The 69,951-nt window shown below is 52.4% G+C and overlaps 2 protein-coding genes and 2 long non-coding RNA genes across 8 annotated transcripts in view; 2 read left to right on the top strand and 2 right to left on the bottom strand.

Moving 5' to 3' along the window:
* LOC139040137 (uncharacterized) overlaps positions 1-822 on the top strand; it is a 1,337-nt gene extending 515 nt beyond the window's left edge. The window contains exons 2-3 of the long non-coding RNA XR_011494061.1: positions 1-121; positions 373-822. The exon at positions 1-121 is cut by the window's left edge and continues 18 nt beyond it. This is a non-coding gene — a long non-coding RNA (uncharacterized lncRNA). The remainder of the gene's footprint in view (positions 122-372) is intronic.
* The window catches only part of KDELR2 (KDEL endoplasmic reticulum protein retention receptor 2), a 16,404-nt gene extending 10,600 nt beyond the window's left edge, over positions 1-5,804 (bottom strand). The window contains exon 1 of one of the 2 annotated variants that reach the window (XM_044747320.2): positions 5,550-5,804. In XM_044747320.2, the coding sequence (XP_044603255.1) occupies positions 5,550-5,640 (91 nt within the window). In that variant the 5' untranslated portion in view covers positions 5,641-5,804. The remainder of the gene's footprint in view (positions 1-5,549) is intronic. The other variant, XM_044747321.2, reaches the window with a different exon arrangement.
* Positions 5,805-17,786: 11,982 nt separating this feature from the next.
* On the bottom strand, positions 17,787-50,719 carry GRID2IP (Grid2 interacting protein). 4 transcript variants are annotated; one of them, XM_070484167.1, is made up of 21 exons: positions 50,632-50,719; positions 43,132-43,380; positions 42,825-42,910; positions 40,121-40,190; positions 39,537-39,631; positions 39,045-39,228; positions 36,392-36,546; positions 35,252-35,395; positions 34,917-35,014; positions 34,620-34,737; positions 33,540-33,895; positions 32,702-33,118; positions 30,723-30,810; positions 29,898-29,975; positions 29,180-29,376; positions 28,712-28,867; positions 28,479-28,565; positions 27,550-27,679; positions 27,342-27,460; positions 26,443-26,607; positions 17,787-26,202 (listed from the first exon to the last, which is right to left on the bottom strand). In XM_070484167.1, the coding sequence occupies exons 1-21, from the start codon at positions 50,643-50,645 to the stop codon at positions 26,131-26,133; spliced, it is 3,078 nt and encodes a 1,025-aa protein (XP_070340268.1). In that variant the 5' UTR covers positions 50,646-50,719; the 3' UTR covers positions 17,787-26,130. The 4 variants fall into 4 exon arrangements, with proteins under 4 accessions (XP_070340268.1, XP_070340269.1, XP_044603359.2 ...); XM_070484168.1 differs by having other exon boundaries at positions 35,252-35,392; XM_044747424.2 differs by lacking the exon at positions 50,632-50,719 and adding an exon at positions 46,034-46,184.
* LOC139040136 (uncharacterized) lies at positions 49,473-56,872 on the top strand. Its single transcript, XR_011494060.1, has 3 exons — positions 49,473-49,953; positions 53,011-53,103; positions 56,737-56,872. It is a non-coding gene; the product is annotated as an uncharacterized lncRNA (long non-coding RNA).
* The last annotated feature ends 13,079 nt before the right edge of the window (positions 56,873-69,951 follow it).

Here is a 69,951-nt window from a genome sequence, read left to right as displayed (position 1 = left end):
TGAAGACAGAGCGGGCAGGGGCAGGAATCTCCTTCCTGGGGAAATACGTGCTCCAAAGCCAGGGGGGCTCCCATGGTTGGTTTCTCCCTGCGGTGAGACCACAGCACGCCAAGGCTATCAGGTAACAAGCTCCCAAGAATGCTCACTCTCAGTGTTTCTGGAACAGTCATCCCGATACCAAACGCACCAAACATCCCTAACACGGAGTATAAGTTGTTAAATGGAAACCAACCATTAAACTTAATGCCATTCCTGTCTTTTCCCACTGGGCAAAGTTTAGTAAAAGCCCACAACTATATACTCCAATGCATGTCACTTTCAATTATGCTGCAAGTTAAAAGTCGCATTTCTTATACTCCCACTGGTTTACAGAACAGAGGCCTCAATCAAACCGAAAAGCTTTCCGTGAACTATTTTTGTCCTGTTAATAGTTGGGATGCAACCAAGCACTACAGGTCAGACCACCAGGACAGTCTCCGCATCATGCTCCAAACCGTTGTCTCTCAAACGATCTGGACGCTCTCCTAAAGGCCGTTAACCTTCCGTGGAGCCAGCAGCTCAACAGTCAGGAACCGACTCCTAACACAGCTCTTGTGACTTAGGGAGAGAGGCTTTGGAGCCAGAGGGTCTGGGTTCAGGCTCAGCCTCTGAACGCACAGGGTAAGCCTGGGACCATCACATACGTGACTCCCCCTAAACCTCACTTTCCCCATCTGTCAAATGGGGGCAAATTATACCAACTTTCTGGGACTGCTGTGAAGAGAAAAAGTTCAACAAGTACCTTCCACACTGTGAATGCTTGATAAATGATAGCTTACTATGTATTGTTTGCCATTTTTTCTTGTTTTCAAAGAAATTCATGCTATTTTATTAAAAATTTCAACTGGGCTAAAATATATGGGATAAAATCCAAAAGGACCTTTTTAACACCGTTCCCACCTCCATTTCAAGTGCAACTTTCCAGGTGTGTGTGTGTTTTTTTTTTTTTTTTTTTTGTGAAGAAGACTGGCCCTGAGCTATCATCTGTGCCAATCTTCCTCTATTTTCTATGTGGGATGCTGCCACACCATGGCTTGATGAGCAGTGTGCAGGTCTGCCCCCAGGATCCGAACCTGTGAACCCCAGGCAGCTGAAGCAGAGCATGCAAACTTAACCACTATGCCACTGGGCTGGCCCCTCCAGGCTTTTTAAAAGCCCTTTTCTATATGTGTGTACCCACACACGTTTGCTCCTTAAAGTGGGGTTATACAATCTTTTGCTGTACAGTTTGCCTTTTAACTTACTATCTCAGATTTATCTTTCCCTGTTAATCCTTCCAGCTCATTTCCAGTTAATGGCTGTTAAGAGTGTCCCATAGTGTGAATGTGTAAACATTTGTGCGCTCACTCCCTTAACGGATGTTTGGGTTGTTTACAATTTTTGTTCTTATAAATACTGCACGAACATCTTTGTATCTATAAACAGTATTTTGTGCTTATTTAGGTACAGTGAACATCTTTATACCTATACATACTTTGTTCACATATATGACAATTTCTGTAGTTCAGATTCCCTAGAATTGCTGGGATAAAATATAGGAACACTTCAACTTCTGATATAGTGTCAGATTTCCCCCGGAAAGGCTGTGCCGATTTTCACATTCACTAATACCAGATGAGAATGCCCTTTACTTCATACCCTTGCCTACACCACATGTTGTAAACCTCTTACTTCTTCCTGCCCAGGGCAACTGACGGCATGCACTGCTGTTTTAATACCCAGGCTCCTAACGACCAGTGAGGGTGGGCATTCTTTCATGCTTTAACTGGCCTTCTGTGACTCTTCTGTCAACTGCTGCTTTGCCCATTTTTCTATCAGGTTGTTTTTTTAATTTGTAGGAGTATTTTATTATGGATATTAACTTTTTGTCACTTAGATATACTGCAGATTATTTTTCTCAGTTTATCATCCTTTCACTTTGATGATATTCTGAACTAATAAGTTAATTTGGGGAGACATAACCTCTTGCTTCCTTACCAGCCCGTCTGGTCCTTTCCAGGACCCTGGCATGAACATACATTCAGGTCATCTTCTTTGTCCAGCAGCAATGTGTTAGGCTTTTCTTCATAGAGGTCTTACACACTCCTCGTTGGGAAGTCAGGGAGTCTTCTCTGGGATCCTTCTTGACACTTGGCATCCACAGGATTTATGGCCTATATGGTTTGGTACCCTGTATTTTTATCTTTTTATGTATGTCTTATTATTTCAACTAAATTGCAGCTTTCTTGAGAGCAGAAACTTTGTCAGCTACACGTTGCTGCTCTGAATTGTGTCCTCAATGCCTTACACATAGTGGGTGGTCATTAAATGTTTGAGAGCAATGATTACTCAAGAGACTGGCATTCAAATGAACAGAGGTGGCAGACGCTACAAAGAGGGAGCTGGGAATGTGATGTAAAAGCTTCCTGAAGTTCTCAATGACAACAGAAGATGAAGTTTTCCATTTGCTTCAAAACATAAGCTGTCCATTTATGCGAAAAGTAGGGAGACTATCCGTTCCTGTCATGTTTGTCACGTTTGGTAGGATGAAAAAGTCTACAACCTACCTGACGAGAGCTAACAACAATCTACGCAAGAGGTGGAGGAGGGAAGGGGAGAGACATGGGGAGGACGGCTGGAGTCACGGATCTCACAAGGACTGCGCTATTACTTTAAGTACAACACACACGGCTGTTAATAACGATCGGTCTACAGGAAAATGGAGGTAGGCAGTTCTTCATCTACAGACCAAGCTTATCCTCTCAAGGCTATCCAGGTCACTGTTTAAGACAAGAAACTCACACTTCATGGGGCACCCCACTGCAACGACAATGGCAGACAGACACAAGAGAATGCCAATGCAAACAGAGCTATGCAAGATCAGCTGCCCTGCCCCCACTTTAAAATAGGTCCCGCAGGGCAGCCGTTCTGGAATTACGTGGTCAGGAAAACAGAATCTCCAGCTTCCTCGCTAACCTGCCTCATCCCTCACCCTAAGGCAAAAAAGCCCCGTGGCTCTGTAGCTGCAGGCATGTTCAAAATAGGTGCCAAAATCCTAAAATGAACTCCCAAACCAGTATTTTCAAAGTGAGAAACACAACCTGAATGTACACGTCTATTCCAGTTATTTGAGAAACTCATATCAAATTCTCTTTCAAAAATCTCTAAACAAACTTTTATAATTTAGGATAGAAAAACAAAGCAGCTAGTCAAATTTAGCATTTAATTCTGAATAAATGATCTTGGTGATTTTGATTTTTAAAAGGCCAGGAAATCGCATGGATAAGAACTGAAAAGATCCTAAGTCTGACACCGAGAACAGTTTAATAACGCCCTATAACCACAGGCTAATTGTAGGAATACTTGGCAAACACACATGACCTAACTCACCTATTTCTCTTCTTCGTTATCTTGGCTGAAGTATTTTACATTTTCCTAAATGCTCTTAAATCTCCCAAACGAGGACAGTGATTATTAAAAAACAAACAAAACAGCAAACTCTCTCACTTTCTCTTTATCACTCAGAATTCCCTTAAGAATTCTGTATCTGGAGTTGCAGTAACTTCTCCCCAACATCTTAGTTTAGATGCACGGTTAGGAGACAGCAGGCTTCAACATTTAATCGCTTGACAGAGGAGGGGATTCTGAGAAACATATGAAAAGACGACGGAGAGACTTACACAAAGATTTTGGAGGAAAAATAAAGATCGAAAGTAACATTTTCTGGATGGGCTGTGGGCGAAATGGGTGACCGTGGTCAAAAGGTACAAGCTTGCAGTTATAAGAGAAGTCAGTCCTGGGGATGTAATGTACAGCACAGTGACTAGAGTTAACAAGACGGTATTGTATATTTGAAAGTCGCTAAGAGAGTAGATCTTAAAAGTTCTCATCAACACACACACAAAACTCTAAGTACATGTGGTGATGGATGTTAACTAAATTTATTGTGGGAATCATTTCGTAATATACACATATATCATTGTTGTGCACCTGAAACTAATACGATGTCATACATCAGTTCTATCTAACAAAGCAGGGAAAAAAATAACATTTTCTGAGTGCAATAAAAAATGATCTAAACTACTGATCTGGCATCAAATATTTAAACCAAAATGACTTAAGTGAAAATAGACAGTTCTCCAAAATCCTTACTGGTGAGTTACTGATTGCCTGTGTTTCAATCCTGGCTCTACACTATTTCCTCGCCTCTCTTAGACTCAGTTCTCTCCTCGCAGAATAGGGACGACAGCATCCAATCTGTAAGGTTATTTTAAGGACAACATGGGACGAGCCATATGAGGCCTTTAGCTCACTCTCAGAACTAGGAATAAATTGAGAGATCACCTCCAAGCCGGACACCCTGGTTTCAGCACATGGACTTTGTAACATCCATTTTGATTGCTCAAAGGTCTTTTCTGTTTTTGCTTACTTCCTGGATCTCAGCTATGCTCTAGGGAGACAGGTGAGGCCTGAAGACAGCAGTCAAAAATGTGGTGTCCTTCAGATGTGGACGTTTTTAGAAATCAATCAGGCAAATGGCACCTCTGCCACCCAGGTCCTTTAGGACTCCATCTTTCACTGCCTCTGCAAAAATTAAGTTCTTGAATTCACCAAAAGTTATTCGACTGGGGTCAGGGCATCAAAAGCAAGTTTAAAGAGGACACTGCGTTTTAAGAAATCATTGAAACACCTGCCGTTCTTAAGCGGCTGGGGTGAACGGCACGCAAACCTCCGCAGCTATTACGGGGGGGAAGATGTGTCCCAGTGCCTCCCAGCAACGCGTGCCCGAAACGTGTACTCGCGAGGAGGGAGCCGCCAACTCCCTGGTGACGTGGAGCGAGGAGCTACAGGAGGCCACATCAGGCCTCGGCGGTACCCAGCGCCGCAGGTTTAAGAGAACCCGTTATTAGATGGAGGCGGGCGTCGGACAAACTGGCTCGTTCCCCACGGCAACACCGATCACCCCCAGGCAACTCACTTAAGAGACCTGCCCCACCCCCTCTCCTGGCGGGGCGATCCCGGACCCGAGAGCCGGGGTGAAGCCCGCAGGACTCCAGGGACAGGCCTGAGCCGACACCCTAACCTAAAGGCCAGTCCTCGGAGGGGCAGGGTGGGGAGCGGAGTGACCTCTCCCCGCGCCCGCCCCACCTCCCGGGTGGCCTGGCTGCCACGTCAGGCCGAGCCGGCCGCGGTCCTGCCCATCCTCCTCGCGCCTGTTCCATTGATTCGCGGGCTCCCCGCGCCTGCCGGGCCCCTCCCCCCCAAACTTTTCCGACACCCCGGGGCCCCGCGCCGTCCTCCGCCCGAAAGGGTCAAGTTCGGAGCGACCCCAGCGCCGCGACACCCCGCCCCGGCCTGAGCGCCCACCCCGCGAGGCCGCGGCTCCCCCCAGCCCCGGGCCGCCCGCCCGGCCGCCCGCCTGCCAGGCCGGCCGAGGGGGTGTGACGGGCCAGCGCGGACCCGCGGGCCGGCCCAGGTCGGCGGCTCCTCCGGGCCGCCCGAGCCTCTCCGGGGCCTCGCCCGCCGCTCACCCGCGCAGGAGCGCGTCTTCCAGATCTTCAGCAGCAGGATGACGATGGCCGCCAGGTGGGACAGGTCCCCGGTGAGCCGGAAGATGTTCATGGCGGCGGCGGTCGGCGCGGCGGCCCCGGGGCTCGGCGGCTCAGGCGGCGGCGGCGGCGCCTGAGAGGAAACGGCGAAGATGGCGAGAGCGGGCGCGACGTGGCCAGGGACGTGGCCCAACTGCCGGCGCGCGCGCGCGGGGCAGCCTGGGAGAGCGGGCCGCCGCCTGGCCCCGCTCCCGGGCCCGCCCCTTAAAGGGGCCGCGCTCGAGCGCAGACTGGGCCCAGAGCGCAGGCTGCGGGGCTGCCTTCGGAGGACCCGGACTTCTCGCCAACATCCCTTTGCCGGGTTTCCGGCTTCCCCTCGGGTGCCAGCGATTTCCTTTAGTTTTTGAAATGACACTCCTCTGTGAGGGAGTTTTTTCCTCCTCGCTAATCTTAAGAGCTTTACAGGCTTTCTATCTTCAGGATTTCAGACAACGTGTAAGAGGAAAATAAAAAATTAATCCGTGATGTCATCACTTAAGATAAAGTCGATATTGGGGGTGTCTCGGAGGACGCGGCTTCTGTGAAGATTTTACTATTCTGGGGAAAGGGTGCAAAATTAGGTAGAAAAGTGAACATTTCTGTAGGAGGAGAAAATAAATCACAAGAAATTACTAATGGAATGAAGCTGACAAGCAGCATCTGCTGCATTATTTGCGCGGGCCCGGTGCAAAATGAAAACGCGAGGTCCCCGGTTCAAAAGCAGGAAAAAAGTGCTGTGAAAGGTACTAAAGAATAAAGCTTTTCCCTTTGTTTTGCAGCCTCTCTCGACTTGGAGCGTTCCCTGTTTGCTATTTAATGTCATTCTAAGTAAAGAAAAAATAAAATTTTAAGTTATGATCGTAAATATTACCGTTTGTCTTTATCTCGGGAAATGTCGGTTTTGAATGCAACTATTAGAGCATTTAACATGGATGTGGAGTCGCTGAAAGTACATAATTCGTATTTTGTGACTTGCTTGTGAAGGTTGCCCGGAGCTGGCCAGAGGAGATGAACGCAGGCCGTACCCAGGAAGGTTGGAAGCAGGAAGAGGGAGTCCCTCAGGCACGGGACAGGCCAAGAGAGCACACACACCTTTGGGCATGGGGATACTGGTTGGGCCAGTGCTGTTGCTCCGGTGGGCTAGGGCCTGCCTTGGACTCAGATGAAGTATGCACATGGCCCTGATGGCTACTGGTTTCCTCTCCCGCCAGCTGACCTTACTGGGACAGAAAGGTCCAGCCAGGCATCTCCCCTTTCCATGTACCACCACCTCAACCCGTGGCAGAGGGCAGCTCTCAAGGTGCCAGGACACGATAGGTACCTGGATCAGGGATGGACAAAAGACTTGCCACTGCCAAGTTGACCACCAAATGGTGGGATGGGCACTGCCGTGCTTTGCCCAGAGAGACCACTGGGCACACAAGTTGAACCCCACCCACTTTGACACTGATGGACCACTCTGCACCTATACCCAGGCCCCCACCTAAGTGGGGGGTGCCAGAGGTCACTGGACAGGGGCTGAGAGGATGAAGCACTGGTCGCTCACCCCTGAAGCCAGCCCTGCTGACAGATACCACAAACAGCACAAAATCCTGAAAATAACCCAATATTTTTATTAATTATCTCCCACACTTGCGTAATACTCTTTTTCCTACATTTTTTTTCACTGCACACTCTTTGGTCTCCTCTTCGTATAACAATGATTTTTTTGTGTGTTGGGACCGACAACTTGAATAGTGCAGAACATTGTACTTTTTTCTATTTTTTTATTGAGATATAACTGACATAAACCATTGTATTAGTTTCAGGTGTATGACATAATGATTCAGTATTTGTATATATTGTGAAATGATCACCACAATAAGTCTCATTAACACCCGTAACCACACATAGTTACAAATTTTTTTTTGTTGTGATGAGAACTTTTAAGACCTACTTCCTTACCAACTTTCAAATATACTATAAATATACTGTAAGGTATTATTAACTATAGTCACCATGCTGTACATTACATTCCAGGACTTATTTATATTTTGTAAATGGAAGTTTATATCTTTTGACTACCTTCACCCAGTTCACCCCTCCCCCACCCCAACAATGATTTTGAAATTTTTTTTTTTTTAAGATTTTATTTTTTTCCTTTTTCTCCCCAAAGCCCCCCGGTACATAGTTGTATATTCTTCGTTGTGGGTCCTTCTAGTTGTGGCATGTGGGACGCTGCCTCAGCGTGGTTTGATGAGCAGTGCCATGTCCGCGCCCAGGATTCGAACCAACGAAACACTGGGCCGCCTGCAGCGGAGCGCGGGAACTTAACCACTCGGCCATGGGGCCAGCCCCTGAAATATTTTCTATAGAAAGAATAGAAAAGTGATCTTTTCTCCAGCATGGTTGATTGAAATTTTTTTTTGATAGTTTGGAAACATTTCTTTCATCTTCTCGACTTGTATTGGTAATATCAGGGAAATTTTGAAAACTGTTGTCACATCTGGGAAAACCTCCATCAAGTTATTTCATATAAAAGCGGCAAGATTTCAGAGAATTTTTAGTTTTCTGTGTAGGGACTAACATGTGATACTTTTCGAACTGGGGATGCTAATTAACCAGCTTGTTGGCACTTCTTGTTGTAGTTCTGGTTTTGGTGGTTTTGCAATATGTCCACAAATTACTTGAACTTCCCTTAAGAGGAGAGCTTAATTCATCACCCTTTGAATGTTGTCTGGACTTAGTCACTCACTTCTAACAAATAGACTATGGTAGAGATGAGGTCATGTCACTTCTCAGACTAGATCATAAAAGATATTCTTGCTTCCTTCTTGCTCTCTCTCTCTCAGATCACTCACTCCAGGGGAAGCCAGCTGTCAGGCCGTGAGGACACTCAAACAGCTGTCTAGGATAGGTTCACGTGGTAAGAAACTGAGCTTTCTTGTGAATAGCCAGCAAGGAACTGGAGTCTTCTGCCAACAGCCGTGTGAGTGAACCATCTTGGAAGCGGTACTCCAGCCCCAGTCAAGCCTTCAGATGAATGCAACCTCGGCTGATGTCTTAACTGTAACTGCTAATGACAGCTAAGGGGAGAAAGATAGTTAAAGGGAATAATTAAGGGAAATAGAATTAAAAATAAAATCTCCTGCCAACCTAGTAAAACCTCTGCTCAAAACGTAGAAAAGAATTAAACAGTTTTCTTATGGAATAAACACCAAACCAAGCTGTGATGTGCGTCACAGGCAATCTGCTAAAGAGATGTCAAAGACAGAAACGAATTTTATCCTTTTATATAGCCAGCCAGATATGACCCATCACATACGCGCGAATTGTCTTTGTCCAAAAGGAGAAAGAAAACTTCTCGTATATTTTCAACAAGCAGGAAGTTATAACTTGGAACCAGGCACATAGGCTGAACTTCCATAGAGATGGAGACAAGGCGCCATCCTTTCTAGTGCTCACGTTGCAAAGAGATGGCTCCAAGGCCTTCAAGAAAGACCGTCCTAGGATGCAAAACTGGCAAGAACCTTAGTTGGCTTTTAAAACGATTTACATACATCTGAAAGAGACAGAGAAAGGACTTAAGATGACAAGTTTTTACAGGAAATGCTGAAAGAAAAGGCATGTGTGGTGGGGAGGGGCGTCTTTCCCTTTTGGCACCATGGAAATTTTAATTTTTTTAGATTTTTAATTACCCAACCTCATGATCTTTCCTGAGCCAGAGTCACCTCGCAAAGCTGCTCCCAAATTCCTGGCCTTCCCAAAACTGTGAGATAATAAATATCTGCTACTTCAACATGCTAAGTTTTGGGACATTTTGTTACCCAGCCACAGACAACCAATACAGGAGTGATGCATAAAACATGCAACTTCATCCAAAAACACAAACACCTTTGTTTGAGTTCTACCAGAATTTGTGTCTCACCCAGGAGTACAGGGGAACTGTGATCATTCTATTTCACTGGGTTTGCATAAAAACAAGTGAATTATGTGTCCATAACTGTATATACTGGATTATTGAGTCAATTCATACAGAAGAGAATTTCTATTCTGACAGTGTATTCCTGAGAACCCAATTCTCCACTCACCACTTTATACTTTTACTGGTTGGAAGGATTTTTTGCAGACTAGCTTCTGGCCCTGTACACTGCACACCTTGTTTCTCCCCACTGGACACAGAGATGTGCCCTTCAGACCCTGTTTTAGGAAAGGGCTTGCTGTCCAGCTACAGTAAGTGCAGTCAGGCTCCAGTTGTCAGCAACTTCGGGGTTGGCCTCAGCTACAGAGAGCCACCTCACCCAAGGTCACGCCTGTCATAGGGTAGCCCATATCTGCTTCCAGTGACTGAAGTGAAAGGAGATGTAAAGGCCTGGCCATTTCCCCTTGAAGAGGAACTCTAATGGACCATATTTAGTCTAGAACTCCGCAACATGTGGCCAAGACTTTGCTGGGCCTGCACCACCATTTGACTTCTCCATCTCCCTAATCCTGCTTCCTTTTCTTCCTTCCACAGGTGTGGATTCCTAACAAACATCTCACACCCCAAACTGTCTCGGCGGCATCTGCTTCTGGAGAACCCGTCCCTTGACAGCTGGAACAGGGTGGGGTCTAAGAAAGCAGATGATTAGATGAAGTTTTGGGGCTGGATCCCTCACTGCCTAGCTGGCAATAGAGACTCCAATGGTGGGTGGAGCACAGACAACCCCTGGCAGAAAGTAGAGGTCCAATTATGAAAGCTTTTACGGGTGGTGGACTGGGAGGTGTACCAGTGGAAGAGAATGCTCTAACAGATACAACTTATCAGTCAGTTGAACCTTATGGAGGAAATAATAGATACAAGGTCAAAAGGATGGATCAGCTACTGCTAAGTGTCATTGATACTCAACATCTATACAAAGACAACAAAGCTGAGGGCAGGTAACAGGCCCTTGAAAGGCAAGCTGGAAAGCCAATGGGCCTCTCTGGCTATCTGCAAAGAAGTCCCCCAGCCCCTACAGTGGGAGGGCGGAGTCAGGGCTCAAGCTGGACCCTTCATAGTCCCGGGGCTGAACTTGAAAGAAATTTAGATGCCCAGCCAAAACAAGTCTGTTATGTCAAGATCAGGGCCTTGGCTAGGAAAACCTGGGACCTTGACACACGGGATGGAGATGTTTGGGAGGAGGCCTCAACGATTTCTGGCTCTCTAGACTACCCTGAAACTTTTGAGCCTGCAGAAGTGCCCCACTCTGCACCCTGCCCCAAGAGCTGGCACTCCCTGGAGCTGGAAGCCCATGCAAAGGCCTCTCCCAACCAGGCAATGTGTGCTCCCCCTAGGACCTGTCCTTACCTCCCCTTCAGGCCACTAGGCCTGTAACTAGAGTTAAGTCCAACAGAACCCCACTGGGGATGTGCTGCTGGGCCTGATAAGAGAGAAAACGGACTCTGCTCCAAGCTGCAAGACCATGCACAGAGTGGGGAGCCAGGAAAGGAAGAAGGACTGGATTCTGAGGGCGCTCGATCAAGGCTGGGAATATAAAAGTAAATAGGGAGGGCTTTTTAGACTTGGGACTCCAGGAGATGGTATGAAGTCGCTCTTAGGATGTCTTCCAGAAGCCTGGAAAAATGATGGCTCTTGATGAGTGAAGTCAAAATGCTCGAGTGGCAGACGGTGGAGACGAGATTACGTTCTAGGGGAGAGCCCAGAGGACACACCCTTCACCGAGGCACGAACTCAGTTGTTCTCAAACGTGAATGTGCCTTGGAAGCACTCGGAGGGCTTGTTAAAACACAGTTTGCTGGGCCCCATCCCCAGTGTCTGATTCAGTAGGTCTGGAGTGGAGCCCAACAATTTACTGCTGGCCTGGGGCCTGCACTTTGAGAGTTCTCCCAGAGGAATGAGTGGCGAGAGGGGCACCAGTGCCACTAACGAGCTTTGTGGTGACTCTCCTCCCTTGGCCGGGCTAATGACAGGAGGAGCCGTTACAGAGCTTGGCTCTTGGAAAGCATTGGAGATGAAAGGAACCTGCAAGAGAGGCCAAAAGCCAGAGGGTTGCAATGATCATAATGACTGGCAAGGATGATGTGGCAGCCAAGGGGCCTGATCCACAGGGAGCTATGGAGATGATCTGAGAACATGGTGTTCCCAGGGGCCAAAGGGATGGGTCTCTGACAAGGGTACCAGTCAGCTACTACCAGCCTTTGCTGCCTGCAGAAATTTATTGACACCACGAGCTCAGAGCTAATTGATGTTTGATCAACAAGCATGGGATCCCACATAATACTGCGACCCCCTGGAGGACCCACTTTTCAGCAAAGGAAGTGGGGAGAGGGCTGGGGACCCCTTGAACCATGGTGGCATCACATGCCACACCACCCAGAAGCTGCCACCTAGGTAGAATGTGATGGCACAGCCCGTGGAAGGCACAGCCGAAATGCCAGCTCAAAGGCAATGCTCTGCATAGTGGGGTGCCATCCCCTGGGACATAGTGTGTGCACTAAATCAGAGACTTCTGCATGACACTGTATCTTCAGAAGGAAGAATGCATGGACCTGGGAAGCAGGGAGTGGAAGCAGGAGTGGCCCTGTATATTAGTTATCTGTTGCTGCATAACAAATTACCCCAAAACTTAGCAGCCTAAAATAATAAACATTTATTATCTCGTGGTGTCAGTGGGTCAGGAATCTGGTTGCAGTTACCTGGGGGCCTCTGGTTCAGGAGCTTTCACAGGACTGCAGTCAAGGTGTTGACCCTGGCTGTGGTCATCTCAAGGCTTGACTGGGGGATGACTGGGGACGTTCTGTTTCAAAGCTCACTAACATGGTTGTCGGCAGGCCATGAGCCCTTGCTGGCGTTGGCTGGAGACATCAGTCCTTTGTCATGTGGGCCTCACCATACAGCAGCTCATGACATGGCAGCTGGCTTCCCTTAGAGCAAGTAAGCAAGTAAGTACACTCAAGGCAGAAGCCATAGTCTTTTTGTAACCTAACCTTGGAAGTGACATCCCATCACTTCGGCTGCTGCAACTCTGGGCTCTGCAGGGCTAGCGTCCTGGTCCCCAAAGGGAAACACTTCCACTAAGGGACACAAAAGAGTCCACATGGGAGTCTGATGGGACAGTAAGCCATGGCTGTTGCTGGAGCGCTTGGTGTTTCTTGTGTGTAGGGACCCCTATCTTCACAGGGGAAATTGACCCTAACATCAGGTGGAGGCAGGGCTGCAGGCAGGGCTGCACATCCCAGGTGATCCACTTGGAGCCTCCTGATATTCTCTTTCACGCCTGATATTTGCCTTCCTTTCCCAGGCATTGATCCCCAGTAAACCTCTTGCACCCAGCCTCTATTTCAACGTCTGCCTCCAGGGAGCCCAACTTTTGACACCTCCAGTGCATGGTGTTCTAGGACCTGTTTGTGTCTTGATATGACCTCTGCCCTGGCGTCTGCACCAAGTGAGTTGGCACAAGTATTCCCGGAAGCCATGCATACATGGGGACAGCTAGCAGTCACACAACTGTACACGGACAGGATTGTGGACCCCATAAATGTATCCCACTAAACCTAAACCAAATGTGTACCCAAGGCAACTTCCTTGTAGCCAGACCACGGAAACGCCTGTGGCCTCTCCATTAACACTTAGAAGGCAAGGGAGGGAAAGGCAGAGGAGAGACAGTGATCCTAACCAAATGTGGTTCAATTATCTCACTTGTGCAAAATTTGCAAGAACATATGACTCTCTGAATGCATTGTTGGAGCCCCTCCCAGGGCCTCGGAAGTGGCCCCTGCAAGTGAGGGATGCTGGAGCTTAAGCTCGTTCACTTCACAGTAGATAGACTGTGAAGGATATTTTGTAACATCATTTTTCTTTTACATGCGCTGCATATACATAAAATGTAAAATTGCATCTTGTTTTAAAACAATTAAAAAAATTATAAGCATTCTTCCTCATCATTAATTCTTTCTGAACATCATTTTCCCATGGTACTTCTTTTTTTTTTTTTTTAAAGATTTTATTTTTTTTCCCCAAAGCCCCCTGGTACACAGTTGTATATTCTTCGTTGTGGGTCCTTCTAGTTGTGGCATGTGGGACGCTGCCTCAGCGTGGTTTGATGAGCAGTGCCATGTCCGCGCCCAGGATTCGAACCAACGAAACACTGGGCCGCCTGCAGCAGAGTGCACAAAGTTAACCACTCGGCCACGGGACCAGCCCCTCCATGGTACTTCTTAAACTTTTATGATATCTTTTTTGTAATACAAAGGAACACATGCTCATGATAGAAAATTAAAAAATATAAAAAGGTATGAATAACTGGGGAAAAAAATCACCTGTAATCCAAAACTTGGAGAGAATCATAGTTAATGGAGAACTGTGTGCTCTGGAGCTGAAGCTCAGAGAAAATGTGGCGTTAGGCGGGGAGCCCCCTCCAATGACTCCCCAGTTCCCAGGGGAGGTCTGGAGTTGCAGAGTCTTGCCGATTGTGGGGCGGGATGGGGGATTTGGACGGTGTCTTGAAATGAGGTGTCAGCAAATATAGACTTGTTTGGTGAGACTGGGGGAAGCAGTGGAAGCCCAGCTCCAGACAATCCCGTGAGCCCTTGAGGGGCCTCCCTGTACATGAAGAGGGAGGAGAGAGTGGCTGGTACTATGACAGCCTGCCCGTTAGTTATCCCGGCAGGAAGGTCTGGGCGGAGGGCCTGGGACAGCCTTTCCACTGGAGTCTGTACTTGAGGTCCTAGACATTTTGCTCTGAGGCTTCTTGGACACAGCAAAACCTGGGGGACGGGCATGGAGAGGTGAGTTCATCACCTCTTCCCTTCACGATAGAGTGCCGAGTGGTTATGAGTCTCGCAAGGTATTTAGAGACCTCTTAAAGGTCTGAAGGCTCCACCCCCAGCTCAGCCAGTGGGATGGGAGGGGGACTATCTGGCAGCTGTGGTAGAGGGACTTCAGCAGATGGAGTCCAGGGCTGGCCAGGGCCTCCGCGTTGGCAGGGCACTGGGGAGGATGATCATGTGTGGTAGCCCTTAGTAACCACCTGGTATGCGTGTGCTTGTGTAGTCCTCTCCTGCTCTGAGTCTGGGCTGGGCCTGTGGTTCACTTTAACCCATGGAATGAAACAGAAGCGATGCTGTGCTGGCTTGGGGCCTGGCCTTTAAGGAGACTGGCAGTTTCTGCTTCCTCTCTCTTTGGAAATGTTCTTATTCAAGCTCTAAGATGCCCCATGAGGAATGTGGCTATGCCGCTGGGCAGGCCAGCATAAGGCTAGAGACCTATCTTACATGGCTGAGCTGGAAGAAAGGTAAGATATTCTCAAAAACCAGAATGACAAAAGGACAGGAATCTGGAGATGGAAAGAAGCCCTGGATATAGAATTGGCCCTGGGGCTTCTGTTGATGGCTCCTGGTTTAGGAAGACACAGGAGAAAAAGCTCGTGCAAGATGAGAGAGGGATAGTGTTGGACATTCCCACATAAAATAAAACCCTCAAGAGGTGACACCCTCAGTAAATAAACTAGGGGAGAAATCACACAGAGGGATAAGGGCTTGTCTTAGTCTTGGATCTGGGTGAAGGGAACAAAAAGAAAAAAATCTCCCCTGAGAATTCTTAATACAACCCCACCCTCACGTGAGTTTCAGGCTGGAATTCACAGCACCTGGGTGGCCAAAAAACCTCCCAAGAGAAATGCATTTTAAACCCAGACTTTAAAGAATTTCCACACTAGTAAGGTTCTAAGAATAAGAGTTTCTAATAAAATATTACAAAAACACAAGGAAAAAAGCCACTGTGAGATAGAAACAGCAGAAATGAGAAACTGCAATATCAGACCTGCAAAAAACTTCAGTTACTGCAATTAGCAGACACACAGAATATAAAATAAATGTGTTTAACATGTTTAAATAGATAAAAGAGGGGAAAATGTGCTTGGGGAGCAAGAGACTATTAAAAATAGTCAGGCATATTTGAAAAAAGAACCAAATAGAACTTTTATAAAAGAAAACCATAATAACTCATATTAGAAACTCAATAGGTGAGTCAAATACAGATTAAACACAGCTAAAGAAAGAATTAGTGAACTAGAAGATAGATATGAAGATATTAAACAGAATGTAGCACCATGAGGCAAAAAGACAGAAAACATGAAAGAGAAGGTTTGAAAGAGAGGGTTAAGAGACATAGAGAAGAGAGAAAGAAAGAAACAAGCATGTCTAATTGAAGTTTCAGAAGGAAGAAAAAAATTAAGAGAATGAGAGAGAAGCAATATTCAGAAAGATAGTTACTGAGAATTTTCCCAAACTGATTAAATACCCCAGTTTTCAGATTCAGGAGTCCTGCAAATCCCAAATGAGGTAAAGCAAATGAAATCTCTTTCTAGACACTGAAGAATGTCAAGAGCAAAGAGAAAACTTTGAAATGAACCACACAGAAAAATACATATAACCTGCTGTACTGGCTTGGGTGGTGTTCCCTCATCCCTCGCAAATTCATGTCCACCTGGATCCTCAGAATGGGATCTTATATGAAAATAGGATTTTGCAGATGTAATTAGTTAAGATGAGGTCGTATTGGAGTAGGGTAGGTCCTAATTCAATGACTGGCATCCTTATAAAAGAAAACAGAGATGGAGACACAGACACACACAGAGAACACCATGTGAGGACACAGACACACAGGGAAAACACTATGTGTTGGTGGAGGGCAGAATGGTGCATTCATGAGCCAAGCCGTGCCAAGGATTGCTCTTAACCACCAGCAGGTAGGAGACAGGCATGGAACAGATTCTCCCTCAGAGTCTGCAGAAGGCATCAACCCTGCCAACACCTTGATTTTAGTCTCTGGTCTTCCAGACTGTGAGAGAATACATTTCTGTTATTTTAAGCTATCCAGTGTGTGGTAAGTTGTTACAGCAGCCCAAGTAAACTAGTACAGTTACTTTTTACAACAGAAGGGTTATTGGACTGACAGCTGACTTCTCAAGACCAAAAATGGAACTCAGACACCTGTGGAATAAGATCTTCAAATTGAAGAGAAAATATGACTGTCAGCCTAGAACTGTCTACCCACTAAAACTATCTCTCAAGAACATGGGTGATAAAAAGACATTTTCAGGCGCGAATACTGAAAGAATTTACTACCAACAGACTCTCACTACAAAAAATTCTCAAATAAAAACGATACTTGTGGAAGAATGAAAATGATCCCAGAAGGCGTGATAATTCAGAAGGGTGTGAAGATAAGAATTCTGCAGTGGTGGAAATTTTGGGAGCCCTCCAAAAACACAAGAACTCAGCAGCCAGCCTTTCATTAGGCAGAAGCTCTTAGTCCAGGGACAACGGGCCTGACTGTTTCCCAGGACGGAGTTTTCCACTTAGCGTGAGAAGAAACTGACAAAATTAAAAATGCCTGCTATACCAGTAATCCCTTATGACTCAGCAATTCAGTTGCTGAATCAGCATTTTATTAGTTACTGTCCATTTACACGGCATCTGTCAGAAGTATCAGTTGGTTCTTAGTATAAGGAAAAGCTAATCAAGATTTTGGGATGAATTTCTTGAGCAAATGAGAAATGGCTCTATACCCATGATACAGGTATAAATGTTATTTATTTGGGGGATATTTAGATAGGTTTTGGCAACTAAGTAATGTGTTTTCTGAAATTACTACGTATTACAAACACTTCTACCAATTGGTAAGTGTAAAAATCTGAGACATTCTTAATATTTTGGGCCACTCACTGGCAAGCATAATTTCTTTCACTGATCCCCTGTTTTTGGACATCCTGGTTGCTTCTAATTTGGCCCACCCATTGGCAAGCACTGCAAAACAAATTGATTTGTATACTGTAGTAAGATGTTGCCAAATTGTATAAATATTTACATAGAGCATATACCTGTGTATTTCAGCAATATGACTGGGGTCCTATCACTTATTCTTTTTTTTTCTGTACGTGACAGAGATTCAGAGGAAGCACATGACAACTTTTCCTTCTTAAACATAGGTGCATAAAACAACCTTGTATCAGGGCAACACAAAGTTAAACTCCAAAAGTATCCAAAATACTTTGAACAATTTGTCCTCTTGTCATCTCTCCCTCCATTTTGGAAATAGTATATCTTTTGTATATCTTTTTTGGTATAGAGTAGGCTTTCTGAACTTTTTTTTTTTTTTGAGGAAGATTAGCCCTGAGATAAATACTGCCAGTCCTCTTCTTTTTGCTGAGGAAGACTGGCCCTGAGCTAACATCCCTGCCCATCTTCCTCTGCTTTATACATGGGACACCTACTACAGCATGGCTTTTTGCCAAGCGGTGCCACGTCTACCTGGGATCCGAACCGGTGAACCCCAGGCCGCCGAGAAGCGCAATGTATGAACTTAACTGCCGCGCCACCGGGCTGGCCCCTCTGAGTTATTTTTTGATAAAAAAAATATAGCACATTGGCTCATATTGACATAGTCATCCCTAAGAGGTTTGTAATTTATTTTCACTCTTTTCTACAGCTTATGAGATAAAGTTTCATTCTTAACTAAGCATCACCAAACGCTTCCACATACATTTCAGTTTGCTATGTAACGTAGTGCTATAAAATTGTACTTCGTTTTCTCTTCTCATTTCTTTTTGCATGTAAGTTTGCTGTGAAATGTGAATCTCTGAATGAGGTTATGGCTGAGATTTACTTCTGCATTTACGTATCTGAGTCCGTAATGTCTTCGGAAGGACCATGAATTATTTCCTACGTGTGTGTGTATGCGTATATAGGTAAATGCCGCAATACACACGCTACGCACACTTTTGAATAATATGAAATTATTTGAAGAGAACAACTTTCTGCAGACTCCTTCACCAGTTAGCATTAAATTAGTGATTGCTTAAAGACCCTTGACAATCTGAGGATAATTTTCCCCGGAAGTAGATTTAATGGTTGATAACAGACACTTAGAAATGGCAAAACAGATACAGGGCATGTCCCTCCCTCTTCTCTTTCCCCATAGACTGGTTTTCTCTGCTTCTCTGGCCCACCTAGCAAGATTCCGTCTCTTGTGTTCCAGAGGGCAGCCATAGTGAGGCTGGAACCTCTAGTTTATTTTAAATTCTCTGGGGAAGGATTCTGATTGGCCCAGCTTGAGCCAGGGGTCCAAAGTCCAACAAACTAGCCAAGTGGGGAATGGCGTACATTATGGAAAATGACTGCCAAGGGTCCATTGGGTGTACTGGAGGAGGGGCAAGGGCGTGGCCAGCCCAGCCAACCCGAGAGCGCTCCACGGCCCTCCACGTGGCCAGGGCAAGCTTATTGGCTCCACTGAAAACATTCCAGGAATCTTCTGGCTTCAGAACCGGGGCCACAAAGAACAGTCACCTTCAGTCTAGTCCAAAACCTGTTCTCTGATTCCACATTTCAGCCCCCAAGACTCACCTTTTTCCAGGATGACTGATAGTACGGTTTGTATTTTCATGAGGAGAAAACCCACGTCCCAGACAGATGATCACATAGAAGTTAGCATCAGTCACCTCCCCAGCATCAACATTATTCTGCTGTGAGTGGCAGACAACACCTGGGGACGTCAACAGTCCACGCCAACTTGGGTTGCCCCAGTTAGCCCTGTTTCTGCATTCTTTCCTTATCGACGGTTCAAAAGTCTTGTTTCATCCGAGTTCATCTTGTTACGTCCAATTTTGTATTTTTATTCTTTCCTTATTAAACCATAAGCATTCTTCCATGACCTTAACGATTCTTCAACATTTTAATTGCTGTGTTACATTCCAACACGTGACTGTTGCATAGCTTATTTCACTGGTCCTCTCGTTCTGGGTATCCTGGGTGCCTCTGACTCCGCAAAGAACAACCACGTGTCTCAATGTCTATTTGCATTGCTGATTATTTCTGGGCAGTGAATCTCCTAGTAATTGATATGACCCATTTCACCGGATTGGGGTGTACAATGACGTCGCAGATTTTTTTAGTGCTTAAAGCACAGTGATTCTAAGACTGCTGTGGCTCCAACTGGCAGGAAGTATGGTCTTCCTCCTGGGGAGTCCCTCCTCAAGGAGCTTCTGGGGGATCCCTGAGGGATGTGACCATGTGCTGCAAATCTGTGCTGGTGGCAGCCTGACACCCTGGCCTGGCTTCTATGCTCAGAGCCCCACTTCCGCCCGAGGGGTTTGCATTCCCGGAAACAATTCCTTCCTGATACATACAAGTTCTACCAACACAACTAAGGTCAGGTGATGGGGCAGGGAGCTTCCTGGCTGACGCTCTCATTCCACATCAGGGCCTCTCTCCCCTTAGCTCTCAGGGTCCAGCAGGGTCCAGCTCCCCGTTCCTGTCCGTGGATGCTTAACAATGGGGACATCCATTTCTTCTGTGAAACTCGCACACTCACCCCACATGGTCCGAGGACACACAATCACTGTGTTTCTTCAACTCTGGGGACATCAGGAATCCAGTCAAATTCTTTTTAGAGAAAATATTTTCCTTAGCTTTCGGGGCACCATTGAGATGAAGATGTAGTTCATTGGCACGACAAAACATTTATTTGGTCTGTGGATGAGCATTTGGTTTCACAATGACCTCGCAGTTTCCCCCCAGAACACTGCATGGGTCCTGCCTTCCCGTGACTAAAGTGCCCATCGGGTGAATTTCCTAAAAACAAAGGGCATCTTCAGAATAAGGTAATCAGCGTCTTTCCATCCAGAAACCAGAACTGCCAACAAACCCTAAGCACAGCTCCCTCGCTAAAATTTAAAAGCGAATCACGTCCCTTTCCCCCGCCAACCCCCAAGGTGGTGTGAATGTGTCAAGCAGCACAGATGTTTTATTTCAGGGGTTGCAAACTCACAGCTGTGCTCCATCTGGCTCACAGGAGTGATTTCTTTGGCTCACAACTGATAATCTTCCTTAAAGTTGTAAATTGGTTGCCGACATTTCATCAGGACATTTTAAATAAAAATCTGGATTTCTAGGGGCTGGCCCCGTAGCCGAGTGGTTAAGTTCACGTGCTCCGCTGCAGGCGGCCCAGCGTTTCGTTGGTTCGAATCCTGGGTGTGGACATGGCACTGCTCATCAAACCACACTGAGGCAGCGTCCCATGTGCCACAACTAGAAGGACCCACAACGAAGAATATACAACTATGTACCAGGGGGCTTTGGGGAGAAAAAGGAAAAAAATAAAACATTTAAAAAAAAAATCTGGATTTCTAGCTTCTGTTGAGAAAGCCTGAAGATCATGCGTTACAGAGCTTGCCTTCACGCATGGGCGTCCACAAGCTGGAGGGGTTGGAGATTCCCCTCTGCAGACAAGGCACCCACTCTCCAGCTCCCTGGTGCCCGGCCCTCTCATTGTCTCTCCCTGTCCCTGTGTGTCAGTTACGCGGCATCCTTGACCTGTGTCCTTGCTGTCTTACACCCGCCCGCTTCATACGTTTGCATTGCTTGTCTGGCGTCTGTGGACTCGACTCTGCAGCTTTGTTTTAGGGTTTCGGATACTTGTGACCAACTTTTATAGAAAGGAGGCAGTCATTTTCTTGAGCAACTTGGTAGCCTCCCACCTTGATGTTATTTCACTTTGATTTAATGGGGAATTATTGAGCACTTGCAGTGTGCCAAGGCTAGAAGCAGCTGGGACAGTGGGAAATCAAGCTGATGACAGGGTTGTCGGGGAGTAGACACCTGGAAGCTGACGCCTGGGTGTGGGAGAATTTGCCAAGGGAGGGTACACAGTGCCCAGTGCTGCTTAAATAAAGGTCAATTAAGATAAGGCCAACGAGCACTCCCGGTGGCTTCCTGTCAGGGGCGATAGCAGGTTTCTGGGGATGATGGGAAAGAAAGCCAGATGGCAGTGTGCTGAGAGGTGAGTGGATGGTGAAGATGCAGAAGCAGCGAGTGTGGACAACAGCCCTGAAAGGTGTGCCTCTGAAGGAAGGCATGAGAGGGCCTGTCACCGGGGTCTACACCGTTCTTAGAGGGCTTAAGGGGGAGGGATGTTTACAGGTGAAGAGGAAAGAGGCGGGGAGAGTGAGTTGTGGCCATGGATGCCGTGAGATGCCTGGGAGCTTGGGGAGGCAGGAATGGAGCACAGACAGAGAATTAGCTCTGAAATGGAGTTGGGGGCAAGGCCTGAATTCCATGGGATGGAGATGAGGGCAGGTGCACCGAAGTGTGCAGATGGAGGAGAAGGGGGGAAAATCCTTTCTCTTTAAAGCATCAGCTCGATCCAGAGGTCTCTGAGGCCTCCTAGGAACTAGGACTATCACATCCTTGGCACCTGATAAGGGAGTGTTACCGGCTGAATTTTGTTCCCCTTCCCAAATTGGGTGTGGAATTCCCAACCCCCAATACCTGCATTTGGAGAGAGGGTCTTTAGAGAGGTACTTAAGGTTAAACGAGGTCATAAGAGTGGGGCCCCAACCCAACAGGACTGGTGTCCTTACAAGAGGAAGAGACCAGGGATGTGTGCACACAGAGAAAAGGTCACGTGAGGACACGGCGGGAAGGCGGCCATTTGCCACCAAGAAGAGTAGCCTCTGGAAACCAAATCTGCCCACACCTTGATCTTGGGCTTCCAGCCTCCAGAACTGTGAGAGGACAAAGTCCTGTCGGCTAAGCCACTCCATCTGTGGCATTTTGTTACGGTGGCCTGAGCTGACCAATACACGGAGGAAGAGAAAGGGAGGAGAAAAAGAGGCACGGGCTGTATGTTGAAGTCACCAGCATCTGTGGCCTTGGAATGCCGAGAAATATACAATCATGTTAAGCAAAAAAAAAGAAGCTATTTTCACTCAAAGGATGGGCTTTGATGTAAGACAGACCTGAGTTTTCCATCCGGCACGTCGCAGAACCTTCCTGAGTTTCCGACTTTATTTGTAAAAAGGAGATAACAAAACCCACCTCCGAGGGTCGCTGTGAAAGGAGAATGAAATGAAACGTGGACAACATTGAGCACGCTACCCGGGAGACAGCCGATGGGACGAGGAAAGGCAGAGGGCCACTAGGCTACGTTGTTTTGTTAGCGCGACTGAGCCAGAAATAAATTCCCAGGGCATAAGGGCTTGCATTCACAGCTTGTCATTTGGTGAGGAACGTGGGGGCATATGGCGCACACATATTCGCTCAAATCTAGGGCTCTGGACTGACGCGGGTGTAGAAGCATCATGAAAGATAACCCTAGGAAACCAAACTCAGAGAGGCTGACCTGTAAGATGTTTGCACCCAGCATTATGCCTGGCACATAGTAGGCAGTCAGAAAAGTGTTGGCGAATGCATTTATGAATGAAGAGAGCTCGCTGATGATGTTAAAAGACTGAACATCTATAACCACCTGTTGACGGGCGTATTAGTCAACTTTCTTAATGTTGCAAGTGACAGAAACCCATTCAAATCAGCGTAAGCCAAAAAATTAAAATAAATTTTAAAAGTTTACAAATGGAGGGGGAATTTGTTGGCTTAGAAACTGACAAGTCCAGGGGCTGGCCGTGTTGCCGAGTGGTTAAGTTCGGGCACTCTGCTTCGGTGGCCCAGGGTTTCGCCAGTTCGAATCCTGGGTGTGGACATGGCACCGCTCCTCAAGCCATGCTGTGGAGGCATCCCACATGCCACAACTGGAATGACCCGCAACTAAAAATACACAACTATGTACCCAGGGCTTTGGGAGAAAAAGGAAAAATAAAAAAAAACTTAAAAAAAAAAAAAAGAAACTGACAAATCCAAATGTCTGCTTCAGGCATGGTTGGATCCAGGGACAAAGAGATGTATGGAGTGGTCTTCTCTTCTCTTCTCCCCTCCTGTATTGGCTTCACATTCAGGCAAGTGCCCTCCACGTGGTAGTCCTGGCAGCTCCCTCGGAGCCTCCACCCTTTATATACCTAGCAATTCATCCAGAAGAAAGGGAGCCTCCCTTTCTAAACAGTTCTAACTTGATTCTTGAATTGACTCTGAGTCACCCAGCCAGAGTCATGAGACCATCCTTATCCAATCAGCACACTCCAGGGCCTGGGAGGAGGGGAGGGATAATTTCCAAAAGGAAGAACAGGGAGCTTTCCCCAACAGAAGGGAGACTGGTTGTTAGGCAGGCACAGACCACTGCTGCCCTCTGGACTGAGTGCATCTGGAGAGGAGTCCAGTAACTCACGGGTGACTAGGGAAGCGAGAGTGAAAAGCATGCCACCTGAAGGACACGTGAGGACGGGGAATCAGAGCTGTGCTGGGTCCAGGCAGGCCCGGGGCCTCTGAGGAGTTTAAGGAGGCTGCGATCTGCACCAGGGTGCCCGGCCAAGGAGGCATGTTACGGTAGACCGATTGCCAAAATGGCCCTGATTCTCCGCCGGACCCTGAATCTACACTCTCTGCAATGTGGTTTTGCAGCACCTCTCATCAAGAGTGGAGCCTATTTCCACTCCTCGAGAATCTGGGCTGGCCTTGTCACTTGTTTTGACTGTAGAATGTGGCAGAAGGGATGGTTTGCCAGTTCTGAGCTTAGGCCTCAAGGGGTCTTCTGTGGTTTACTGATTCTCTGGGACCTCCGCCTCTGCCATGTGAACCATCCTGGCTATCTGGCTGGAGGATGAGAGGCCACATGAAGCCATCCCAGCTGTCCCAGCCAAGGCCCCAGACGTGGGAGAGAGAGCCCGACATTACTGGCAAAGCCGCCTAGACTCAGGGGAGACTGTAGATATCCAAGTGAGTCCACTGGGGCCAGCTCAGATCAGAACCACCCAGATCAGAGCTGCTCATAGACCCACGAGCAGTAGTGGCTGCCATTTTAAGTCACTGAGTTTTGGGACAGTTTGTTACACAGCATCATGTGGCAAGCAGATAACAGCTACAAGGCATGATAGGGAGAGAAGCCAGCTAGTGCCTGGCTTGCCAACTTGTGCCCCCTGGCACTGGGCTGGATCTCCCTTGAGAGGGTGTGTGTCTCCAACTTGCAGGAAAATGCCATATGAGCTATCAAGGGCTGGAAGATGGCCCGTTCACAGCCTGGCAGAGTCTATAAACTCTACGGATCTCACACGGGGATTTTAATCACCTTCTGACATGTTTTTCAGAGACACAGGCTTTGGGAATTCATGGAAATGACCTAGCTTGAACTTCAGGGGATAAATGTACACTACAAGCTGCATCTGGGCACATCCCCCCTCCCCACTGAATTACACATTTTGGTTTAGCCAGTTTTATAGGGTGGCTGTGAGTGGGGAACAAGGAAATAACATACACGGCCTCAAAGCGGGGTCCATGGGAGACTGGGAAGGCCTGAATGGGTCCCAAATACCACGCAGGAGCAACATTAGCCATTCGACTGCAGTGGGAGAAAAAGAATCCAAGAGACGAGCCTAAAGCCCATTTCAGACTTCTCTGGAAGAAAGTTAAGGAAAGAGATAATGGACGCTGCCTGGCGCCCAGCGTTGCCAATTGGAGAATGGAAAGGATGAGACGCGTCAGCACACCCTCCCTGCCCACAGCACCCTCCGCTCCCAGAATCCAGGTAACCTCCTCCTCTATCTCCAATCCTCACCAGGGGCTCCACACACTGAGCCTCTGGAATCCCAACTGTGTCCCGGATTGAGTCATCTGCCCCCTTAGCCTGTGCCACTCACGCGACCTGCTCCAGGGAACATCACCACCCATCCCCCACCTAAACATCTCTCTGTTCTCTCTGCCCCACCTCGATGACCCCTATCCCACTCCCGGACTCCCCACTTCTGAACTGGATCTAAGTTTGTCCACTGGATAGAAACCTCAGTTCTGCAGTCCGACGGAGAGTTTTCCTAGCCCTTCCCTACATCCCTGCCTGGCTTCTCTCCCGCCTGTCCCCGTTCTGGGCTGCAGCCAACAGCAGTTTCTTCCAGCTTCCAAGACGCAGGCTCGGGGCGGTGCGCGCGCCCCCAGGTCCCTGTACCTGGGGCTCTCCTTCCTGCCTGCCTTCTTCCGAGCAGCCCCAGGAGGCCCGGGCTGGGTGAGGGACCTCCAGGCCTCATGCCCACAGGTGCGGCAGTTCAAGGGGGTCTGCTCCTTCTCCAGGGTCCGTGCTCCGGGAGGTCCTTGCTCCGTCCGCGAGGGCGTCCCCCGGGCCGTTCGGAGCAGGCTCAGAAAGGCAGTTCGGACATCCTTCCTCGGGGCCGGGCGCGCTCTGGCCAAGCCGCCGAGGGGCGGACGCAGACGCTGCCCAGGGGCCGCGGCCACTTCGCAACCCCCGGCCGGTCACAGCGCCCGCTCCCCGGGACCCCGACGTCCGGAGCCAGCACTTGATCGAGGGCCCGGGCGCGCGGCAGGGGAGGCGCAGGAAGCCGGCGGAGCGATGGGGAAAGGCCGGGCCCAGGGCGCACGGGAGGCCGGCCTCGGGGTCCGCTCCGCCCCGCGCCCCAGCGCTCGGAGCCAGGAGGGGTGCCCGGGCGAGCCCCGCACCTCCGCGGGCGGGCGGCCGGAGCTCGCCGGCTGAGGTAGCTGGAGCCGCGGGCGCGGGGGGCGCGGCGGCGCAGGGTGGCCGAGGGCCCCGCGGGAGGCGCCAGGGGCGGGCGCGGGCCGGGCCTCGGGCGTCCGTCTCCGAGCTCGGGCCGCAGAGGGCGCGGGGCTGCCGCCGTCACCAGGCCAGGGGTGAGACCATCCCCGAGCTGCGCGTGCCCTCCCCGGCCTGCAGGTCGCTGAGCGCTCGCTGGGGAAGGAGGAGCACGTGCGCAGGGGCTTGATCAGCGGTCGCAAGGGGTCCCTGACACCCGCCCTGCCTCCTCTCCCCACCCAAAGAGCCGAGACCTACCGGCCCTGCCCTGGTTGGGGGGGGCGCATCACTCGCTGGGGGCCCTTTCCCAACCCGGACTTGAGGAAGTTTCCCCTCTTTTGACCTCCGGCCGTGACCTCTCCTAAGGGGCCCCTTAGGCCTCCCACCGAGGCTCACCTCGAACTTGCTCATGAACTCCGCAAAGATGCCAAAGAAGGCCTCGGAGGTGGTGGCTTTGGAATCCTCGCCGAAGAAAGCCAGCGCCTTGCCCAGCTCCTCCATGGCTTCCCGCTGCAGCCCGTCCAGAGCCCGTAGCACTGGCTGGGCTGTCTCCAGGAAGGACTGACGGGCCTCCGTTAAGGAAACTGCAGGCCTTCAGGGTGCCCCCAGGTTCCCGGGCAGTGACCCCAGATAGCAGCCCTGCTGCTCCACTCCAGTCTGCCCCAGGCCCTTTGCTTAGCTGGCAACCATGCCCTGTTCAGAGGCTCTGGTCTGTGTGCCACTGCCGTCCAAGGTCCTGAAACCTGCCACTTGCAGTCCAGCCTCAGGCGTTTCACTGGCTCCTCTCTCTGCAGGGCAGCTCTCTTCCCAGCTGGCTCTGCTCAGATGTCACCCACTCCTATTCCCCAACCATCCACTTACAGTAGCTCCCTGTCACTCTCTAGGCTTACTCTTTCTCCCTTTGTTTCTGTAGCATTTGTCACTATTTGTGCTCACTGAGAATGTTCTCTTCTCCTGACTGCCTTTGGCTGGCCAGGGCCTGACAGGCCTCTCCTTGTATCTTGTGACTTAGGTCTGTGCTCTGCCACCTATGAGGACAGATGGGGCAAGGCAGTGGCTTTAGGACGGTTGAAAGAGCGCCTCCTCAGTTGCACATAGACTTGGCATAAGTGCTTAGATTCTAAACAACCCAAGACGGACGCTCTTCCAGCACCGCCGGACGCACCGCAGCCTCTGCCCAGAATCTCTGCTGCAACTGAGACCGTTATGGTCTACAGTGGCCACCGGAGTCATAGCCAGCTACCTGACCACCCCAGGGTCCACTTGGGCACTGGGACAGGCTGCTCAGAGGATGCCGCCATGACCACAGCAAACTTGTCCTCGCTGGAGGGGGACATGCTCTGGCAGGCGGCCTGTATCTCACTGATGGTGCCATGGAGGTCAGCCAGGTCGCTGGCCAGGGCCCGTTGGTTCACTGGAGAGAAGGGGACAGAAGTCTCACAGGACCGCCCTCCCAGCCCAGGATGCCAGGGCCTCTGCCTCCCACCCGTCCACCCAGCCTACCTTTGGCAGCCAGGGGCACGGTGGGCAGGTCCTGAGCAAAGCCCAGGAGTTCGGGGAAGTGCTGGCTCAGGGATTTGGCAAGGATGTGCAGGAAGGTGGACTTCCCGTCCACCGTCTTGGTGGAGTTTAGCTGCAAGTGATCCCCAACATGTATCCTCCTCAAGGACCCCATGAGATTCCTGGTCACATGGCCCAGGTACTCTTGGCCTTGCTTCTCCCGCACCACGGCATCCATTCTTGGCCCTTGACCCTCTCCAACTCCCAAGTTATAAATCAATTACTAGCATTCCTTCCTCGGAAGCTCTTATCTGTGGGATGCCACAGGCCTCCCCACAAGCTGAGGTTCCCTGGGCCACATCTTTGAGACCCCCCCAGCTAGGGCAGGCCCCCCAGGTCTTCCTGTCCTTGTGAATTTGCCCTTGTCAGCAGGTACAGCCCAAGAGTCTCTCACCCCAGGGAAGGTGGGGAGCATCCCTCACAGATCTTCCCTCTTCTGGTTTTCTGGAACCATCTGTGGCCCACTGGAGCCTTAGACATCCTAAACCATTCATTTCTACAAATGAAGTTTTTCTTCCTCTTTTTTAAAACAACAAAAGGCACCCTGGGGAAAAGTCCCAGAAACACAGGGGGAAGGCTGGGTATTTGAGCTGTCCTCTTTCGGATCCTGGATCTTTTGGGGGTAGGACAGTGGTGGGGGTGTTGAGGGCACAGAATGTACCAAGTGGAGCTCCATCTCCACACACCCTCCCTCCCGCCCTTTGCTGTAGTCACATCCTGGCCTGCAGGCAGCCAGCTCTTCCTCCCGGAGGAAGGGCTCTCCTTGGTCACGATGTTCTCTCCCTCCCTCTGCCACGACTTGGGTTAGGCCTGGCCTCCCCATCCTCCACGGTAGACCAAGCTAATTGACTATTGCGGACTGGCCCCCTCACCTCCGTCAGGAAGTTGATCTTGAAGCCTGTGGTCTTGTTGGTTTTGGGCTGTCCATCGTTGAGATAGTTGCCCATGGCCAACACAAACTGTGGAGAGGAAGGTGGGCGGGTTCTGCCCAGGTCCTTACCCTGCTCCCCTAACCCCCTGGCCTGCTATCAGGATGGGCCTCCAGACCGGAAGCCCCGGGGACAGAGAGGCAGGTACAGTGACCAGAGAGGGGGTGCGCCCTGACCTCCAGGATCTTGGCAAGCTTCCGGCTGTTCTTGAGCTCGAGGGAGGCCTGGCGCAAGCACTCCAGGCTGCCCCGGATCTCTTCTGTCTTCTCCTGTAGGGTGGCCTGGAAGTGGAGGCTGCGCAGGCGCGTCTTGTATTCGGGAACCGACAGCATCTGCCACGAAGGCAGGGCCAGGATTCATGCATTCCCCCTACCTCCCCCAGGAGACCCACTGCCCCACCGCAGCCTGGGGTGAGGGTCAGCTGGCTGCCTGGGCCCCGTATTCCCTTAGGAAAAACAAGCATAACCTCTGGGGGGCACCCTTCCCATCTACCTTGGACCCCGGGCGGGAACTGGCCATTACAGGTGTAAAACTGGGGCTGAGAGGTGTGAGCGCGGGGGCGGTAGGGGAGCGAGACCCACGCAGCCCCCAGACATAGCGGGAGCCCGGATGGAGGCGGCCGGGCGGGGTCCCGGCCGCGGCACCTGCAGGACGAACTGGTCGGGCTCGCTGAGGCGGCCGGGCGCCTCGCGGAAGGCCTGGTAGCGCTGCTCCTCGTCGGCGTCGGGCGCGAAGAGCAGCAGCTGCGCCAGGTGCGCGGGCTCCAGGCGCCGGGGCTCCATGCTCATGAGCACCTGCCGCAGCTCGGCCGGGCTCAGCTTCAGGTGCGCCAGCAGGATGGCTGCGGGCGGGGCCGCCAGGTGAGCCGGGGGCGGGGCCCGGGCGGGAGCGGGCGGGGCTTCGGATTCACCTGGGCTATTGGGTGGAGCCTGAGGGGGCGGGGCAGGAGCCGGGCCAGAGATGGAGAGGGTCCCTCCCGCGACCCATCAAAGGGCGAGGGCGGGGTTCTGGAGGAGGTAGATCTAGAATTGAGAGGGGCCTGTGGGCGTGGGACCAAGGAACTAGGGAGGGGCCTGAGAGAGGGAAAGTAGAAGATGCGGCTGGAGGGGAGGAGGGAACTGGGGAGGCGATTACACAGTGATGGCGGAGCCAACAAGGGGGCGGAGCCAAGGCCGGCACCTGCGCCCAGGTGGGATGTGGCTGGCTGTGGGACCTGGGAGGGGGCCTTCGCCCAGCCAGGCAGCAGGTGTCAGGGCCCCCATGGCCTGATCTGTCATCCACCGGGGCAGATCCGAGGATCTGAGGCCCAGATGGAGGGCCGACTCCTGCCCCCCACCACCCCTGGACTCCCCAGCCCCTCACAGGTGTTGTAGGCCTTCTTATGGGACAGGATCTCCACCACCTCCTTCTTCCTGAACGGCTCAGGCCCGGGCACCGGCTCTGGAAGGGAAACTGATGGTTTAATGAGGGGAGGCTGGACTGAGGGCGCCATGGGAGGGCCCAGGAGGGGTGTGGCCACACCCAACAGCCTAGATGCCCCCTGACCAAGGCCTTGACTGAATCAGCTCCAGGTGTCCACACTCCCCTCACTCCTCAGCCTCCTACTCACGGACTTTCGGATCCAGTCTAACACACTCAGCATGCGTGGTGCCTGTCCCCCATCCTAACCTCTCTACCCTGGGCCTTAGGACTGAGCTGGCCGAGTAAGGAGACCCAACCACCTCTCGACCTTTCAGATGCTTCCTGGATGGACACGGCCTTTCTCCTCCGTCCCAGGACCACCTTCCACACACAGTATCCCTGGCTGCCTGGAGCCCCACCCAATGTAGAGAGGTACCCAGAGAGGGGTAAGGGGAGAAGAGACCAGAAGGGCTAAGATATCCACCTTATTCTGGCTGTGTGACTTTGAGTAAATTACCTAGCCTCTCTGTGCTTCCTCAGCAGTCAGTTGGGGTGATCACAGTCCCTACCTCATAGAGTCATCACAGGATTTGTTTAGAAGCAAGAGTGTCTGGCATCTGGTAAGCATGCGATAAATGCCAGCTATTATTATTATCTCCATTTTGAGATGGGGAAACTGAGGCTCTGAGAAGTTAGGGACAATGGCACTCAGTGCAGACCTCAGGGACCCCAAGCTCCCACAGAGGACCTGGTTTCTGGGCTTCCCCGGGGCTCTCAGCCACTCACTAGCAGGCTTCTGGGTGCCAAAGTGGAGCTCCAGGTCGAGGTATTTCACCATGTCGCTCAACTTGTCATAGTCAGAGTCCTCCCCGAGCTGCGAGGGAGTGGGGGAGGTTCAGAGTGAGGAGGAACGCTGGCAGCTGGAGTGCCGTCCCCACCCCACCACCCTCTAAGGGCTGCCCTGGCAGCTCCAGGAGGGAGGGCCCCCATCAGGCCCCAGGATAAGCCCAGGGGCAGGAGGAGACGCAGAAGGACATCATCTAAGTTGTCAGGTGGTGAGCCAGCTCCTCTTGTGGTCAATACCACATTCACACCTGAAACACTCTCCGTGCAGAAGCCAGCAAGCTGTGCCGGGGCAGGGGAACAAGGGGCTATAAAGGACTGGAGCCAACCAAGGGGGCTTAAGGAGATGGCCGGGGGTCTGGCCCTGTTCCGAGGTGTCCTTTGCAGGGAGCCAGTTCTCCAGAGATGCCCTGGGTTCCTGACGCTGAGGGAAGGGAAGCAGGCAAATGTCCGGGGCTGGGAGCTGGACAGGTGGCTGTGACGAATGGTCTGGATGAGAGGTGACAATCTGGAAGGGCCCTAAGGGGCTCGGACAGGGAGTGAGGATGGAGTGGTTGCCAAGAAGGAGATCCCAAAGGGAGGGGAGGCAGAGAAACAGAGTCTCATAACACAGCTGCTGGGCGGGAACACCTGGTGTGGATTTGGACCTGGCCAGATGCGTGACCTGCATCCCTGTGTCCACCCTCAGTAACCAGTGGAAGGACCACTCTGTGGAGCAAGGCTTAAAGACCCATCTGAGGCTGGTAGGAGTGAGGTCTCCAGGGGCCCCAGTAGACCTGTTTGTGGCTTTGCCCTGCTGAGCATCTTCATCAGCGACATGGAGATATGCACTGATGCCAACTTGGCTGCGAAGGCAGGAGACAGAACTGGGACCCAGGAGATGGCAGTGGGAAGAAATGACAAGCATGTCCCACCAGAGTGTGGCTACATGTGAGGGCATGCTATTGGTCTCAAGAAGATGAAGGGGGTTAAGGATGATGGTGGGCATAAGCACTGAGATGGAGCAGCCCCAGAAGCTGGAGAGATCCCAGGCCATATTAAAAGGAGTATCATGTCCAAGTCAAAGGAGGTGAGAACACTGTTTTCTCTCCTGAGCTGGTTAAGCCCCACTAGGGGTTCCATTTGGGGCTTGCCCTTTGACAGAAACATGGCCACTGGACTGTGGGGCTAGAAACCACGCTCTAGGGAAATGATTTAAAGAACAGGGATGAGGCGAACCTTGCTCATCTGATAGACTGGTCGGTGTGTGGATAAGAAAGTATTTGCTCTGCCTGATTTCAAAGGACAGAACAGAAAGCAGGGCGTGGGACTCTTAGGGAGACAAGATTTCAGAGCAATACAAGGAGGGATGGGTAAAACTGTCCAGTGAGGAAAGGGATGTCTGGACAGATAGTGAGTTTCCCATCACTGGGTGTGTTCAAGTATATATTGGCAGTGTTGTTTGGGAGGGAATTCAAGCATCTAAGTGGAAGGGTGGAGGCTGGCGTGTAGGGGTTTGGACCAGCTGCCCTTTTAAGAATCCTTCAGTCTTGCCTCCTGGGAATTAACTACTCACACTAGAATGTCCGACAGTTTGAGGACCTGTGATTCTCTAACCAGATGTCCTTCTCTTGGCTCCAAGAGCCAAGGGGAACTAGTCAGACCTCAAGAGTGAGGTTTCGAGGCTGAGTTAGTGCCATATCTGGGGGTCCCCATCGTGTCACTGGCTTAGGGACACAGATTGGGCTTTGATGCCTGCATCAACCACCGAGCTGGACGTGTCCCTGGGCTGGGCCTCCATTCATCTTCTGTTCATGGGTGGGAGAGCCAGGGGACATTCCAGCTGATGACGGAAGAGGCCTGGAGATGAGTCTTGTCTTCAATGCTGCTGCCCAGGCCACCCACCCCTCGTGCTGGGCCCCCCTGGGCCCCGGGTCACCTACCTGACCCCAGATGGTGCCTTCTGAGTTCTCCACCTGCTCCCACCGCAGGCGCTTGACGCTCATGTGGCTGGTCTCACTGCGGCGGTGGCCCAGGCCCCGGGACAGCATGGGGGGTGCACAGGGCACGGGTGGGGGTAGGGGAGGTGGCGGCGGTGGAGGGACTGGATGGCTGTGTTGGGTGAGGGGCTTGGCTAGTGCCTGAGCGGGGCCCCGGGGACCGTCAGGGGTGCGCGAGCTGGGCTTGGGGTCATGGAAGGGCAGGGGCGGCGGCGGCGGGGGGCTGAGCGGGGGCGGGGGGATGTGGTCAGAGATGGAGGAGTAGGTCAGGGAGCTGCCTTCCTCACTGCTGCTGATGCACTCGCTGGCGCTGCTCCGCTCGTTGGTCACGAAGCTGGCCTGGTCGTCGTGGAAGCTCATCTGGTGGGGGCAGAGCAAGGAGAGGGGAGGGCCAGGCTGGGCCGGGGGATACTGGAGCATGGGGCAAGGTGAGGGAGAGTGGGACAGCCTGGGGACAAGGATAGGACAGTCTGGTGGGTTAGCCTGAGGCTGTGGGTGGGATGGCCCAACAGGGTAGCCTGGGACAAGCAACAAGGTAACCCGGGGCAGGGTATATGGGGTAGCCTTGGGTAAGGGGTGTCAGAGCTTGGGTCAAAGGTGGAACAGCTCAGGGAGTGGGGTAGCCTGGGACAGGGTCTAGGATGGACAAGGCAGGGAGAGGGGTAGCCTGGGGCAGATCCCAAGGGCAGAAGGACTCTTGCAGGAGCCCAGGGACTGCTCCCCTTCATAGCCCCGTATCATACCTGGCCCCCTCGCCCTCCACGTCTGCCTGCCCGCTCACCTCCTCATAGTCGTTCTCGGGGCTCAGGAAGTCATCCACCATGGTGACCCGGGGCCCCAGCTGCTCACTCAGCACGTCCAGGAAGCGGTCGGTATCCTGGCTTCGCGAGGGGTGGGAGAAGGTGAAGAGCTTCCTGCGGCTGGCTGGGCACGCAGGGGCCGGGCTGGGGGGGCTGTCAGAGCGGGTGGGCCCGGGGCCGGGCTGGGGGGAGGGCGCCCTGCTGCTGTCCAGGCTGGCGTAGGGGTGGGACTCGGAGCTGCTGGGGGAGGCCGGGCCCCCTGAGCACAGTGGGTAGTAGCAGGGGGAAGACAGGAGCCGCTCGCTGGGCCAGGAGATGCTGGACGAGGTCCTGGGCCCTGGGGGAGGGGGGGATGGAGCGTGAGGACCCCTCTTCAGTGGGTACCTGGGTTCCAGGTGCAGGCTGGAGGGGAGGGGCCCAGCTCAGGCCGGTTCTGGGTTCCTGAGCACATTCCTTTCCCTCTCTGCACACTGCACAGGAAGCCCTTGGGTGACCTTGCCTCCCCAGGCTCTTCCCTGAGGGTGACCAAAGGCCAGAGTAGTGGGGGAGCACGGCCTAGCCCCAGGCCAGGCCAGACTCCAGCTCATCTTGAAAGGGACACCAGGGTGTCCAAGGGTCATGAGGCACCTCCCACACCCAGCAGGCCCTTGGTTTACAGGAGCATCACCCAGGGGTCCTGCCTTCTGAACTGCAGAGAAACCATCATGGGTGCCCTGTGAGCAACTGTCTTCCCAGCTGTGCCATTCACAGAGCAATGCATGCACTTAATAGTTTATCCAACAGCTCCATACTAACTTGGGGACTCCTTTGGGGCAGCCCTCTGTTTTTCTAGATCCACAGTGAAAGTGAGGATCAGAGGGGACATGGGAGGGGCCAGGACAACCCTGACCTTGATGGCCCCTAGCCATGGAGGCAGCTGGGGTTCCCCACAACTCAATTCTGTGACCATGGAGAAAAGACGGGGCTCCAGGAGGTATGTCTGGAGGTGGGGGCAACACCAGCCAGCCAGGAGGACAGAGGCCAGTGCTGCCCTTAGGAGCCAGGGCTGGCTGAGCCCCTACCTGCCGTGCCTGCCGAGCTGGGCACTGGTGGGGAAGCACGGGATCTGGATGTGGTCCCCATCTTCCCTTTGAAGCTGCTGCTCAGTCGGGACTCAAGCTCTGCATAGACAGCGGACATCTGTGCGGAGAGGAGGCAGGGGTGAGTCCACCCCACCCTCACCTCCCCCCACATGGCCCTAACGTGACCTCAGAGGCCAGGCCCAGGTGGTCTGGCAGGCAGGGGTCTGCCCTGGTTTCACGGGCCACCTTTCCCAGCTCCCCACTGACACCACCACCAGGAGGGCACAGAGGTCTCACCATCTTGGGGTTGGGGGTCTCAGGGAGAGATGTGCCGTCGCCTGCTTGGCGCTCGCCTGGGATCAGAGGAAGAGGCATCTCGGGGCAGTCACTGGGACCTGTCGGGAATCAGGAGGGCGGAGTCCGCCGTAGTGGGTAGCCTGATGACCGCTTCTGAGCCCAAAGGCTCAGGCCTCAGCCGAGCCCCAACGGGGAGCCACGGAGAGACCCAGCAGGGCCACCACTCGGCCCACTCCCAAGCAGTGCTCGTCTCACCAAGCCCACTGTGCAGGTGGGAGAATGGAGCCCTGGTCGCACCCTCCCACCCACTCCAGCCTTTCGGTTGCCAGCCTCACCACAGCCCAGGCTGGCCTCCAGGCCCTGGGACCGGAGGCTGCGGCGACACAGGGAGGAGGCCCTCAGGGAGCTCCGTGGCTGGGGCTCAGGCACTGGCTCCAGCTCTGGCTCAGGCTCCAGGTCCAGATCGGTCTCTGGCTCTGCTGTGGGCCATGAAGGGGAGACGGGCCCCTTGTTCTCTCAGCCAGACAAGGAGCCTCCAAACCCCGGGATACAGGGAAGGGGAGGGCAGCAGCCGTCTGCGCCGATCTGTGACCCCTGGCCCTGCTCGGCTCTAGGACAGCTCTCAAGGGGAGGCCCTGGGGTGAGAAACTGGGTGCCGGAAACAGGAGGAGCACAGGGGTGTTGCTGGCCAGAGGCGGGAGGCTGGGCGGAGATGGCCACAGCCCACCCCCAGGGCCTCTTCTCACGGCAAAAGCTTAGGACCCCAGGATTCCAAGGTCTCAACGCCTAGTCACTGCTACCTATAGGGGCTTGCACAGTGAAATGGAAGCTTCCAGGTCTAGGCAGATGTGTGGGACATCTGTCGCTCAGCCTACACCCTGAGCTTCTTGCTAAAACCCTCAATGCTCTCCCAGAAAATTGTGGGTCCCTGGGACGGGGGATAGTGGGCACACAGAGGCCAGCACGCAGATCTGCAGGCTGTGAATCGCAGGCACAGAGTGCCTGGAACAAACCCACAGGGCTCGGCACGCTTTTGATTCCCAGGGCCTAACTGATGAAGTGCATGGTTCTGTGGGCACATGGGGCACAGTGTAACGGGCGGCAGCAGTGGGAAGCAGAGGCCGCACGTGGCCCAGCAGGCCCTTGTGTGTGTTTGTGTACCTCAGGGCCCACCAGGCAGGTGTGACCTGGCGGTGTGCTCATAATCAGCTCTGTAAACAGTGACCACACGAACTTCTTGACCTGTGCCACACTTCCCGGGGTGCAGAGCACAGTCACTGAGGTCACTGCTATTTTGTGGGTGAGAAAGCTGAGACCCGGGGCATGGGACCAGCTTGGGTGTGTTGGACCTGTATCTGCATGGCACATGGGCACATCCGAGTGTGGCAGGGGCCCGGGTTGGCTGTAATACAGCACAGGTGGGAAGAGGTGTGTGGCTCTTCACCTGGCGGGCTGGGTGGTGGGGCGGTGCTCACCTGTCATGGCCGTGTAGCCCAGGAAGCAGGCGATCTTCTCCTGGCAGAGCTCCTGTTCCTCGTAGGTAAGCAGCTGGTAGATGAACTGCCAAAGGACCTGCTTGGCAGGTGTGTCCAGCACAGGGTACACATCGACGATGAGAGTGTCGATGTTCCTGTGAGAGAGGGCAGGAGCAAGGGGCTGGCCATAGGGGGCGGGGAGGGAGTGGACAAGGGGGGCACTTCCGGGCCACAGAATTCGGGCTCAGGCCCTGCCCTCAGCCTCACAAGACAGAGAGGAGGGCAGGAAGGCAAGCTCTGGGGACGGGCCACCCCAAATCAAATCCTGCCTCTGCCACTTACCAGCCAAGTGACCTTTCTCAAGTTATTTAACTGCTCTGTGCCTCAGTTTCCTCATCCATAGAGTGGGGACAAAAATAACCTCTACCACATAAAGCTGTTGTGAAGATTAAAATATAGACAGTATACTGGGAAGACTGACTCACTCTATCAGGAATTGGCAAATGACGGCCCGTGGGCCAAAATCCGACCCGCCACGTGTTTTTGCAAACGTTTTATTGGAACACAGCCGTGCCAATTTGTTTATATATATTCTCTGGCTGTTTTCAAGCTACAACAGCAGAGTGGAAGAGTTTCAATAGAGACTGCATGCCCTGCAAAGCTTAAAATCTTTACTCTCTGGCCCTTCATAGAAATAGTTTGCCAATTCCTGCATTATGTGGACAAAATAAAACTGGATCCTCGCATAACACCACATCAAGATGAACTCTAGGTGGAGAAAAGACTAAAGTGTGAAGGGTAAACTTAGAAAATTAATAGCAGATAACGCAGGAGAATATCTTTTGACCTAGGGTCAGGGAAGGACTTAAAATTTCAAAGCCAACATAAGGCTCAAAGTGTATTGAATTTGATTATACAAAATCAATGCTGTCTGTTCAAAGAAGCGAAACTTGGACACGTTCATATTAGATACAACACAAGTAACAAGTGGGAGAATATATTTACAACATCTAAAATTAACAAGGTTTCAGTATCTGAAATATACAGCGAACTCCTGCAAACCAACAAGAACAAAACGCTCAATAAAACAAAAACGGATAAAGAGTCTGAAGAGGGAATTTATAGAGAAGGAAAAGGAAAAAGTTAACGAGGATATGAAAAGATGTTTAAAATAATTAGTAACTAAAATAACAAGATGTCACTTTATGGCGAACAGCCTAGCAGGAATAAAAAGCTAGATTGTCCCAAATGGTGGGGACAAGGGAGCACAGGCACGTTGCTGGTTCAAGTGGGAGTGGTGCTCTGGGAAGCAATTTGGCACCAGCTAGTCAAATTCAGTAAACAAATATCTTAATATCCAGCAATTCTGCTCTTGGATATCAATTTCAAATGAACTGTACACAGTTCCACAGAGAAATGAACACAACAGTGTTCATCACAGTGTTGTTGTGGAAGCGACCTAGTGTGCATCACCGGGGAGGTAAATAAGCAAGACACTGGCTGCGATCCACAGGAATCCGGCTGCAGTTATAAACAATGGACTAAATGTACACAGAGCAACGCGGACTGATCTAAACACATAGCGCGCGGTGGAAAAAAGTCAGATGCAGAATGCAATATACAGCACAACGATGACGTAAAATAAAAATACATCACAGGAAATAGCAATGCCCACTTTCCAAGAACACCTTCAAACGAAAGGATGCCCATTAGGCTCATCAGACTGGGATCCTTGGGAGGAAGAGGGATGGAGACCGAAAGGGAAGGAAAGGTGGAAGCAGCCAAGCGTCCATCAGTTGGTGAATGGATAAACCAAATATGGTCCAGCCACACAATAGACTAGTACTAGGCCATAAAAAAGGAACAAAGAAGATGCTATGACTTGGGTGAACTTGGAAAATATTATGCTAAGTGGAAGACGCCACACATAAACGTCCACATATTATATGATTCCATGCCTATGAAAGTCCGGAACAGGGAAATCTATAGAGAAAGAAAGTAGATTAGTGGTTGTGTAAGGTTGGGGGCAGCAGAGAAGCAGGGGGTGGTATGAAAGAGTGCGGGCTTCTTTTTGAGGTGATGAAAATATCCTAAAATTGGAGCGTGGTAAAGGTTGCACCTCCTTCTGAATATAATACAACCGGTACATTGCACACTTAAATGGGTGAATGGTATGGTATGTGAATTATATCTTAATAAAACTATTTAAACAAAAAAGAAAAAGGAATGAACAAGTGAGGGGCTTCGCACAGACCCTGTTAATGACCCTACGGACCAAGGAGTGTGATAAACGCAGCCTGCTGCTGCCGGGGTGCATAAAGAAAGACACCAAACCAACCCCTCAGGTTGGCCAGTGATGACGGCCCACAGGCGAGGGTCTTATGAGGGTCCCACCAACAATGCTGCTGGTGGTCACTGTCTGCTTCACTTGCCCAGGTCACGTGACCAGGAGGTTTCAGAGTCAGGGTTTATTCTAGAGCAGCCGGATTGGCCCCCACTCCCTTGGTCCTCTGGTTCCAGCTGCCGCCTTCTTTGAGCATCTCCCAGGAGAAGGAGGCTGAGGAGGCTCAGGCAGGGAGACCCAGATGGTGAGTCTGGACAGGATCAGGGGCCCACCCGGGGCAGGTCCCCACCACCACCCGGGCCCGGCCACCTGTGCTGGAAGAAGCTCTCCAGGGCCCGGCAGACCCCATAGCGCTCAGGAGGCGTGAGCAGGTGCTCCAGCTGCTGGCTGAAAGTCCTCCCCTGCACCCGGATGCTGGAAGGCAGGATCTCCGCCACCCACTGCAGGGAGGTGAGCGCCGACGACGGGTTGGGGGAGTCCAAGGAATCGGAGTCTGCCGAGGCCACAGGCATGAGAGGCACAGGTGACCCAGCGTCCCCAGGCCAGGTGCAATTTCCCTGGCTGCTGGGGCCAGGGGACCTCCTGAGCTGAAGTGAGCACCATGCATTGGGGGGCACACCCGCTGCCCGCCCCTGGGACAGGGATGGAGGGAAGGCCTGGGGCAGGGTCCCTGAGGCAGCCCCATTGGGGTCTACAGCCCCTCCCCAGGAGGGAAGCTGCAGGTCTGGGGGAAAAGCAGAGTCCTCTGCAGACTCGTCAATCCCACACACGGTGGGAAGCCAAGTGGCAACGGGGTCTCACCGCTGGCAAATGGGGTGAGACCCTCCTCCACCACCAGTGTGGGCATTGCACCACTGCCTTGCAGCATGGACACCACCTTGTCGTGGGAGCAGTTCCTGTCGAGAAGAGATGGCCCAGGAGGGCCTGACCGGAATGAGCCCTGGCCACTGCCACCTGCCAGACCTCCCTGTCCCGCCCATAGAGGCCACACAGCAAGCCCACAGCAGGGACAGGACCAGAAGCCCAGGCCTTCTCTCTCCTGCTCATTAATCTGCGCAGGAGAAGCTCCAGGCCCAGGGCCAGCTGGACACTTCTGGGTCATGCTCGCGTCACCCCTAGGCAGGGCTCCCCCTTAACGGCAAGACACAGAGAGTTCATTCCACTCTGTGTCCCCAGCATGGAGCTGGGGTGTTTTCTGGTTGGAAGGATGAACTGATGTCCCAGCTAGGATGGGAGGATAGATTCAAGAGTTCCCACAGGAAGGTGGACAGACCCTGGGGACCAACTGGTCAGTGGAGATGGGGACCATGGCCCGGGCGGCCCAAGAGGCAGAAATCTTGGGGGGCAGTTTGTCACCAAACTCTGATGTCCCAATAACCTCTGACCTCATGTCCAGTCCATTGAGGAAGAGGATCCGGTCGCCCGACTTGAGGGAAGCATTGTCGGCCGGGCTCCCTGGGAGCAAGAAGAGAGGGCGTGCTGGTCAGCTGGGCAGGGCCCCGCTCCGCAAGCCCGAGACCGTTCTCCTGTCTCACAGGTGAGAAGTGGGATGGACGGCAGAGGAGAGCCCCATTCAGCCCAGCAGTCCCCACATAGACCCAGCGCGTCTCTGCTCTCAGCTGCCCTAAGCAGGAAGTGATCCCCTGGAGGGATGGGAGTGCTGGGAACACGGTGTGGACCACCGGGCAGCCCTGAGCTGTTGGAGAAGAGGAGAAACAAGGAAGGTCTTGAGAGCAGGATTTCTGGAGCATCCACACACCCGCTGAGGACCCCACTCCATACGCTCTCCTTGGCCCCCCATACAAAGGTACACATCGTAGATCTGTCTGTGCCTTTGTCACCAGGAGGAAATGTGTCTCCCCGGAGGGAGGCAGTGTCCTCCCTGAGACTGGGAAATATGGTGTATTGGTCATGTTTTTTATGCTCTGGCATCTTGGGGCCTTGCTGATACTGGACGCGCTGTCCCTCCCAGGGTTAACCACTTCTTAGAGAGTAAATGACTGGTCCGTGAGTGTGCCTTTCACTCACAAACCAACCACCCCAGAGCCCGCACCCAACCCCTCCTCCCTGGGGCTCTCACATTCTGGGCCACTGTTCCCCTGCCCTCATCACTCCAGGACCAGGCACCAGACAACCAGGGACAGCCCTCTGCCCCAGAGCCCTCTGAACTTATTCAAATTAGCCCATCCTAAACCTGCTCACCCTGCCTTGCTAGTTCCTTCCTGCAAAAACCACAATAAAGGCTCTTGTCCACATCTCCCCTCGCTCCCTCTGCCTCCTGACTGACCCTGGTGCTTCCCCACGTGGCCTTGTGTGGCGTGGGTGCCCCTTCCTCTGGGGAGCTGTAAGGAATGAACTGTCTTTTCCGTGGCGATCGTCCCCTCATCTTCCAGCCTCATCATACCTGAGTAATAAAATCTACATTTTAAACACATGGTAGCCGCTAATTTTCACTCTTTGCCTTGAAGGCCTTGAAGGTCAGACCTAACCCAGTACCTAGTACCTGGGGAAGGAGGGGCTGGGAAGTTTGCTCCTGTGGATATAGGTTTTTTTCTCTTTCTGCCTCTTTTACTAGTCATCACTCTAAAGTTGATTTGGAAGTAAGTGGGGTGGGGGGAAATGATGCAAACCTGAAAAAAATAGACTCTTAGACTGAGAACTTCTCTCTTGAGGCTGTGGGGATTGTCAGGAGAGGAAGGGGAATGATCAGGGAAGACTTCCTGGGGGAGGTGACGGAGGGGACTGAAATGGGGGAGGGGAGAGAGTTTTGGTTGTGATGAAGCCAACGTGGCCTCCTGGAGGCCTGAGCCAGCCTGGGGTGAGAGGACAGACGGATTGGAGCAGGTGATTAGAGGTCACTGGTCAGGAGTCAGGAGACCCCAGGTTCTGATCCTTGATTTGCCATGCCTCTCTAGGCCTCAGTTTCCCCATCTGTAAAAGCTCCCATTGAAGCATCCACCTGGCTTCCGACGACAAGGGAGGCATGGGGTTGCCAGCCTGGAGGCTGGAGTGGGATTCGAACACAGCCCTAGGCCAGGTATCTCTGGCTACACATGTGGGAGAGGCAGGGAGGTGCGGGTGGTGACGGTGGCACAGTTGGAAGAGACCCATCTCAAGAGGAGAGATTAATCATTTCTAGCGGAAGCTCCCTAGAGGGCAGCCTTGGGTCTTTTCCGTCCAACAGCGTGCCACCAACTTAGTGATGCACACATCCGAGAACCGGAACGTGTCAGTCATCAGGATTAGGTCTCAGAATGATCCGATGGCTGGAACAGGGGGGCAGAGGCACTGAGGCACTTTCCCAGGGATCACAAATCTGTGGACTGGAGACGTGAGATGAAGAAGGGTAGAGAGGACTCAGCAATGACAGAGGCACCGATGGGGATGTGTCTCCAGGAGCATCAGGCTACATGCTGGCAGGGGATGGGTGCAGGTGACCCAGCCCGCGGGGCATTACAGGGAGGGGAGAGTTCAAATCTGCCCCCTGGAGACCTGCTACAATGGAGCGGGCTGCCTCAGCAAGAAACGAGCTGCTTCCCTCCGCTCCCCCACCCCCACTGGAGGGGCAGAAAGGAGGAATTCCTGCACTGAGAAGGCTCTGCCTCCTTCAAGATGCCACCATTGCAGGAGCAGGAATGTGCAGGCTGAGTGGGAGGAGGAGGGGAATCCGGCCGAGGTGGGGGTGGATAGTGGACAGAGGCCCTGCAGACTTGCTGCTTCTCCGACTCTGGCCCGCCCAGAAAGTGCCCAGCTCACAGTAAGCACCTGGCACACGGAATGTTGTTTGGGGCTCAGCCTGGGCGGGCACCAGCTCTGTCCTTGCTGCCCCAGTGTCCCCAGAAGTGCCCCCAGCCCTCCCTGTGGACACAGGAAAGGCCTGGATGGAGAGCTGGGCTCACTGGGCTCACAGGTGACCTTGAACTAGGAGGGCACTCGCCCTGACCGGGGCAGGTGGAGGATTTGGATCTGCTGCTCTGGACACTCGGGGGACACAGGCTACATGAGGCTGGTATCTGGGGGGGAGGGGCTTATTGAGCAGTGGCCTAGCAGGGTTCTTCACCCCATCCCGGACAACCACCCACCCCTCACCAGGAAGGACAGACTCGATCCAGACAGGCCCATGGCCCCGCAGCGTGAAACCGAAGCTCTTGTTGCCCTTGTAGACTCGGACCGTCCTGGAGAGAAAAGAAGGGGCCGGGTGGGAGGCAGGCAGCGTGCCTTGCCCTGCGGAGAGGAGGGCTGGGTGCGCAGGGAATGGAGATGTCCCGTGTCCCGCTCCCCTTAACCTCTCCTGTCCCCCCACCCCTCAAATGTCCCCGCCCCGCCGCCCCCGCGCCCTCTGCCCAGGTCTCCATCCGGGAGCCCACCGACCGGGAGGCGTCCGCAGCCCGGGTACCTGCGCGCGCCCCCCAGGCCGGTGCGGCCGCCCAGCAGCGAGGCGGCCTTGCGCGGGGGAGGCTCATCGGGGCGGCGCGGGGCGGCGCTGGCACGGGTGGACACCAGGAGGCGCTCGGGCCGCTCCTCGCTGCGGCTCCGGCGCAGCCGCTGCGCGCCCTGCGCCCGCCGGGCGCGGCACAGCTTGCCCAGCAGACCCTGGGACACCACCTCGTCGAAGCGCGCCCGGTGCTTCTTGGGGATGAAGATCCTGCCGGCGAAGACGGCAGAGTCGGGGCGCGCCCCATGACTGCGCCCGGATCGCGGCCAACTGAGGCCCGAAGGCGCCTCCTCGTGGGCGCTGCCCTCGGCTCTCCCGCGCCTACCCAGGGATGGCGGAGGAAGCAGCAGCCCGCACACCAGTCTCCCCCTCGGTGCCCGGACTTGCGCCCCAACCAGCCCGGGCCACACAAGGACCATGGCGCCCCGCTCGGAGAGTCACGTTTCAACCGTCCCCATTACTCTGCCCTTGGGGGGCCTCAGTGCCTCCAAAGCCCGTCCATGCACCCGTTCCTCCACCTGCCTCTATCCCCCCATCTCTGGCCTCCCCACTACCCGACTCATCTCATGTTCTTGCACCAGGCCAAGCCCCAGCCAGGGATCCCCACCACCCACCTTCTCCCGGCCTGATTCCAGGCAACTCTGCTGGAGAAAACTGAAGCCACGATTCACCCAGCTCAGACTTCCCCAGACCCTCCTGACGCTCCCAGGCTTCCTGCCCGCTTCTCTGGCCAGCCCTCTCTACAGCTGCCTACTTGGGATGTGCCAGGACCACCACATCCAGTCCCACTGGTATGCTTCTGCCCAGGCTGTGGCCCTGTCCAGTGCATTCTCTGCTTCCTTAGCTAAATTGAGCTGGCCCTTCAACACCCAACATTGGCCTTCCTTTGGTTTAGCCCTCCATGTTTTAGGCAGTCCCTATTATCTGTGCCAGCCGGGCACCAGGCTTTAAAGTAGAAGGCACTGTGGTTCCTTCTCTCAAAGGAGTCACCCCGGAAGAAGGGAGAGGCAGAGAGGAAGCTCGCATGGTCCCCTGTGCTGGGTCCACACCCTGGATGCTTCCTTGATGGCTATGGGTCTCCTCTGTGAGGCTGGAAGCTCTCTGAGGGCCGAGTCTGTAGCTCGGCTGGGAGCCACAGTGACCAGCCAGGGCTCCAGACACGGGAGGGACAAAGTGGCTCAGTAAATGGGTCCACCACGGGTGGCGCAACCATATCTCTGAGTAATGGCAGCCGCTAACAGCATGGAGGACTCCCCAGTCCGTGGCAGCAGACTCTGAGGCGCACAGAGGATCCGTAACTTTCCAGGGTTACAGAGCTGGCCCTTGGCACCTCAGCACTGTGGCAGGGTCCTGATGGGGGCCCCTGAAGTTCTGGTTGCTAGCAAGGCCTTCCTGGCTGCATGCATCCCAAGGCTCCCTTCCCTGTTCTTTGTACTAGGAGCCAGTGCCAAGGGCTTGGGGGGTGGGGGGAGGGGAGGGAAGCAGTGGCCTTGCAGCCAGCTGAAATACAACCCCTCTGAGGTTGCCCAGTGGTCCCCACTCAGTTCCCCCTGACCTCTGTGGGCAGGACTAATAAGGCCAGGTGGGCAGAATAAGCTGCCTGGTGGGAGGGAAGGGGTATGGATCCTGGGGGAGGGGAGTGCATCAGGCCCTGCCCCCCAGTGAGCTCTGCTCCAGGTCTGGATGTTCCAGGCCACCATGAGGCCAGAATGAATGGCCTGCTCAACTCTGCCAGGAGCGTCCTGGCCTGTTATGCTCATCCTTGCCCACCCGCAGTGATTCCCAAAAATCCAGAGCCTCAGCCTCATTCCCCAGATGGTCACCCAAGGTCTCTGGAGCCTGACACCTCCATCTGCCTGGCCTGCACATTCCCCACACCCGCCTGGACCCACCACATGCCTCATGCTCAGGCAAAGGAGGGGTGACAAGCCACAAACTGTCCACTTCACACTTTAGGCTCCAGCCCCAAGCTCCAGAAGGTGTCAACTCTTCACCCCCAGCCCCTGGGTCCAACCTGGGCAGAGGCCGGGTGACCATCCCAGCTCCATCCTCCGGCAGCAATTAGAAAAGGCCTTGCTCCCCCCTCCCCCGGTGGGAACAAGGGTGAGTCACCCACTGCACAGGTGGGAGAAGATCGGGTGACCCTTTCCCTGCTTGGCATCCTTGGGGTTGAGCCAGATGCCCTTCCTGGTTGGTGCGGACCCTCCATGCAGCTTGGTCTGACAACCCAGCCCTAGGTCTGCTAACTCAGCAGAGCCAGGCACAGTGAGGTCTCATGGGCCATTGGGGGGATCACTGCCCCTCTGACCCTGGCAGCCTGACTATGGCTGCCCCAGGACTCCCAGGTCCCTGCTATGCCTTCAGGCTTCTCTGAGGCCATAGGACTCTTTTGGGGTCACACAATGACGTTGCACTCAGGGTCAGTTCTGTTCTCTCCGCCTGGGGGGTCAGGTCTAAATTCATCTCCAGACTCCTACCAAGGGCTGCTCGAGGGTCCTCTCTCTCCAGCAAATTCCCTGCCTTAGCTCTGTGTCCAGTTCCCTCGACCAACCCAGTCGTCCAGTCGTAATAAGGAAAGAGGGCTTTCCAATCCCAGCCGTTGGTTCTTGACTCCCATCCCGACCCCCTGGGCCGCGCGCGGGTATCCGGCACCCAACGGGGGGAAATTCACCCCCATGTCCCCTTCCGGTTATGTCCATCCTCCCCAGCCCCTGGGCCCCAGCCGGGCTCCGTGAGTGCCCACCCAGGGCAGGGAAGCCCCTCAGTGCTCCAGCCCCACCCCCTTTTCAGGTCTGCCGGAGACAGGTCCGCGGCACCCAGGGCGCACGGTTCCAGGGGGCGCGGGACGCGGTGGGGAAACTACCGAAAGTGTCGAGAGAAGCCTTGGTCCTTCCCCATCTGGAGCCGGCGACGGCGGCGCGGCAGGTGCCGATAGGCGCGGGGTGGCGGAGCCCACGAGCGGACCAAGGGCGCGGCGACTCCACGCGCCTCTGCCCGGCGAGCGCGCGCGGCCCCTCCCGAGCCGGCCAGGCCCGCGGCCCCGCGCCCGCCCCTTCCCGCGTGGCCCCGCCCCGGCCGGCCCCGCCCCTCCGGGGGACCCTTCAGCGAGCTCCGGGGGAGCTGAGGGCGGTTCAAGCCTGTCTCTTCTCGGCACCCTCTATTAGTCCCTCCCCAGACGCCTCGCCTCCGACTTCTTGGGCCTCTGCGCCCCAGCACCCCGCACAGCGGCGAGTCCCCAACCCTGGCTGCAGCGGCCCTTAACCAGACAGGCTGCAGCGACCCCGAACCAGACAGTTCGAGGAACCCCGACTGCCTTATGTAGAGCACGGGAAGCCTTTCCGGAGGTGGTGGTCTTTGTGCTGGGCCTCAAGAGCTCAGCAAGAGTGGGCCAGGGAGAGGAAGCCCTCCTACCTATCCAAGGGGATGCGCCAACGGAGGAGAGGCTAGAGAAGGAGGCCTTGAATGCCACTGTCAGCAGCTGGGACTGCACTCTGAAAACAGTGGGGAGCCATGGGAGAGTCTAAGGATTTAATGGAAGGTGGAGGGACCCTACAGGTCTTGGTACATCATGGGAAAGGTGACGTTGGGAAGGGAGCAGGGAAGGGATGGAACAAGTGGCTAGATTCGAAGAACACAAAAGAAGGAGAGTGTGTGAGATCTGGTGAGTGAATGGAAGTGAGGAGAGGGCAGCCAAACCAAGGCAACGCCCAGATGAGTGGGGGCAGGGCAGGGAGTAGAGGGCCCCCCCCCCTGAGATGGGCGTGTCCTACTGGGAGAGAGGAGGGGAGGGATAGCGAAGGGGAGGAGAGAGAAGAGGAAAGGGGTCGAGACTCTTCCTCTGACTCTGGGCCTGCCACTCCCTGGAAGTCAGAGCAGGAGCAGACCCCAGGGACCCCAAGCCATTGTCATTTCTCACTGATCCGAGTCCTGACCACAGTCCAGAAAGGATGGATAGGCGCCAGGGAGCCAGCCCAGGGCATCCAGGGGAGGGCTTCTCAGGGGCGACCTCAGTGGGGGACATCAGCACAAGGCTCTCTCCTCACCAGGAGGCGGCCACCACCCAGACAGGCTGGAACCACAGAGGCAGGAAACCCCAGGGACTGTGCCCCTGCCTCAGTCACTGGGAGGAACATCTTACATGGTCCAGCCCGTGGGGTTTCTGCAGCCTGTCACAGGGAGGCCCTGCAGACCTGCTGGTCAGTCTCTGGTACTCTGTCCAGACCCGTGAGGCCGCCCCACTGCTGTGCTCAGTCAGGGCTGCATTTCTCCCCAGCAGCAGCAGCAGCAGCAGGAAGCCAGGGCTAGTGCTCAGGCAGGGTCCTCCCCAGGCCTTGTCCTCAGCTCCGCCAGGGAGAGAAATGTCTGACAGCCCTCACAGTGAGCACAGCTCCCTGATATTGCAGGGCTGCAGCCATTCCATCAGGACAGAGCCATTTCTGGTTGTTTTGTGCCAGCTGCAGTGGCCCAGCATCCAGAACCAGGCCTACCCAAAGGCTGTGGAGACTGTCCACATTGCTGCTGCGGGCAGAGGAGATGTGAGCAGGGAGCCAATACCCATGCTGGAATCCAGACACAGCTGGAAGTGCACGCACTGCCTCGGAGCCAGGTCTCCCGAGTACAGTGAAGGCACCTAAGCGGCCAGCAGCTGGTGCATTTGGCCAGATGACCCAAGGCAGGGGGAGAGGGGGCGGGCAGGGGCCAGGCAACAGCTGGCCTTTGCGAGAATGTCTGCCCAGCAGGAGGGCACTACCAACGGCTGATCATTCTGGGACAGTAGCTCTCAGCTGGGGCGATTTTGCACCCAGGGGACATTTGGCATTGTCTGGAGACAGTTCTGGTTGTCAGAAAATGACAAGTGGGTGAGGGGTGTGCTGCTGGCATCTAGTGGGTGGAGGCTGGGGATGCTGCTGAACATACAGGACAGCCCCCAACAAACGAGAATTATCAGAGCCAAAACGTCAATAGTGTCGTGGTTGAGAAACCTCCCTAGGGAGAAAGAGATCTTCCCAGAGGGATACCCACACTAACTGAGCACATACTTATGCCTGGCACCTGCACCCACACAGTTGCACAGAATTCTCCCAATAACTGTATTATGGTGTCCCCAACACTTGTCATTAAAGCAGGAGGGGATGAAGGAGGTACAGATGTTCCCTCACATCCTACTTCCAGATTTTTTTTTTTTTTTAAAGATTGGCACCTGGGCTAACAACTGTTGCCAATCTTTTCTTTTTTTTCTGCTTTATCTCCCCAACCCCCCCCCCCCACATAGTTGTATATCTTAGTTGCAGGTCCTTCTAGTTGTGGGATGTGGGATGCCGCCTCAACGTGGCCTGACGAGCGGTGCCATGTCCGCACCCAGGATCCGAACCCTGGGCCGCCGCAGCAGAGCGCGCGAACTTAACCACTGGGCCACGGAGCCAGTCCCCCCTACGTCCAGATTTTCAACTCATCTCTTTTCGGCCTGCAGTTGGCAGAGTTCCTTTATGTGGTTTCCTACCAAGAACCCTGCTGGGAACACATAGGGATTACCAACCCCACTTACAGATAAACTAGGGGTCAATTAACCTGCCCAAGGTCACTCAGCTGTGAGTGGACTTAGGGTTCAAGCTAGGTTTGTTGGGATTCCAAATTCCAGCTTCCTCCACCACCTCTCGTTGCTTCCCTCCCCAGCGCCGCCCCAGCCCTGCCTGCCCCTCCCCCTCTTTGCTTTTTTCCTGAAACACCAGCAGACCACAGAACTGACTCTGCTAGCTTGTTCTCTCCTAATCACGTCACATTTTCCAAAATGCCTGGCCTGTCCTAATTAGAAAGTCATTTTATCACTTCATCAAACGGGGATGCCCTTGGGGATAGACCCAAATTCGGCTCTGAGCCTCAGGATTAACTGCCATCGTCCAGACTCCAGACTGCCAGACCAGACTCCTTTGCTCACATTCCTGCCACTGACCCCAATCTCCCCCCCCATGCAGCGCTGTCCCAGAGAACTTTCTGCAGTGATGCCCATGTTCTGGATGTGTGCTGTCCCGTATGGGAGCCACTAGCCGTATGTGGTCAGTGAAACTGGGAAGGTGAATTTTAAATTTTATTTAATACTTATGAAATTTACATAGCGACACGTGGCTAGTGGCTACTGTGCTGGACGGCACAGCTTCATGGTCTTACTGCCCCTTCTTCTTTCTCCCCAAGCCTTCTGTTTTGGCCACTGGGACCATCCCTCAGAGGCCACGTGGTGATCTGGGTGGGTTCCAGCCTCGGTCAAGTGCGCACACGCACAGACACAAGCACACATACATATGTGCACCAACCCTTTGGCCACTCAACCTCCCATTCAAACCTTGTCTCTCCTCAATGGGGGGGTCCAAGGGTCACAGCTGTAGCTCTCCCTGGCCCCCCACCTCAGGAGGGTGGTTCACAGCTGGGCACTGCTTAGAAACCCAGTGTTGGGTACCCGTGGGCCTGTGTGGCACTGCCCTCACTTTGGCACTCGGGGGTCCACCTCTATGGCTAGATACCTGGCCCTGATGAGCTCTCCTTGGGGACTGTCATCCCACCCCCACTGGACACACTGACAGACCCCACTGGTCACTGTGGAGCCACAGCAGTGGCATCTGCTGCCTCCTCTGAGGAGCCTGCCCTGATTGCCCCCTGCTGAGATAGCCCTCGGCTGGCACTCAGCTCTCAATCAGAGATAACGGTGTCTTTGACTCCTCCATGCCCCCTCTGAGCTCTCCCGGGAAGATGCTGCCTGGGGATCACCACTGCATTCCTAGAACCCAGCAGGTAGGCCCCCCAAGCGTGGGAGTGGGGGTGGGGAGGTGAGGGGGGTGGGGAAGTGAAAGGGTGGGGGTAGGGCTGAAGCCACGCTGCCAGGGTACCCCTCTCTGTACAGAGCCCAGCTGGGCGCCGCCCCCTTCCTCCAGCAGCCTCTCTAATTTTCCTGTCGCACTTGACACGCGCTGACAACAGAGGTTGCTGTTTCATCCTCCCCAGCGGCGCCCCGGGGATGCTGCGGGACCGGGCATCCCCAGGCGCCCAGGGGGTGCCTCCCCCACCCCGGCTCTTCCTGACCGGCTGCCAGGTCGCTCGGGGAGACGAGCTGGAGACGGGAAAGGCAGACGTGGAGGCTCTCCCGGGAGGCAGACAGGCTGGCCCGGCAAAGGCAGCAGGGACAGAAGCCGGGGCAGCCCCGAAGGGAGATGAGAGGGACCGAGAGAGCTTCCAGCTGGGTCCAGCTGCTAGCAGCCTTGAGACACGCGTGCCAACTTCCAGGGACAGCCCGGCCGCCCACGCCCCTGGCATGGCCCTCGTGGAGAGGGGTGGGGTGGGGGGCTGCCCATCCATCACCTCCCTAGGGAACCCGTAGCGCCAGCACAGCATCTCCACTGCAAATTCGGCTCCAGAAATAACTTTTTTTTTCCTCTCCAGATTTTCCCAGCAAGGGGCAGGCCCCTAACTCACCCCAGGCAGCTCATGGTGGCCTCTTTCGGTGGCCTTCTGTGCTCCACTGCAGAGCCGAAACGCTGCGCTGGGGCTTGAGGATGGGGGGTGGCCAGCCCTGTCCCTGACATTGGCCAGGCCCAGAGGGAGGGGCAGGCTTCGAGGTGAATGGCAGCGAGGGGAGGGGGCGGGCTGAGCCCAGGAAGGGGGAGGGGCAGGGGTGGGGGAGCAGTCGCCGGCCGGGTAGGCGGGGAGGGCAGAGAAAACCCTGCAGGATGGGGCAGGGGGCGCTTCACTGAGGCCCAGAGGGGTTCTGACCAAAGCTGTGCAGGGCAGGACCGTGAGAGCCTGGCAGGAAAGAGGGGCTAGGGAGATTCTTCCCTGACTCCAGGTGTGGACCCACCAGGAAATTTTTTTTTTTTTTTAAGAATAAACTTAGAGCGTCCAAAGCTGAGCAGAAGAGCAGAAAGTGCACAGCTGACCCAGTTCCCGTCCTGTGACTGCCACTCATTTGCTGTGTGACTTTCGGCCAGCCTCTTAACCTCTCTGAGCCTCAGTCTGCTTCTGCAAAATGAGGATAATAGCACTGGTGGGATTCAGCCAGAGAGCGTTCCTCCAGGGCCCTGGGGAGGTCCTTGGCACACAGCTGGCGTTGTCAAAGTGCAGAGAGCACACACAGTTGGTAGGATGGGAGTGTCAGGGATGGACACAGCACACCCCTAGGCTTCCTTGCCTTCACATTGTGCCATTGCTCCATCTCAATAAAGAGCTAGGAGTATTTTGGCATCCCGTTGGAGCTTTCTGTGATCTGGGTTTTGGGATAGAGCAGGGCAGGCTGTGACTTCAGATCAGGAGTGGGGTCCTCTCTGTCCCAGCCCAGCAGGTAGCATGCTCTCCTTCCCACTCAAAGTGATGCCCCGGCATCCAGCAGAGCCATCAGCCGCCCTTCCCAGGGTCGCTGGCCCACCCCCGTTCTGGGGCTGACGGAGTGTTGGGGTCCAGTCCAGGAGCAGGCCGTGCAGCAGCAGCGCCTGGGGTGGCAGCGGGAGAGTGGACGCCCTGAGCGAGGCACACCCTGCCTGCCCGTCCTGCCCCAACGGAGGTACCTGAGGTTGTCCAGAAGTGGCCCACGGGCCTCGCGGGGCAGCGCCAGGGTGAGGGCCCACACCAGGTCATCCACCCGCTGCTCGGCCGCGAACTGCTTCAGTGCAGCGAACACCTGCTCCTTGGCAGCCGGCTGGTCCCCTAAGATTTCGTCCACCTGCAAGGAAAGGTGTGGTGAAGGACCACAAGGGACCCAGGGCAGGACACTGGGGGATCGCTCACTTTCCTCAGTTTCCCTCCGCAGGATAGCTGATGTGGGAACACCGCCTGAGCATGGGTGTGAGCTCTTTGCCGTTTCAAACCTCAGCAGCCCTACGATATGGGCATGGCCAGGATCTGCATTTGACATCTAAGGAAACTGAGGCTGATAGAGGTGAAATGACTTGTCCAAGGGCACAGGGTCAGGACCCAAATCCAGAGAGAGCCCATCTAGTGAACATTGTAAGAATCACAGAAATCAATGCAAGAGTTTAAACATGTACCGGGCACTCAATAATTGCTAGTTACTATTGTTAGAATACTACACTCCCTTCCATTACATTGTTTGCTGAGAGATCCCACAGAGAACATTCTGGCTCCACAGAAAGCCCTGGAGTGCACGCCTAGCCCTGAATTTTGAATCCCTCTGTGCTCCCTAAGGATTTTCATTTTCTTCGTGCTTGTGCACAAACCAACTGATACTAATCAAGGTGCATCTACTCAGAGGGGTCCGTGCGGCTGGTGGAGATGGGCGTGCACATAGGCACCGTGTTTCTGGAAGGCAGCTTGGCGAGTGTGTCTAAAGCCTAAAAGGGTACCCATCCTTCTAGCCAACGATCTCCATCTCGGAATGTATCCTAGGCTTGTCCTGACAAGCAAGACGAGCACAGGATGGTATATGAGTGAAGAGGCTCACCTCTGGGTGGTTTATAATACTGAGATGTTGGAAGCAACATAAATATCTGACAATATGGGCTAAATAATTGTAGCGCCATCCACTGGAGGGATATGTGTAGTTTCTTGCCTACCAGCCAAAAGGGGAGAAAACCTCGAACTGGGTGAGAGGCAAGATATTGGGGGTTCTGTTGTAGCTTTGGCCAATTGCAGGCTCTTGCCCGGGGTTTTGGCTCTTGAAGGAATGATGCAGAGATGTGGGGACAGCAGAGCTTCTTCAGGGCAGTGGCAGAGCCCCGTAGCGCACTCTGAGAAAACTCTTCCTGAAGGATGCTTTAGGACAGCTGTACTCCCATTGCCGATCCTTTCTTGGTTCTAAGCCTGCTTCTCTCGCGCTGATTCTGTGAACTGTGCCTCCCACAGATTCCTTTCCTGCCTAAGTCAGCGGAGCCAACTTCTGTTGTTTTGCGGCCACTCACTCCACACTCTGCAATGTTGGACATCATTGATTCTAGGGTGAGCATCTTTTTTTTTGTATTTTAACGTTACTGAGATCAAGATGCGTCTAATGTGTAACTGTAATTCCCGTGCATAAGTGAATTTGGTCATAGGTGTCCAAATTGTTACTTCCGCTGAGTTGTATGCATTGGCTGGTACGAAATATGTCCAAATAAATCTAAAAGTCCCCTTTCAGTAACTACTAAGTGACAAAAAGGTGATGAGGAAGCATGTGTCATGGGTTAACTGGCAGGGATTTTTCTGTCTTTGCGGTAAATGGAACAACGAGGCATCTTGCAATTGGTGATGTTTTAGATTTGACACAATGTGGTACTATTTGGCTAGTGAGAATGATGCTGTCAATCTTTATCTAAAACCATAAAATAGGGAGTGATGGCTAAGGGGTGTGGGGCTTCTTTTTGGGTTAAAATGTTCTAAAATTAACTGTGGTGATGTTTGAACAACTCTGTTAACATACTAAAAAACACTGAATTGTACACTTTAAATGAGTAAATTGTACGGTATGTGAATTAAATCCCAATAAAGCTGTTATAAAATACATGGGAAACTGTTTGCAATAAACAGGCAAATAGCAGGTTATCAAACAGAATACACAGCCTTACATTTTTAATATATATAATTACACGTATGTTTGTGTATAGGAAATATGCATTAAGTTTTATAGTGATTTGGATTTTTTAAAATAATTCATTGGTTTGCATTTTTTCTACAGTGAACTTGTATGATTTATACAGTCAGGAAAAGGAATGTACATTATCATTGTTCCTTTTTTTCCTTTGTTTTTCACTGTGGCAAAAATGCACATAAGACAAAATTTACCTTTGTAACCATTTGAATTCCTACAATTCAGTGGCGTTAAGTACATTCACAATGCTGTGTATCCATCATCACTATCTAGTTCCAGAACGTTTTCATCACCCCAAAAGGAAACGCCATAACCATCAAGCAGTCACTCCCAAATCCCCTCTTCCACCACCCCCAGAAACCACTAATCTACTTTTCTGTCTCTATGGATTTGCTTATATTGGATATTTCATGTGAATGGAATAACGCAATACGTGGGCTTTTGTTTCTGGCATCAGTTTCTTTATGCAGCACCTAACTGCTGTCTATCCACGCTCCACCACGACAGCCCTCCCTTGCTGGTCGAGGGTCTAGGGGTGTCTCTGGGCACTGACATCCTGAGCTGACCCTGAAGCAGAGTGGGGAGGCTGGGCAGCTCAGTGACAGTGTGAGTGTGCCTTGGGGGCGTGAGGGTGCAACTTCAGCCAGAACCAGAGCTGTTCTGTGCCACCTCTTTCACCTTCCATCCGCCTCCAAACTTCTCAACAGACACCACATCTTTCCCCTCCACCCTCCATTCTCAGACGATGAAGAGCCCTCTTCCTGGTCAAGGCCGACCCACCAGGCCACAGACACCCCACTCCCTCCCATCCTCATCCTCTGATCCTGCCACCTACTTGTCACTCAGCTCTCAGCTCTCGAAAGTCACCCCCTCGGGGAGCCTTTCCTGACCACCCTGTCCGTGTGGCCCCCATCGCTCTCTCATCTCCCCTGTTTATTTCTTCACCTCGCTGATCATTATCTAAAATAGCTTGCTTATTGATTTGGCTGCTTCCTCATTGTCTCTTTCCCCACAGGAATGTCAGTTGCACGAGAGCAGGCTCCCCGCCAGTCCTGTGCACAGCGGTTTCCCCAGTCCTTGCACATCTGAGGTCCATAATCAAGGACCGCTAAATGCATAGATGTCATTGTCTCTACAACCTCCTTCCCTTCAACCTATATAAATGATCAAGTCCTCCCAACCTATGGATAAATAAGTAAATGAAGTCCTTTTCACCCCACAACCTGATCACCCTCTTATTTTTTCTGGACCAGAGCTGTCTGTGCTTGCCATTTCCATGCATCTGCCTTTACCCACTACAGTCTGCCCTCTCCTTGCAGTACTCCGTGACAGGGCTCTGGCTAAGGACCCCGAATGGTGACACCTAAATCTTGATCTTCAGCCCAGAGCTTGCTCCTGAACCTCAGAACTGTATATCCAACTGCTTCCTTGATGGTTGCACAAAGGGGCTAAGAAAGGCTTTCCAGAGGTGGTGACACCATAGAAGCAGGGGGCTTGGAGGGTGTCCGGTCAGAGGCCACTCTCTATGCATGCCTGAGTCCTAGCACACGCGCACCACTAGTCCGTGTTTCTGTCTGTCTCCTCCACCAGAAATGATGCCCCAAGACCCAGACCTGAGGTCTTACTCCTGTCCAGTCCCCAGCACAGGGCCTGGCACATAATTAGGCCCTCAGTGAATGCTTATGGGACCGAACCAAAGAGCCGCAAGTGGCCGGCTGTTCTCACGGTCCATTTCCTGCAGTTCCCCTGTCGACCTGTGCTTCCCCCGCGGTGAGGCGGGCAGGCTGCAGCACCAGGCATGCCGTCCTCGTGCACCCACCATGCCGACGAAGGTCAGTGGTTTTGAAATCAAAGTCAGCTGCAGCCTCGACTCAAAGGAGAACATGGCTCGCTGGAAAGACGTTTTATGTAAGAAAAGAGGAAAAAATAGTTTCTCCCTCCTGGGGCCTGCGCCACAGTACGGTTTTGGTGTCAGCTATTACCCAAATGCTCTCAACCTACATCGAAGCATGGGGCGCCATCATGGGACACTAACTGATTTTCTATTAAATATCAGGTTCTTCAAGGAGGAAAAACTGGGGCAGGGAGAGTGCTGGCGAGAACCTGGGAGCTGACTGTTGAAAACCAATGGGGGGAGGGGGTCCACAGACGGCCTTGATCTTCCCGAGGCAGTCTTTTTTGGGATTTGCTTTCAGCTTTTGGAGGTGCTTGGTGAGCTCTAACCAGAATCCACCACTTCCCACTCCCTTTTGTCAGAGAACGCATCATAGCTGGCCTGGGGAGCGATTCCCCCCTTGGTTGTTTGCCACCGTGGCCCTGCTTCTTGGCCAGATCTGCATGTCCACCTTGCCCTTCTGGGGGCTCTGACCATGCCCCCTTCCAACTCTCCAGGGATTGGATGGAGTCTGGGAAAGGCCTCTGGTCCCAGAGCAGGTCATCTGGAATAATAGCAGACATTGCTAGTAGCTACAGGCTGAATGTTTGTGTTCCTCCTCAAATTCATATGTCAACAACTGATGTCCAATATGATGGCGTTAGGAGGTGAGGCCTTTGGGAGGCGATTAGGTCATGAGAGAGTGGGGCCCTCATGAACGGGATCAGTGCCCTTATGAAAGAGACCCCAGAGAGCTCCCTCCCCCCTTCAGCCCTGTGAGGACACAGCGGGAAGTCTGCAACCCAGAAGAGGGCCCTCGCTCCACCACACTGGCATCCTGAGCTCAGACTTCTGGCCTCCAGAGCTGTGAGAAATAAGTTCCTGTTGTTTATAAGCCGTCCACTCTGTAGTATCTTGTTCCAGAAGCTGGAACGGATTGAGACACTAGTCCTCAGCAATATTTCTAGCTCTGCCCTCCTTCCTGGACCACAGAAGACTGTTTCCCAGCATCCTTTGGGAGCAGCAGTGTGCCTAGTTCTGGCCAAAGCCTTGAGTGAAGGGGCAATAGTTAGCTCCCTGTAGTCCTTAAGAGCTGATGCACAATTTCCCATGCTCTCTTCCTTTTCTACAGGGAATCCCGAAGCTTCACGTTGAGATGGGGGAGTCTGGAATGCTGAGACATCATGTCGAGATCAGCTACCCTGGAGAGTTGCCTGGATCCTTAGTGGACTTTGGGTAGAAAAATAAACTATCGTGTGTGCAAAGGCACTAAGATGTTTGATATTTGTCATAACAGCAACGCTTATTCTTGGCATAGAAAGAAAGCCACATCTTTTGAGGATCTGGACACTAGTGACCTGGGGAGGCCAGGGCTGAGTCCTGTGTGTATGTGTGAGTGACTGCATGTACCTAGCTACAAAGGCTGGCCTGCTCGGGGGCATGGGGCTGAAAGGCTCAAGCTGGGGTCTTGCCCAGACAAGGATCATGTATGGTGCATGGTGCATGGTGGGGGTGAGCCTCCAGAGGGGGAGTCGGTTTAGAAAGAGTGAGGACCAGACCAAGTTTGGGCGCTGGACGAGGCCAGGGAGGTGGGAATCTGACACCTGGGCAGTGGGCTGGGAGCCATTCCTGCAATAGCCAAACTCCAGCAGGACTTCCCAGCCCCCTGACCCCCCAAATTACACAGCGAAGCTCTGCCAAGAGCATGGACGACAAAGAAGAGTGTCTGTGAACTCGTGTCCCAGTCACCAACCAGATACTGAGTTTCTAGGATGTTGGGCTTGGCATCCACGTGGGACCCGAACCCTAGGCAGGGAGAGGTAGGTGTCTGGGCTCGAGACCGTTTGCAGTCTCCTTTGTTGCTCTGTTCCAGTCTCAGCCAAATAAGGCCCTGCCCACACGAGCCCCGCCCATGCCCCTTCCACAGGGGCCCCGCCCCGCCCTGCGCCCTACCTTGCGGCTGAACTCCTGGGCCTTGCGCCTGCGCTCTCGGTGCACGGCGTCCGGGCGTTTGCGGCCAGCCAGGCGCAGCAGCTCGCGGCCCAGCGAGAGGCCGCGGCCGCAGCGCAGGGGCTGCAGGGCCGTGATCTGGGGCTGGGGGCCGGGTCCTCCGCTGGGGCCGCCGTCGGGGGCCGGGAGCACCCCGAGGCTGGGCGGCACGCGCGGGCAGCGCCGGGCCAGGCGCACGAGGCGCTCGCGGCTCAGGCCGCCCACAGCCAGCCCCTCCACCTCCAGGATCTGGTCCCCTGGCCGCAGACCTCCGGCGTGCGCGCTGCTCCCTTCGGCCACCTCCAGGACGAAGCAGGGGCCTGAGCCGCCCAGCTGGAAGCCGAAGTCCTCAGGCCAGCCCTGGTTGGTGGCCGGCATGGCAGTGGTGCCGATGCTGCTGGAGAGGAAGAAAGGCCGCACAGGGGATTCTTTGCAGCCCTGTTTGCGGGGCCTCATGCTGCTCAAAGGCCATGGGCCAATAAGGGCCTCTACTTCTCTCTGCCTCCATATGGAGGGTCCCTTCTTACAATATTGTCTGAACTCCTGGATCCAGCTGTGCCTGAAATTCACCAACTTCCTTGTGACAAAAGGACTTCCCAGTGCCGTGAGCTCACAAATTCCTGCTGACTTTTGTGGGTATTTGCCCTTTGAGTTGTAAGACTCTCCTTGACCTCCTTGAGGAAGCATGGTGTGGCTGATTTGGGGTTTCTGGACTCCTGGCTCTAGGATAGGCCCCCCGGGAGGCGGGGGAGGAGATGCCTCTGTCCTCTAAAAGAGGCCAATTGTGTGGGCTGATGAGGTGGGAGGGAGGCACAAAGACAACCTGGGGAGGGGAGGACGACTGTTCTGGATGGAACAGTCTGTGTGTCTGTGTGTGTGTGTGTGTGTGTGTGTGTGTGTGTGTGTGTTTAGAGCAGAGATTCCTCACAGGAGTCCATGGATGGCCTCTGAAATTGCACGCAATACGTGGTGCAAGGCTTCGTTTTCTGAGGGAGAGTCTGTAGTTCTGAGGATTTCCTGACCCTGGCCTGGAAGAACCTCTGAGGGCTGGATTTTGAAGGCCCGGGTCTGGGGTGCCCCTCAGCCTTCCTCAGATGCTTGGAGACCTGTGCCCATAGGAGTCCTCCTCCTTTTGGCTCCCTCTTCCCAGAACTGGCCTCTCCCAGGAGCCCTGAGGAGCACTTGGACCTGGGCAGTTGGGATGGGGGGAGACCCAGGGTTCCACAGCATCATGGACTGAGAGGAAATGCCCTTGAGTGACATCTGTGAGAACCTGTATCACCTGCCACCAGAGGGCATGGCGTGACAACTCCTCACCCTGGGTGGAGGCTGTCACACCCCGAGGCTGGCAGGGACCACCCTAGGGACCCTCGTCCTCCTCTGCCAGGCAGTGGTGGACTGGGCATGGAGCCCCAGGGACGCTTCCTCTGTCACTTGGTGGCAGCCCCAGACTCCTGGGTCCACTGGGCCACGCAGGGTGGGAGCATCACCATGTCTTGGAGGGGCTTGTACCACGAGAGAAGCAGTGAGCTCCTCTACTATCAAAGAGGGGCTGGCTGGAAACTCTGAATTTGGGGCCAGGGCACACGCTGCCCCTCCACATGCAGACCTCTTCTGTCCAGCACACCTGTGGCAGGGCTGCCTGGCCAAGGCCAGAGCAGGCAACTCCTAACACCTTCATATCCAACCTGCAGAGGCCACACGGCCAAAGATGCTGCCAGCACTCAGACGCCCTGAGCTTTTGAACCACGTCAAGCACACCAGTGCATCCCCAGCCCTGCAGACCGACCCACGCCTCTCCTACCCACCTATCTAGAGCTCCCAGTCTGGGCCACTCTCTCCTGTCTCACCTTCACCTGGAAACAGGAATCCAGCCTCCTGACAAGGCTGACTGGGCTATCTCCGGGCCTGAGAGGGAGGCATCCCAGGGCCCCCCATCCCAGAATACTGGGTGCCACCCACCCCCCAGGTTTGCTCACCTTCCTCACTGGTGACTGCAGTGGCTGTGATGACAGAGCACTGCGCTTGTGGAATGCCTGGGGACACTTGCTTGCTGCCGGCCCTCTGCTGCTGTGGGCCTTGGCATCGGTTACTGATGCGCCCGAGGTGACAGCTGGAGTTTCTAAGGCAAAGTGATCCTGTGAGTAATCTGAGAAGGCCTCAGTTACCAGGTAGACCAGGAGGATGACTGGACAGCTTGGCCAGGACCCAGAGTGGCCAGCCCCTGTTTCATGGTCCTGGGGGGCGAGCAATGGTCCTCAGGCAGAAGCAAAGGCTGACTGGAGCTGGGCCTTGGGCCGTGTCCACCCACGAGGTCATAGAGCTTAGCAGCTGGGTGGAGAGGATTCAGCTGGGTTGTTCGGGGATGGGGGTGTCACTCAGTCCAGTGATGGCAAAGGGGACTGATGAGACTCATTAGGGCATGCGGTCCAGGCCCCACAGAGAATATCACTGCTGGAGCCCCACAAGCCAGGTTTATTGGCAGGAGAAGGGAAGACCCAGGCCGGGAAAAAAGGTTTGGGTGGGAGAAAAGCTGCTAACCTAAGTAATTTTGGAAATGAGTGGAGTCTGTAAAGCTAAAGGCAAAAGGCACTGCACATAGCGCTGTGCTCTAGTTGGTCAAGTTGTTTCCCCTGGGGGTACAGGTTAACAATTCTGAAATCACATGCTTCATGTGTACTGGAATCAACAGTTATCATGGGAGCCAGGTTTCTCTCTGTTGGAGTGGGAGGTCAGACAAGCAAAGGGGGAAAGCTGGAATGATCCATGTTGTACTGGATTCGAGTTGGGGACATCAGTATGAACTCGTGTTTAGCTTACTATAGCTGCGGATGGCTACATATAGAAATATTTATAGATATGTTTATGTATGGGTTAGTATATGCCCATATTTGCTTGCTCTGTCAGCTGAGAGGACCTAGAAACAAAAACATCCCAGCAGCAATTGAATGAGCACATTCAATGCCAGATCTTGATTTCTGATATCATTCCCCCACTAAAAGGAGCCCGGGCTCCTTGGAGAAGTGACTAATTATAGGGCTGGGGCAGGAAACATACAAGATGAGCCTGGAGCATCTTCTAGTGCCAGAGAGCAAGGAAGTGCTAAATGCACACACGCGCACACACACAGGATGGGGTTTGTCAAAGGGACATGGGAGCCAAGTGAAAGTGCTCCCAGTGGCCAATGCTGGAAAATTTGAGCAACATTAAATAACAGAGTATTGACTTATAACCCAAAGTATTGACTTATAACCCAAGTCCATACTGATATAAACAGATGATTGAGTAAATAAATAAATGGAGGAAAGAGACAAATCTCCCATGCAGAAGAACTCCAAATAATTTATGTAGCTACTTCTCCTTAAGGAGGTAGAGTGTAACTCCCCACCCTCAAGTGTGGGCTGTGTATAGTGACTTCCTCTCATAGGGGACAGTCTGAAGGGGTTGGGGAGAGAGTAACTTTACGGTGGAGAACCCTGATGAACACCACCTCGGTCCGGTGGTCAAGGTCAACAGCAACAGGGGCAAATCGGCTTGATAGCATGTCCCCTTTATTTGACGTGATGAGAAAGTCACTTTGCTTCTTCGGCCTTCCTCCCCAAAACCCATAACCAGTCTAACCATGAGAAAAACATGAGGCAAGCCCAAATTGAGGGGCATTCTGAAAATACCTGACTCTTCGAAACTGTCAAGGTCGTCGAAGACGAGGAAAGTCTGAGAAACTGTCACAGACTGGAGGAGCCTGAGGAGATGGGACGATGAGGTGTAGTGTGGAATTCTGGGACCGAGAAAGGACATTAGGTAAAGACTAAGGGAATCTGAATTAGCTAATAATAATGGATCAACAGTAGTTTGTTAGTTGCGACCAACATACCCTAGTAATGTAAGATGGCGGCAATGGGGGACATTGGGTGCAGGGTAAAAGGGAACTCTGTACCATCTTTGCAACTTTTCAGCAAATCTAAAACTATTCTCAAATTAAACACTTATTTTTAAGTGGTCTTCTTGGGATTTTGGGCATGGGGATCACATCGATAAGAACATATTCTTAATAGGTCACCGTGATTGAGCTGGCTGTTTTCCCGAGTTTGCTTTACCCAAAGGTGCTCTGCAAGTTACCGTGTGCGTATGTGGGTGTGAGATAGATGTGTCTAGATTGTCCTCTAGCCTCATGTACGTTATAAACTCTGCTAGGGAGCTTACAGTATCTCCGCATTGAAATCAAATAACGGTGAGAGAAAAGAGTGTCCCCAGAGCATGGTAGATGAGTGACCGATGTTGTAATAGAGTTCATCTCAAGCACAGCTCCAAATGCTTAACAGGCTGCGTAATTGTTGTGCGTCGTGGTCATTAGACGTGGGCTGCGGCAATCACATGGGTGAATTGGCATGCTCTTTTGTCTTCTTGCATTAACAAACTGGAGTTCCTCTAGATGGTAAGAAACGGGGTTTCCTGACACTCCTGACGGGAACGTAAAATGGTACAGCCATTATCTTAAAAAGCTAAACACTCACTTATCATGCGAGCCACCCCTCCCACTTCTAGGTATTTACCCAAGAGAAATGAAAGCATCTATGTCCACACAAAGACTTGCATGTGAATGTTTATGGCAGCACTATTCGCAATAGCCAATGACCGGGAACAACCTAAATATCCGTCTATTGGAGAGTGGATAAACAGATTGTGGTACGTTATACAATGGAATGCTGCTCAGGAATAAAAAGAAATGAACTCTTGATCCAAGCAGCAACACGGATGAACTGCAAAAGCATTATGCTAAGCGAAAGATGCCAGTAACCAAAGGCTCTAATGATTCCATCTATATGAAATTCTGTAATATGCACATTGATCTATGACGTCAGAAAGCAGATCAATGATTTCTGGAGCCGAGGTAGAGGGAAGCATGAATTGCAAAGAAGCATGAGAAAACTTCTTGAGATGATGGAAAAGTCTGTGTTTTGATTGTGGTGGTAATTTTACAGGATATGCGTGTCAAAACGCATTGAATTGAACACCTTAAATGTACGCAGTTTATCATATATAAATTATACCTCAATAAAGTTGGTTTTTAAAACTTGAATTACTTGAGGGGTACACTTCTAAACCCTGTAACTTACAGAGGATGGGGAAAGTGATGCATACTGAGCCAGACCTGATCACGTGCCAGGCAATTGTCATGTATTTATCTCGTTTAATTATCACAACTCTCCCAAGAAAGTCAGAATTGTTAGCCCCAATTTACAGAGGAGAAAACAGAGCTTCAGAGAGATGAAGGGACTGGTCCAGGGTCACATGAGCTCATGAGCAGCTGACGTGGTGTTTGACCGTCTCTGCCCTGCTCTCTCTGAGCTGTGAGGGGACTCAAGAATGCACATCACTGCACTCTGAGCCTGGATCCTTTCTCCATCCTCCAGGTTGCATCTTCTTTAAGGCTCTGCCCAGGACCTCCCTGTAGGCTCGAAATGTGTCCTGGGCATCTCCCGCCTGATCTCAGAAGGTCGAGCCAAGCCATGGGGATGCCAGCAGGTGGAGCAAGGGAGACCAGATCCAGTTTCCTGCAGGTGGTGGGGGGTGCCTGCAGGTACGGAAAAAGGAACCCCTAGAGACTCTTGGGCGGGGGCTGCTGAGAAAGGCTGACATCCTTGACTCCTCTATTTTACCTCCCAAATTCAAACATCAACAAATCCTATGGACTCTACCTCTACTTTCAGATTTTAACCAGAACCCACCCACTTCTCTCCACGTCCACCGTCACCTTCCTGGTCCAAGCCATCATCATCCCTCTCCCGGACTGGTTCCTCAGCCTCCTCATTGGTCTTCCCTTGCCCCCTGCAAGGTCTATTGTCAACATAGCAGCCAGAATGATCTGTTAAATCGAAAGTCACATCACATCCCTCCTCTGCTCAAAACCCTCTTCAGTGTGTAAGTCCTCACGATGGCCTGCAGGACCCTACCCAGTCAGGCCCCCGACACTTCTCTGACCTGATCTTTCCCCTACTGCACTGCCCCTTGCTTGCTCCCTCCGTGCACAGGCCGGGCATGTTCCCACCTCAGGGCCTTTGCACGAGCTCCTCCCTCCACCTACACTGTTTTCCTCCAGATGTCTGCATGCGCCCCTCCCACCTCCCCTTAGAGTCTGTTCAGATGCCTCCTGTTCCAGGAGCCCTCCCCAGCACTCCCCTTCTCTCTTCCCCTGCTTTCTGTTTCTCCACCGTGCTTCTCGCCGTCTGATTCATGTTGTTTATTGTCTGTCTCTGCCAATTAGGTTGCAAGCCCCAAGAGGGCAGGGATTTCTCTGTTTTGTTCATTGCTGTACCTACAGTATCTAGAACAGTGCTTGGCGCATCGTGGGTGCTCAATAGATATTTTTGAAATGAATGGATACATGAATAAACCCTAAAGTGAGGCCCCATCCCTCTCATAGAAGGAAAAGCATTCTCCCCGCAAGGCTGCCCTAAGTAATCTTAAGGGAATCTCAAGGATGGTCCCCAGTGTGGCACGTGGTGAGCATTGTTGCATAATGATGATGACAATTTTTGGCTTAAAAAGCAGAAATTAATTGTCCCACAGTTCTGGAGGCGCAAAGTCCAAATCAAGGTGTTGGCAGTGTTGTTTCCTTCTGAGGGCTGCGATGATTATTATATTCACTTTTATTTTGTTCTTCTGACAATTCAATTGTGTTCCCAAAAGTTATAAATCATTTTTAAGGAAATAAACTTTTTATTTTAGACTCCCAGAAAAATTTCAAAGATAATACAGAGTTTCCATATACCCCACATCCAGTGTCCCCTGTGGCTGACGTCTTACGTTACTAGGGTACATTGCTCACAATTAATGAATTAATATCGATCCATTATTATGAATTAATTCACAGTTTCTTAGCTTTTTCCTAATGTCCTCTTCTGTCCCAGGATCCCATACAGGATACCACATCTTGTTGTCATGTCTCCTTAGTCTCCCCCAATCTGTGGCAATTTCTTTGATTTTGATTACCTTGACAGCTTTTTTTTTTTTTTTGGAAACAGCTCATAACAGATTTACTAATATGTTCTTTAGTACTCTTTTTTTTTTAAGCTTGTCAGTTTTGAGGTCAACTATTTCATAGAATGTTCCTCAGTTGGATATGCTTGATATTTTTCTCATAGTTAGACTGGTTATGGGTTTGGGGAAGGCAGACCACGGGGGCAAAATGCTATTGTCATCGCATCATTTCAAATGTACACGCTACCGACGTGATTTACATGCTGTTGGCCTTGGTCACCTGAGGTGGCGTTCGTCAGCTTTCTCCACTGTAAAGTGTTCTTTCCCCCGCCCCTTCATACCGCCCTCTTTGGAAGGAAGTCACTATGCACAGCCTACACTTCAAGATGGGAGTTTTGCTCTACACAAATTATTTGGAATTCTTCTACATGTGAGATATGTCTCTTCTCCCCTATTTATTTATTCAATCATTTATTTATATCAATATGGACTAATGAATGTTTATTTTATACTTTATAATTCAATACTATGTTATTTATTTTCTTGCTAAAATTGTTCCATCTTTGGCCAATGGGTGCTCTTCCAGTTAGCTCCTGTGTCCCTTTCTTTTTTTTTTTTTTTTTTTTGAGTAAGATTAGCCCTGAGCTAACTGCTGCCAATCCTCCTCTTTTTGCCGAGGAAGACTGGCCCTGAGCTAACATCCGTGCCCATCTTCCTCTACTTTATATGTGGGACGCCTACCACAGCATGGCATGCCAAGTGGTGCTATGTCCACACCCGGGATCCGAACTTGCGAACCCTGGGCCGCTGAGAAGCGGAACGTGCAAACTTAACCACTGCGCCACCAGGCCGGGCCCTCCTGTGTCGCTTTGATGAAACTCCATTGCTCGGTGTGTGTGTGGCATGTGTGCATATGTGTGTTTTACTTGTTTGCTGGCACTACAAGATGGTCCAGGCTCATCCTAGTCCAAGAGTCAACCATTTCGCCAAGGAACTCTGGTTTCTCTTATTGCAGAATGATATTAGAATCTAAGATCTGGGCACTGAATGTGCTCATTGCTACTGGGGTGTCGTTGCTTCTGGGCCATCCCAGCTGACAGAGCAAGGAAATATAAGTCCCTAAGTCATAGAGGGTCAGCGGGGTTGACTTACCTCAGCATCTTTCCCCTCATCCCCTTCATTGAGGTTATTTCATACATTTGTAATACCGTTAGATTTTGGGGGGGCCACATTTTGTCTTTCATCTTGGGATACCCCAACTTCCCAAATGATTTTTAAAATTTGCATACATTAAGTTCACTCTTTGTGCTATAACTTTCCACAGATTTTGACTGTTAAAAAAGAAACAACAGGCCCAAAACGGAGTCACTTGTGCTAAGCCCCACATCAGCAAACCAAGACAAACTGCAGCCTCAGCCTCTCCCGGGAGTGCGCCCTTTAACCAGCCCATCTGGAACTTCCTGCTCAGCAGTAGTGAGGTAATCTGCCTGATAGACCCCTACCATCCCTTAAAGAAAGATGAGGTAATCTTCTTGTTCTTTGTCCCTGCTCCCTTCTGCCTAAAAAAGTCACCCATTTTGTACAGCTCTTCGGAACTCCTTTCTATTTGCTACATGAAATGCTGCCCGACTCACGAATCGTTGAATAAGGCCAATTTGATCTTTAAATTTACTCAGTTGAATTTTGTTTTTTCTAACATGACAAATGCTTAATGCCATGTACCCACCATTACTATATCATACAGGAGAGTTTCGTGGCCCGAAAATGTCCCCTGTGCCTCATCTATTCAACCTCTTTGCCTCCTCACCCCCACCCCCCAGTCCTCTGGCAACCACTGATCTCTTTACCGTGTCTATAGTTTTGCCTTTTCCAGATTGTCATATAAATGGAATCATACAGTATAGAGCCTTTTCAGACTGGCTTTTTTTTCACTCAGCAATATGCATTTAAGATTCATCCATGTATTTCTGTCTTGATAGCTCATTCTTTTTAATCTTTGTATATCATTCCGTTGTATGGATGTACCACAACTTCTTTATCCATTTGCCTATTGAGAGACATCTTGGTTGCTTCCAGTTTTTGGCGATTACAAATAAATCTACTGTAAAGATTCACATACAGGTCTTAAACATCTAGATGTGCAATTGCTGTATCACATGGTAAGATAAGGTTTAGCTTTGTCAGCCTGTCAAACTGTCTCCAAAGTGGCTGTACTGTTTTGCATTCCTCCAGCAATGAATGAGAGTTCCTGTTGCTCCACATCCTTGGAGGCAATTGGCATGTAAAGGTTATTTCGAATTGTAGTCTTAAGGGGTAGTAGTGGTACCTCATGGATGTTTTTTTTTTTTTTTTGAGGAAGATTAGCCCTGAGCTAACTATTGCCAGTCCTCCTCTTTTTGCTGAGGAAGACTGGCCCTGAGCTCACATCCGTGCCCATCTTCCTGTACTTTATATGTGGGACTCTTATATAGCATGGCCTTGGCCAAGCGGTGCCATGTCTGCACCCAGGATCGGAACTGGCGAACCCCGGGCCACCAAGAAGCGAACGTGTGAACTTAACTCCTGCGCTACTGGGCTGGCCCCTCATTGATGTTTTAATTTGCTTTTTTCTGATGTTAAATGACGTTGAGCATCTTCACATATACTTATTTGCCACCTATGTATCTTCTTTGGTGAGATGTCTGTTCAGATATTTGCCCATTTAAATTTTTTTTTTGTAATTGTTGAGTTTTCAGGGTTTTTTTTGTGTGTGTGTATTTTGGATACGAGTCCTTTATCCGATATGTGATTTACCAATATTTTCTCCCAGTGGGTAACTTACAGTTTCATTCTCTTAGCAGTAGTATTCACGGAGCAAAGGTTTTAATTTTAATGAAGCCCATTTATTAAATTTGCCAGAGGGGATTATGCTTTTGGTGTTGTACAAGAAACTCATCGCCAAATCCAAGGTGGTAGAGATTATCTCCTATTTGTTTTCTTCTAGTGAACTCTGGAAAACATCCAGCCTCACCATGGTGCCCTGTTAAAAGAGTATGTTGTATTGATCTGACTCCTCCATGAGAAAAGGTTTTTTCCCCCTTAAATAATCTGCAGAAATATGACTGTGAACAACACAAAAATAGATCCCGCTTGTTGTGGCTGAATTGTTTCCCTTCAAGTTCCTATGTCGGAGTCCTAACCCCAGTACCTCAAAATGTGACTGTATTTGGAGAAAAGGCCTCGAAAGGGAGGAAGAAGTTAAAATGAGGCTGTTAGGGTGGGCCCTAACCCAGCATGACTGGTGTCCTTATAGGAAGAGGAAATGTGGACACAAAGAGTCACCAGGGTTGTGCACGCACAGAGGGAAGACCACGTGAGGACACAGTGAGGAGGGCGGCCACGTGCAAGCCAAAGAGAGAGGCGTAGGGAGAAACCAACCCTGCCGACACCTTGATCTCAGACTTCCAGCCTCCAGACTGTGAGAAAAAATAAATTTCAATTGCTTAAGCCTCCTAGTCTGTGGTATCGTGTTATGGCAGCCCTGGCAAACGAATGCACTGCCATAGTGAAATGTTGTCAGAATACAGCTACGAGGCTCTTCATTCAGGATGCGTTGAGAGCTGGGTAAGTGGCCTTGGCCAAAGGAGGGCAGACGGATTGATTGGGAAAAGCCGGACATCAGTTTAAAAAAGGCTGGTGTCTTCCACTTTCCATGCCAAGTCTACCCTGACGCATCCAGCCACGCTGGACTGAACAAAGTCCAAACTGAGAGGTACTATCTCGCAGTCCTATATCATGTACTCCTACCCAAAACCTTTGAGGATATCTGCACTGTCGCCTTAAGACTTCAGGTGACAAAGGCAGGGGAGTAGGTGACTGACTGCTGGCTGAGGGGATGGAGGGGTTCATTCCCATGAGATGAAGTTGACCAGTGACATAATGGCATTTTGAGGGCAGGATTGATGATTGGCATGGGGCCATGCGATAGCTTTCACCAACAACTTGGCTAGTATATTAGTCAGAGAGATTAACGCTAGCCGCTGTAACAAACGACCTCTAATCCCAGTGGCTTAACGTAATAACATTTCATTTATCACCTATATCACATGATGGATGGCTCTCCTGGGTCGGGGTAGGGCTGCCTCAAGGAAAAGATGCAGGGTTCTAGATCCTTCCATTTTGTGATGCTGACATCTTAAATATGTGGCTACTTCTCCAGAGGTCACTGCAGAAGGAGAAGAGATTGCCAGGGGATGGCGTGAGAACGTTTTAAGGGCTCGGTCTAGAAGTGACCTACATTTCTTCTGCCTACTTTTCAATGCCCAGAACAAACTGCAAGGGAGCCTGGGGGATGTAGTCTTCCCTTGTGCCCAGGAAGAGGAAGCCGTGTGGCAAATGCCTGACATTGTCTCTACTGGATAGGGAAACTTGATTTCCTACCCAGCCTGCAAATGTTGGGATGTTGGGGAAGACGGTGGGTGGGGACTCAGCCTCCAGAGTCAGGGATGCTGGTTGCAACAACCATTTCAATCTAACAAGAGTTGGCTTAGCAGTAAAGAAGGCAAAAGTTGGGGGCTTACTTGATGACGGATCTGGCGTGAATTAAGGAGGGGGCTTGTCGGGGGTGCCATTTGGATAGGAGGGTGGCATGATGAGCAGCAAGGAGACTGTCAATCCCACTGGCATGCCGCAGGGAGGGTTAGCAATACAACAGTGAAGAACGAAATAGCTGTCACGCCCGGGTTGAGGCAGGCCTGACCCTCTGCTCAGCCCTGTCCCAGGTCAGAAGTCAGATCAGCCCACTGGGCGCACGTTGTCTCTCTTACTTTCATTTCCCCTGTGTCTGTTTCCTCTCTGCTCACTTTAAAGTAACTTTATCTTGTTTTGCACGCCTATGTAAACCATCTCCAGTCCTGCCTGGAATAAGACAGGGTGATATAAATAAATGTCGGGGAGAGAGTCTGAGAGAGTGAGAAGCCGCCCTTCCCAGCCTCAAACCCACCGTTCTTCCCCCAATCGCCAAGGCATCTTTAGATGGGTACTTGGGTTGGGGGGCGACTTAGCCTGAAAAGAGCCACCTTTTCATCTTTCAACCTCTTCTATAGACTTTAGTGTGTCTGTTGAAAAGACAAAGGTCTGAAAGCCAAACTCTTTTTTTTGGTGTCAAGTTGGGGATTTGGGAAGAGAAAAAAAAACTATCGCAAAAGCTTATGGTTTACGCCATAAACCACAGAGTGGGACTGCTGGCATGGGGACCATGAGCCTCTGTCATACCCAAGAGAAGTAAGAGTCCCAGCAGTAGGCCAGCAGGGGAGACTCAAGAAGGAGGCTTGGAGGAGCAGACCCGCTCCCCATTGGAACCTGGGTCAGGGGAGCCGAGCTAAGGCCAGCTATGGGG

Source organism: Equus asinus, chromosome 14 (assembly GCF_041296235.1).
Source record: "Equus asinus isolate D_3611 breed Donkey chromosome 14, EquAss-T2T_v2, whole genome shotgun sequence".
In the NCBI taxonomy this organism is placed as follows: domain Eukaryota; kingdom Metazoa; phylum Chordata; class Mammalia; order Perissodactyla; family Equidae; genus Equus; species Equus asinus.
The sequence above is the reverse complement of the archived record's forward strand: the minus strand, read 5'-3'. Positions and strand labels throughout refer to the sequence as shown.

Coding starts and splice junctions, on each gene's coding strand:
- GRID2IP (XM_044747424.2), bottom strand. CDS start 46,068: ATGGGGAAGGACCAAGGCTTCTCTCGACACTTTCG. Junction 42,911..43,131: donor GGCCTGGGGGGCGCGCGCAG/GTACCCGGGCTG, acceptor TTTTCTCTCCAG/GACGGTCCGAGTCTACAAGG. Junction 29,976..30,722: donor TGGCACCCAGAAGCCTGCTA/GTGAGTGGCTGA, acceptor TTTCCCTTCCAG/AGCCGGTGCCCGGGCCTGAG.